This window comes from Bufo bufo, chromosome 2 (assembly GCF_905171765.1).
Source record: "Bufo bufo chromosome 2, aBufBuf1.1, whole genome shotgun sequence".
NCBI classification, from domain to species: Eukaryota; Metazoa; Chordata; class Amphibia; order Anura; family Bufonidae; genus Bufo; species Bufo bufo.
Window position 1 is genome coordinate 287,671,413 of NC_053390.1, and position 72,089 is coordinate 287,743,501.

General features: G+C 42.1%; 1 protein-coding gene across 1 annotated transcript; it reads left to right on the forward strand.

The window, feature by feature from the left end:
* Nucleotides 1-29,728: 29,728 nt before the first annotated feature.
* NEFH (neurofilament heavy chain) lies at nt 29,729-55,786 on the forward strand. The gene is made up of 4 exons (XM_040419691.1): nt 29,729-30,494; nt 32,416-32,615; nt 50,093-50,217; nt 53,378-55,786. Exons 1-4 carry the CDS (start codon nt 29,729-29,731, stop codon nt 55,653-55,655), a joined length of 3,369 nt encoding a protein of 1,122 aa, XP_040275625.1. The 3' UTR covers nt 55,656-55,786.
* The last annotated feature ends 16,303 nt before the right edge of the window (nt 55,787-72,089 follow it).

Below are 72,089 nucleotides of genomic sequence, written 5' to 3' on the forward strand. Positions count from 1 at the left end.
CACAGAGCTATGGGGACTGGGTATTGCGGATGTGCTAGCGGCCATCTAGCAACCCATGTCCTCAGCTTTATACACAAAATCCCGGTGACAGTTTCCCTTTAAAGTGGCAGAACGGCAAAGGCAAAATAGTCAGAGAAAGAGCGCCAACTCTCTTGCGAGGTAAAACAAAGAACAGTTTGTATTACACGGACTCTAAAGTATTTAAAGTGAAAGTCATTTATTTCCTGCTTTTATCGCTGTTAGATTTAATACGTTCCGTCTATATATATGCATCCATATTTTTGGCGGATCCGTTTTTTGCTTACCGCAAAATACTGAAAAAGCCATACGGTTGTGTGCAAGAGGCCTTAAAGTATGGAGGATGCTTTAGCAGTGTTCCCTTTCCACAGCAGAAAAGTCTTTCTGCCATAGACGTGCACAATATCTTGCTGTCTGAGTGCAATGCACGGCCTTGTGAATACTTTTCCTGACTATTGAGATCCGTCATAGGATCTCAACAGCGGAAGAAAACGCTTCAGTTTTATCCCCATTCATTGTCAATGGGGACAAAACTGAGCTGAACAAAACGGAATGCACCAAAATGCATTCCATTCCGTTTGCAAGCAGCGCTTTTCTGTCCGCGATGTGGTGCGGAGCAAGACTTTTTCTCTGACACAATAGAAAACGGATCCGTCCCCCATTGACTTTCAATGGCTATAGAAGACATAATACAACTCGATCCGTTCATGACGGATGCATGCGGTTGTATTATTGTAACGGAAGGGTTTTTGCAGATCCATGACGGATCCGCAAAAACGCTAATGTGAAAGTAGTCTAAGATCCTGTTCCAGTCTTTCCAAGGCTTTTACCGTCAGAGTGTCAGTATTGGCTTTATGACAATTAATAAAATGTAGTGAAGCCCTTGTTTGTTTGTTGATTTCCGGATTGGATATGCCATAAAGGTGCTCCCCAATTGTTTCTCAGAGTTGTCACATAGTACATCCAATATACTGCAACTGACAAGATGTGCATTCAGTCATATGTACCACATAAGTGGTGCTGTAGTTGATAAAAGTTTGTAGTGTTTTAATCTAACCTATTTGCCTTTTGCAACAAATTGGCAAGTTTTGCATCTCAGCATTCCACACTTGTGAAAACCTGCAAGACTGCGCCAGGTTTCACTGTTGGGGGATGGGGAGGTGTAATAAGATGGAGCTACAATACGTTTTTTAGATACAAATCTGCATCCTGTCTCATAATTTCGTCCTTATTAAATATTGGCAAATATTTTTTAATTATACAGACTCATTATCTCATTATAAGAGAAGCTAGTGGAAAAAGTAACCGGATTATCAGTTTTTTTTTCTGTTAACATTAAAACGGTGTTTTATTTAACACTCCGTTCTCTCAGAGCCTGGAGAAAGTCTATGGTGTACCAATATGCCTTAGACTTTTCCTGCCATTCATCAGCGGAGGACGCACTATGAACAGCACAGGCAGCGCACTGAATGTAGGCAGGCTATTATAGCTAATGATAAAGTACATGGAAGATATACTATATTGGAGTGTAGTATTCAGGGTAAATTGCAGTGTTAGTACTTTGTGATAAATAAGTGGGTTTTGGGTTGTAGTTTGGGCACTCGGTCTCTAAAAGGTTCACCATTACTGCTGTAGAATATACAAGAGAATACAATACTAGTTAGACACAGTTACAAAATCCAATGATGGACAGGTGATGTCTTCTCTTGGAGTTGTTCCTTTTCTTCTCCATCTGGCTCAGACTATTATGACGACTTCTCCTGAAGGCTGCAAAGTTTTCTGCTCAGACAATTCTTTCCCAGTCCCTACCCAAGAGCGGGCAGAGAGTCAATGATGCTGGCTTCAGAATGAAACAAAGTGATGCTTGAGGAGGGAGAATGTCAGGGGCACTCTTCAGACTGCTCACATAACTTCTCTGTGGTTCATTTGTAGAATTTAAACTCACCTAAAGGAGAACCATCCTCTGGGTGCAAGACCAAAGCACTCATGGTTATGAGACCATGAAGTTAGTGCAGGCCATTCACCCCTTTTAGCCACGTAAACTGCACTGATAATGCAGGGCTATCAGCACAATTGCAGGTTGCTTCCATATGCCCCACAATACCAAAAAGCAACATATGTGGACATGCCTTAACATTGTGATCAGTGGAGGCCTGACCTCTGGAATCCCTAGTAATCATAAGAACAAAGGGAGCTTATTTCATGTACAGTGGTGATCCTGAACAGCCACAGTTCAAGGAACTGGATTAGAGACACATTTATTTGAATTGGGGCTGTGCTCCGGTTTCTTGCACAGTCGGTGGCGGGGAGTATTGCTGGGCAAGGTTAATGTTAAGGGGTAGATTGCTGCGGAGGGCCACTGTGGAGGTCAGTGTTAAGGGGGTATGGTACTGTAGAGGTCAATGTTAAGGGGTGCTGTAGAGGTCACGGTTAAGAGGACGAGCGCTGTGGAGGGCAGAGTTAAGGCGGCAGGGTACTGTTGACATCAATGTTAAGTGGCGAGGTGCTGTTGAAGTCACTGTTAAGGGGTGGACCACTGTGCAGGTCACTGTTAAGGGGGAAGGGCAGTGTAGAGGTTACTTTTAAGGTGGATGGGCATTGTGGGATGGGGCCACTGTGGAGGTCACTTTTAAGGGGTGGGCCACTATGTAGGTCAGTGTAAAAGTGGCAAGGCACTGTGGAGGAGGTCATAGTTAAACAAAGCAGGGTTCTGTGAAATTCACTGTTAAGGGGGTAGGCCACTGTGGAGGTCACTGTTAAGGGGGCGGTGTACTTTAGATGTTACTGTTAAGGGGGCGAGGTACTATGGATGTAATTGTTAAGGGCGGGCCTCTGTGGAGGTCACTGGTAAGTGGGAAGGCTGTTGGGAAGGTCAAAGTTAAGGGGGTTGGCTGCTGTGGAGGTCAGTGTTAAAACACAGGATGCTGTAGAGGGTCAGTGTTAAGGGGACGGGTCACTGTTATGGAGGTGGGAAGCTGTGAAGGTCACAATTAAAGCGGTAGGACACTGTGGAGGTCACTGTTAAAGGGGCGGGCTGCTGTGGAGGTCAAAGTTAAGGGAGTGGGCTGCTGTGGAGGTCACTATTAAGGGGGAGGAGGTGCTGTAGAGGTCACTGGTATGGGGTTATCTTTTAACCTCACACACAAACATTAAATGAAATAGTGGAAATATAATCGTGCGAAGCCGGGTCATCCTGCTAGTTCTTTTATAAAATGTAGCCATGCACATCCACATATTCATTTATTACATCGTGCAGGATGTTTTTTTTTTAAAATCTTTTTCTATGATTTGTGTTCAATACCCAGTTGTACATTTATTCATAAACTTCAAGCAGGAATAACAGAATAGCAGCACATCACAGAGTTATAAGAATAGATGTTACAGATGGGAAATGCAAGTAGTTACTAAACCAAATGGTCATTTCTTCATGTTATGTTTGGAATTTATAACAAATATTAGGGCTCCTCAGTCTCAAGTTGTGGGAAATGATTAAACTCAAAATACAAAAGCAAATGTCCCAAATTTGTAACCGCTTTCACTAGTTTTGAGTTAAAAGGTTAAAAGTTCCTCTGGGTATGAATGGAATATCTTCCATAAAATTGATTGTCTTTAACCCATCCATTAACCCATTGCGATTTTCCATTTTCTGTTTTCATTTTTTACTAACTGCTTTCCCAGAGCCTTAACTTTTTTATTTTTCTGTTCACATAGCTGTATGAGGGCCTGTTTTTTGTGGGACAACTTGCACTTTCTGTTGGTGCCATTAAATACTGTATGATGAGAAATGGGAAGCTAGAAAAGAAAATGACAAATGGGCTTTAATTGTAAAGAAAGCACTATTCCACCAAAGTTTTATGAGTTTTGTTTTTCCTGTATTCCCTATGTGGTGAAATGAATGAAAACATGATGAAACACGATGAAACAACAGAAATTTAGTGGCTATGGCGCCCGCTGTGCTCAGGAGCAAGTATCATCTTTAAGACGAGACTTCTGCTGTACATATAAGGCAGAGGCTCGGTAAGGGTTAATCCAGCCAGTTGTATTGTGTAAGTTTCTTATTATTTCTTATGTATTATAGAACTTACACTTTTCTTTTTGTTTTAAATGACTAGACCTTACAATCATTAATTTGCTGGCCATACACACATCTAACCCAATGCCAAGGCTCTTCAAACATTTGCTACATGAAGAAATGAACATGTACGCAGGTGACATTGTCATTTACCTAGGATAAAAAATTCTTAAATATTTTATAACCTTTGAATGTTTCTATTCATTTTGAAGCAGAAAATAAGAGATTGAAACACAAAATATACTTGAAAGTTGTATAACTTGTTATAGTATATTGATACAATAGCAGTAGCAGTAGCACTACCTTAATAGGTAGGGCCACCAAAAAGTAAAGTAGATTAAAAGCTATGGATATCTTTGCCCTGAATCTTTTTTTTGTGTCCATTTGCCTCCTAAATTAAGCAACTTTCTAAATAGTCATCATTAAAACTTACCTACTATTTTTCTCCTGCAGAGTGTGTGTAAGTCATTCACCTACCTGGTGATGGTGGTGGTGGTGCTGCTGATGAATTTTAAAATAAATCCACCAGAACTCAGTTCCTGATGTCTCAGTTCTCCCCCTTCCCTTCTCTGACTGTGAGGGGAGGAGTTTAACCCATAGAGGACCCTCGCCGTACATGTACAGCGCTGGTGGACGTGACTCAAGGACCAGCGCTGATGGGGCGGGTGCAGGAGCTGTGCCCACCCGATCAGTGGCACAGACCCGGCAGTCACTGACAGCTGGGCCCCTGCTGCATACGCCGGCATCAGTGAAAACACAGATGGCCGTGTATTAACCCCTTGTATGCCGCGGTCAAAGCTGACCGCGGCATGCAGAGGGTACGGGTGCCCTCCGCATCTCCATCGGGTCCCCGCGCTGCAGTGGCGAGGACCCGATGGCAGAGAAGGCAAGCCTAATGGGCAGAGAAGGCAAGCCCAAAGCCTGTGAGATCCAACCCCTTAGGCTGGGTCTCACAGGCAGGCTGTCAGCATACAATCTGAGATCCAATGCATTACAATACAGGTTGTATTGTAATGCATTGGAGAGGGGATCAGACCCCATAAGTTGGAGTCCCAGAGTGGGACAAAAAAAAGTAAGAAAAAGTGTTTTCATAATAAAAAATAAATAAAAGTTTCAAGTAAAAAAAATATTAATTCCCAAAGTAAAAACACAAAATTGTAAAAAAAAGAAAAGAAAACCAGACATATTGGGTATTGCCGCGTCCATAACGACTGGCTCTATAAAAATATCACATGATCTACCCCCTCACCTGAACGCCATAGAAAAAATAAAATAAAAACTGTGCTAAAACAATAATTTGTCACCTTACATCACAAAAAGTGTAATACTAAGCGATCAAAAAGTCATACGCACCCCAAAATAGTACTAATCAAACCATCATTTCATTCCGCAAAAAATTAGACCCTACATAAGACAATCGCCCAAAAAATAAATAAAAATAGGGCTCTCAGACTATGGAGACACTAAAACATGATTTTTTTGTTTGAAAAATGCTTTTATTGGGGGCATGGCCAGGCACCGGAGAGAGATGGCTGCATAATGCTGAAGCTCCTGCACCCAGCGACGAAATAAAGCTTCCAGCCCAGCATCTTGCCCAGAAACCAGGCGCTCAAGGTGGCGATTTAACTCCTGCCTGGCAGTGATTCGGTCGAGATGGGTAAAACGCGCAGAGTACAGCACAAGACAGACTCTGACCTCCGGCAGTACTTTGAGCCGGAGGGCTGTAAAGATGGCGACGCCATGTTTGTACCGCTCCGCTCACTTCCCCCAACTTCATCTGATCCAGAGTGCTCCTCAATGGGTCTCACACAGCAAGATACAGTGGGCGCAGTCCCAGGAATACAGGATCAGAAAAACTTATCACCCCCCTCCATATTAATGGAGAGTGCAGAGAATAGCACACAAGGAGCAAAATCAGACATGAGACGTGTCACTGAACATGGACATGGCGCGCCACAGCACTTCAGGCCAGACCCTTGTGCAGCATACGGGTAGGTTACCCGACACTGCTAGATTGTGAGGTGTATTTCCCTTTAAGCCAGTTAGGCCTGTTGCAGGCAATCATTATTCCAGCCAGCAGAGGGAGCCCCCAGTTCAGTATAAATAGGCTAGGGCCTAGCCTAGGAAGTAGTCAGAAGTTTCTAGAGTCAGTGCTGAGAGATTCTGAGCTCAGTCAAGAGTGCAGAGATTGCACTACTGGTGTGGAGGGTCATACCCACCCAGCTTTCCAAGTTAATCATACTTGAAGAACTCCAAAGATAGAGCCTGCCATCAGGAGGGAAGGAGACCTCTGCCCATTATTTGCTCAAGGGTTATCACCAGGAATTAGGTGTCCGGACCTTGAGGATATTGCTGCAAGTAGCATAAGAGGGAATCCCTGAACCTAGGAGGCCTGTCTCGAAGTTAACCTTGTTGTAAGTAAAAGCCTGAACCACTACTGTTAACTGTATGGTAAAGTGTGGAATAACACTGGAACTGTATTCTCTGCTGTTCATCCTGCTACAAATCCATGCAGTAAAGTTGACATGTTGTATGAATACCTGGACTACTCTATTATTCCACCTATCACTACACGGTGTGTCACCGTTCAATTGGCACTGGCGTCACGACATTTATGAACTGCCTGTTCCAGTATCTACCCAGATTGAAGACGACAGTGAATCCCAGGTTAGTGGGTTACCCTGCACTACGACTCCCCGCATACCCAAAGCGGCTACTGACCCCCTGGGATACTGCACTTACAGTCTGGGACATAGGAAAAGCCACCCTGATGATCCCCAAAAGCTACCAAATGAAGAGGATAATGCCTCAAGGGATAAATGGTCAGTTGGTAATACAAGGGATGCCCTAGCAGCCCTACCTGCATCTTACTCCCCTGTGTCTGAACACGCACTTAAGTGTATGCTCCTAGCCTTGAAATCCTCCCTCCATGAGGACATTACTACATTACTAGCACCCATATCAGCATCTGTACAAGCCTTGGACGCTAGAGTATTGCATACTGAAACAAAAATGGGAGAATACGCAGAATCCCAAAATAATGTAATTGATGCCCACAATGACATGGCAGAGGAGCTGGAGTGGGTAAAATCTAAGCTAGCAGACCTGGAGGACCACTCACTACGAAATAATATCAAATTGTGGGGCATTCCAGAAACAGTCCCCCAGTCCAACATCACTTCATATATACAGAAATTATTCCGGTCATTAATTCCCAATTTATCGGCTCAAGATGTAATTATAGACCGAGCTCACAGGATCCCACCAAACCTGCATATCTGGCGGACACGGTAGCCAGAGATACACTAGCAAGAGTGCACTTCTTCCATGTTAAAGAGGCCATACTATCTGCCGCCCGGAAAACTCCAACCCTACCAGAGCCTTTTCAAATCGTCAAGCTTTACACAGATCTTTCAGCAACTACCATTCGCCAAAGGAAAGTGCTGGCGCCAATTACCGTCACATTGAGACAGAGCAACATCCCATATCGCTGGGGATTCCCAGTCAAAATCTTAGTGAACAAGGACGGCACTATGCATACAATCACTGGACGAAGGCAAGAAACTGCTATCCCCATGGAACCTGAACTTGGCGGACTGGGGACGACCTCAACATCTGAAATATCTCCGGAGGAATGAAAATCGACAAAGGAATCCACCATCTTCTACACCGGGCTGACTTTATGCTACATCACCAAGAATGAATGGTGCAGAATGCTGCAATCCCTCCTTCTGGTACTACACCGGGACTATATCCCAACCTGCTTATAACAGCCTAGAGCTGAACTCCGTATCCTTTATCCTTTCAAGTTCACGGGACTCTTGTTCAATGATTCCCTTTCTTGTTCTGTTCACTCTGTTTTTTCAGGTTTCTTGGCATTTATGTATACTGTCCTGGGTCGATATACTCGGTATTCCAATGCCGGTTAAATGGTGCTCCACTTTATGTCACTTAATGTGAAGGGTCTTAATTGTCCACAAAGCTTATCTGTGGAGGGAAGCGTTTCCGCATCATGCTGATGTAATGTGCATATGTAATATCAGAAAAGAAAACAAAGGGTGTTTTGATAGCCGTTAGGAACACGGTTGCTTTTACTCAGCTTACGCAAATAACGGAAATGCAAGGCCGCTACGTAATTTTAGTATGTTCCCTCAACAATGTCACTTACACCATTGTCAACCTCTATACACTTAACCGTAGACAACTCTCGTTCCTGCGTAAGGTAATAAAAAGAGTCAATAAAGTCAAACAGGGCCGCCTACTTATCTGTGGGGATTTTAACAGCATTATAGATCCATCTATGGACTCCAGCAACCCTAATAGGCTGGCTGATACAGGCCTAGCGTCCCTTGTACACTCAGAGGAACTCTTTGATGTATGGAGGGCACACCATAGTACAGAGAAAGATTTCACCTTCTTCTCTGAAAGGCATGGGACGTACTCCCGTATTGATATGTTTCTAGTTGACCATGCATTATTATATAGGAGTTAAGCAACCAGTATTGGCTTAATTAAATGGTTGGATCATGCGACAATAACACTCACTGTCCAAGAAAGCTCTGATAAAACTCCTGATAGAATATGGAGAAATAATACATTCCTCCTTAGCCATTCCACATATGGAAAAGAAATAGAGACCGCCACTGAAGAATTTTTCAAATTCAACACAGGGACATCATCTAATGTGTGCTTCGAATGGCTAACCTATAAAGCTTTCATAAGAGGTGTGGTAATGAAGATAGACCATAAAGATAAGAAAGCCAGAGAACATAAGCAAACCACCTTATTGGCTGAGACAGACAAACTTGAAAAGCTGAACAAACAGAACCCAACAACTAACACTTCTCAATCCATACAGGATTGCACGCAAGAAATACACGCAACCAATTAGAGACTTACTACTACATGATTATGAAAGGGCCCTGGTTAAAACTAAAACCAGATATTATGCTCAAAACAATAAGGCTGGCAAACTCTTAGCTTCTAAATTAAAATCCCAACATATTCGCTCTAGAATCCCCTATATTAAGGACTTATATATACAGCTAAATATACAGATCCCAGGGATATTGCCGTACAATTTAAATCATACTATCGTGCTCTATACAATTTAGGAGATCAACAACCTCCTCACGATGGCATATCTGCCTCAATACAAGATTTTTTAATCAGAGCACAACTACCAACTCTGACAGAGGAACATTTAAATAGTTTATGCGTCCCTATTACTATAGCAGAGATCCTCAACACCAATAAAACACTACCCACTGGCAAATCCCCAGGCTCGGATGGCCTCTCAGGTGAATTTTATAAGAAGCTCTCCACACTAATATCCCCATGCATGGAATCAGTTTTCCAACAAGCCACACAGGGTGTCCCATTCCTGAGATGCTCTCTGCACTGATTGTAACATTGCCTAAACCGGGAAAACCATCAGACGTTCCCCAAACTTTTAGGCCTATATCCCTTTTAAACGTTGATATTAAACTAGATGTCAAAATATTAGCCTCCAGACTATCTTCAATCATGCCTCTCTTGGTGAAGCCTGACCAAACTGGTTTTGTCATGGGAAGACAAGCCTTCGATAACACTAGACAAGTGCTGAATATACTAGATTATGCTGAAACACAGAAAGTCCCTGTGGTGGCGGTGACGTTAGACGCCGAGAAGGCATTTGACCGTATTAACTGGTCCTTTGCATTCTCGGTGTTACAGCATATGGGCTTCAAGGGGACAATATTTTCAGCTATACAAAACCTATACAGCAATCCATCGGCTAGAGTTTTTACCAATGGAGCTATCTCTGAGTCCTTTCAAATCCGTAATGGGACACGTCAAGGATGCCCTTTGTCTCCACTGATCTTTATACTAACCATTGAACCTTTAGCACAACACCTACGCTTAAATGATAGTATTAAAGCAATCAATATAGGAGGGTAGACGACACCTTATTTCCCTATACGCAGACGATATCATTCTTACATTGACGGAACCGAATAGCTCATTACAGGGGGCACTAGATATTAAATCTGAATATGGCTCCTTATCATACTATAAGATTAATAGGCCCAAAACTCAAACATTGCCCCTAAACATTGCCCAAGAAACCCTCCATGTACTAAAGTCTTCTTTTCACTTAGACTGGCAAGACAATGAAATACAATACCTGGGCATTCGCCTTACTAAAACCCGATCATCATTGTACTCCTGTAACTACGAACCACTACTAAAAACAATAGAACGGAATCAAATAAAAATAGCGGTTCGACAGTTTTTTTTTATAAATGGTCAACATTTATTGCCAAACACTTATCGACAGAGGAAACACAAGCTCTCATGAGTAACTTTACACATACTGAATGGTATTTACAAAAAGATATTCGAAGGACTCTAGGAAGGTTGAAAGATTCATAAATAAGGGGAGATGAGAGAATGTGGTTTATATTCTGTTTGCTTTTCCTGAATTGCCTTTTTATGGGCAAGGGAATAATAGTAGAAGGGAAGAGGCGCATCCAGACGGTATAGGGTGGGAGGGGGTACGTTTTCATAGTTATTGTGGGATTGAAAACGGTGATGTTATTACTCTTGGATGATACTTGATGCATTCGAAATGTATGAATCAATACCCTTGTATTTATGTCCAAAAAGTCTGTGAATGTACATGCCTACAGAAATGAAATAAAATGTTTTGGGGAAAAAAAAAAAAAACAATAGAACAAGAGTTACCAGCTTTTGCTAAACATGAAATCTCCTGGGTGGGCAGGATAGCCACCTCCCAAATGTTTACACTACCTAAAGTATTTTATGTTTTCCAGACACTCCCTCTGCCACTTCCTACCAGTTTCTTTTTAAAAGCTAAACAGCTCCTCAACAAATTTATCTGGAAGAATGGGAAACCCAGAATATCATACAACCTAATGGTCCTCAGGAAAGGCAAATAAGGATTAGGACTACCATGTCTTCGCTACTACTATATGAAAGGATTTGGACCTTTCTGGACCTCTACGACAAACTTGGTTTGAGACACTGACGTCAGGAGAGATGTTTCTCAGTTGGTAATAACAGACACACACATCACTGAGAAACACTCTAACTTTATTATGCTATAGCTTGGCCTCATATAGGCAGTAGAAAAGTTTGCATAACAACAGCGTTAAACCAATCATAAAATGATAAACATTGGTGCCCATACAGATACTACCGGAACATCCTTTTATGGGTATGTAATAGGTCACATATAAGAATGTACGCAGTTGTGCCGATTGACCCTGAGTGAATTAGAACATTTGTTCTAGTTCTGGGAGATTCCCAGAATCTGTCCTGAGACAGATAAGTGAACCTAACTCACGGGGGGGGGGGATGTGAAGTGCGTGGGTGAGATATTATAACAATTCTGTACATCATAGAGAAGACAAAATGGAGTCACATTTCCCTTCAATCCCCTCTTAGAACCAAATTTCTTAGATAATATGGTTCTTACCCTTGCCCTTTTCCCTGTATACCGCCAGATATTTTCTATATCCTTCATGTGAGTTGTCTTCAGGATTAGGCAGCAGAGTTTTATAAAATGACATATTTGATACTCCTTTCATTATCAGTTTCCGTACACATGGTATGATACATGTTGCAACTATTGCTATTACTATAATAATTATCAGGATAATAATTCCCAACTGTACAAGTGCCTGTTTCCAGGTAGTGAACCAGCCAAAATACTGATCCCAAGGGTTATCGATACCTGAGTTTCTTTTGAGCTCGATGATAAATCCTCCAGTTTCTTTATTGCCAGTGTGACCTTACCATTAGGGCCGGTGTTGTTGGATATGAACGTGCAGCAGGATGAGGGGTCTGTCAATACCTTACAGACACCACCTCTTTCTGCAAGTATCATATAGAGTACCATGCGGTTTTGATATGTCATAATGGAATCTGGCTGTAACTCTTCTGCTACACCCTGTAACGCATCCCTGGTGTAGTCTACAAACCTTTGTTGATTATAGTAAATATAGTTGATCCAGTCTACATTTTTGTTGATTGTTATGTGGGGAATTATGGATTCAAATCCTGCTGCCACCTGACCTCTGGCCTTGAATTCATCAGGGACCCCTCTTGGGACCCCGATTGCATCAATATACACGTGTGGGTCGAAGCTACCTTTTGTGAGGGCACGACGGTTGCGCATATGTGTGTTGGTGTCTTTTTCATTTTCAGTGAAGATGTGTATGTTCATGATGGCTTTAGCAAGGGCACATTCACCTTTCCAGGAACCCTCTAGTCTAGATCTTATCTTTCCATCCCCACAGATCCAATATACATCTCCAATCGAGTATACTTGATTCTGTGTGAGGGAGGTATCTGTTTCACTGTAAGTTGCACAGTATCCTAGAGTGAAATTACCCAGGGATCTTCCTTGATCTCCCCCTCTGTGGCAGGTATAGTTACCAGGATAGATATGTATACTTGCACCAGGGCGGGGAGTTTTTATGAGGAGTGGGTATTTTTGCTCCCATTCTTCACATGCAGACTGGTTACTAGATGAATTTGTTGCTTGTTGAATTTAATTACTAGATGAATTTGTGGCAGAGTCATTAGGATCGTCAGTAATCCCACAGTCCAAGTGGACCGTCTGTGCCATCTTCCAGAAATGAGGGAGTGCATCCTGGTGGAGGTCAGAGCTGTCTGCTCCCGTTAGTACCTTACTTTGTCCTTTTTCGAGGTCAGAGCTGTCTGCTCCCGTTAGTACCTCCTTTTGGGGTGCCTCCTTTACCAGTTTCACTCTGGTGGCGTGGATCCAAGTAGGTGCTTCTTCCGTGAGTACTGCTGTGCGGGTCGCGGCTACCACTGTAGTCGGTGGTCCGTAGGTGAAGTCTCCTGCGAATTTTCCTTTCTTTAATTTCTTTATCAGCACGATATCTCCCACTTGGAATGGGTGAGTTGGTTCCTGTGGAAGACAAGGAGACTTACAAGCAACTTTTTTCCTCAATTTCACTTAGGGTTTTAATCAATCTGGTTACAATGGTGTTTGGGTTGTTCCTCAAACATGTGATACACCTTCCCACATAATCTGACACTGTTTAATGCCTGTAATATAAAAATTCTGTGCTAGCAGCATGTGTGTTGTTTGAATGCTGTTGTGTCCTACTCCATGAAAATGTGCAATGAGGGGAGCTGTGTTGTGGTATGCATGTTTCCCCTCCTTGCAGATTAATCCTGTCCTAGGATTCTTCTGCAAGATTGGATAACACCAATCGGCCATTTTATCGTCAGTAGCTGAGGACTGGAGATCCACAAGCATCTGAGTTAACTCAAGTGAAGTAGGTACTAATTTCACCATTTGCAATGTGGCCGGCGACATCAGTGCAGCCTTTTTGGCCTCCGCGTCTGCCAGGGCATTGCCTTGGGACACATGATCTTTACCACCAGTATGCGCCCTGCAGTGGACAATTGCAATCTGTCAGGGAAATATTATGGCTTCTAAAAGTTGTATGACAAGTTGTGAATGTGAGATGTGCTTACCATCAGCTGCAAAGAATCGTCTCCTTTGCCAAATGACCCCGTGGTCCCAGACCACTTCATGTGCGTACCTGCTGGCAGTGTAAATGGTGACTGGCTTGCCTTCATGTAGTATGCATGCTCTCATGAGTGCAATCAATTCTGCTGCTTGTGCAGATTGGTATATGATGGGTCTGACTTCCAGGACAATATGTGTGTCATGTTGTATGGCGTGTATACAATCATGTGCCTCTGTCAAGTGATCCTCAGGTCCTTTAAGTCCTAATAGGGCATTCAAGATAGGTGCTGGACCTGAGGTGTGTGTTGAATATTTGATTTGGAGGGAGGGATTGCTGAGGAGTAGAATCTCATATCCAGATAGATGTGCGGACATGTGCTGTGTGTGTATGCCTTTGAGAAGGCCTACTACATCATGTGTGGTGTACAGGATAGTCTCATGTCCCATTGTGAGTGGCGTTGCAAGCTCAACCATCATAGCACAGGCTGCAAGAGATCTCAGACAGGCCAGCATTCCTTGGATGGATGCCAGAACCACCTTTGAGAAAAAGGCACAAGGACGTAACTTGCCTCCGTGATATTGTGTCAGCACACCCGCCATGGTTTTACAATTTTGTCAAGCATATACGTGGAATGTGAGTTTGTAGTCAAGGAGGCCCAAAGCTGGACTTGTCATTAAAGAACATTTCAAATAATCAAATGCATTAAACATTTCCTCAGACCACCTGATGAGATCTGGCATGTCTGCCAGAGTGCCTTGTCTCATTACATTGTCATAGTAGGAGCAATCAGGAATCCATTGTCTGCAGTAGTTTATCATACTAAGGAAACATAACATTTCTTTCTTGGTGTGCGGGTGACCAGGCCCGCAACAGACTGGAATCTTTCTGTGCTGATTCTCCTTTCTCCCTTTGTGAGAACAAAGCCCAAGTATTCAACTTGCTTTTTACACCATTGCATTTTCTTGCGTGACACCTTGTGTCCACATTCAGACAACCATTTCAACAAAGATAAACCATCTGTTACATTGGCCTCCTCTGACAGACTGCACAATAACAAATCATCCACGTATTGCAAGAGTACAGAACCCTGGGTGGGGGGGTGCCATGGCTTTAAACTGGCTTGGAGGACAATGCTGTACACTACAGGTGAATCAGCATATCCCTGGGGCATCCTGCCCCAAGTGAGTTGACGACCCTCAAAGGAAAAATAGTCTGGTCTACTTATCAACCGGGATAGAGAAGAAAGCATTTTTCAAATCTATCACACTGAAACAGACAGCATCTGCAGTAAATGGCTGACAGCAACTGAGAAATGTCTCGGCTGTCTCAGTTTACTCACGGTTTTGGCTCCTGAACTTTTGTAACTATGTGTGGGGGTCTGTATCCTCCTGATCTCAAAGTATCCCGCTGCCTCCTTCTCATATAAATGTTTCACAAAGTCTTGCATTTTGTATTTTGTCTGAGGTTCATGAGAAAACGCTCTGCTTTACAATCAACATGAGATTGGGAAGGAGAACTAGGCTGTCACTATTTGCAGCCTTCAGTCTCTGGTTGGGAGGGGGAAAGGGAAACTCACACTTAGATTTTCCTCCACCCACAGTAAGAAAATTCATCAAATGACAGAGTGATAATATTACAGTGAGATATGTTCTTACACTTACCACCAGAACAATAGCTCTCACACAAACAGATAAATCTTAACACTCTATGTATCTTATACTCTAAATATAGGTATGCGTCAAACCAAGGTAGGTCAGTCTCCCTGAGACTGTTCTCTTCCATGTACCCCTGGTACTAAAAAATCTCTGTCGACAGTTAGATAAAGTAAATGGATCTCCCGGAGATCCCTATGGTGTGTCCCTGACACAAACCAACTTACGGATAGATCTCCCTGAGACTCTATACCGTGCATGGCACTCCAAGTGCCGGCCTTATTCATAAAAGTACTCCAAGTACTTATTATAAACTCCCGGAGTCTATTTTTAAGGCTTAACAATGTATCCCGGATACATAATAAAAACTCACGGGTAGAGATGTGGCCAGTGCCCTCGGACCGGGCAGTGGACAAAAGGGATGTCTCTCTTACCGGACACGAGGATGGCCTTCTCTATCCCGGACGGAGCCCCCAAACTGAAAGGATTTGGACCTTTCTGGACCTCTACGACAACCTTGGTTTGAGACACTGACGTCAGGAGAGATGTTTCTCAGTTGCTAATAACAGACACACACACAGGCAATCACTGAGAAACACTCTAATTTTATTATGCTATAGCTTGGCCTCATATAGGCAGTAGAAAAGTTTGCATAACAACAGCGTTAAACCAATCATAAATGATAAACATTGATGCTCATACAGATACTACCGGAACATCCTTTTATGAGTATGTAATACGTCACATATAAGAATGTACGCAGTTGTGCCGAATGACCCTGAGTGAAACAGAACATTTGTTCTAGTTCTGGGGGATTCCCAGAATCTGTCCTGAGACAGATAAGTGAACCTAACTCACAGCGGGGGGGATGTGAAGTGCACGGGTGAGATATTATAACAATTCTGTACATCATAGAGAAGACAAAATGGAGTCACATTTCCCTTCACTATATAGCCACTAATATTTCTATTTTGAGAGACTGGTGGATAGGAAACACGGATAAGCATTGAGTTCATATAGAACAAAATGTGGCCCCCACCCAAAACCTTAGAGCCTTAATGTTTGGCTATGTACTAGATCGTGGCATGAATCTTGGTAAATCACACGTGGTAACATACTCTGTAAACCTTCACTCCTCGGTAGGTAAAATGTCCCAAGTAGGCATTACAGCAGCCCCCTTAGAGGTCCTAGAAATGTTATTTGATGATATGTCCTTACGTAATTGGACACAGAATGGGATAAACTCAATCCAACAATTGTACACCCAAGAGACATTACGATCCTTTACAGACCTGCATGAAGCCTGATGAGCCTTACAAATACTTGAGGATCAGACATTTGCTAACAACCCTACACAGATCCCCCCCACACTATTCCATGCTGATATTCTAACCCTTTTTAACATTACTTCTCCTAAGGTAAAAATAATGATACCAATTTATGAAGCTCTATTACCTACCACAACGTTCGAGAAAACAACCCCGATCATATCCTGGGAAAGAGAGATGGGCAAAATATATGAAACTGACGTTTGGAGTAAGGCCATTCTTTTCTCCTCTACAACTTTTAGATGTACTACTCATTACGAGACAGCTATGAAAACTCTCTTACGCTGGTATTATACGCCTAGCAGACTACACACCATTTTTACAAACTCACCGCCTTACTTGTGATCATGCCTATCCTCCTCTCTTACTGGAATGCAGTGTTCTCACTTTTATCCGAGATACTGCACTATAGAGTCAGGGGCGTAGCTAGAAATGCATGGGCCCCATAGCAAAAAAATTTCATGGGCCCCCTCCCCCAATCTCCCACCGCCACATATCTATGGGGCCTCCCACCACCCCTTCCAGAGCTCCCACACAAACACCCATCCTAGATCTCCCACCGCCATGAGCATAGAAAAGTCAGAGGAAAAAACAAATAAGCCGCTGCTCCATCCCCATTGACTATAATGGGGACGGGGATGGAGCTTCGGTGCAGCACGGCAGTGTGCGGTGAAAGGCTGGCGGACGAAAAAGTACTGCAAGTCCGACTTTTTCATCCGGTGGCCTCTCACTGCGCAGTGCCGTGCTGGGCCGGAGCTCCGCCCCCATCCCCATTATAGTCAATGGGGACGGAGCAGCGGTCCAGCGAAATAGCGGCAGGACGGATCCGACAGGCTGAACAGCCTGCCGGATCCGTCCTGCCGCAAGTGTAAAAGTACCCTTAGTCTGTCATATAAGGAGGGGGGGGGAAGAAACCCCAGAACTAGAGTGTGCCCCCCAAAAGAAGGAAGGGGCGCCCTCCTTATCACTGCTGGCATCTCTTTTTAACTTCAGATCATCAGACTCTCACTCACTAATTACAGCACACACCCCTGTAGTGTCCACCATCAGACAGGGGAGGGAAGAAACCCCAGTTGGGGGGCACACTCTAGTTCTGGGGTTTCTTCCCTCCCGTCTGATGGTGGACACTACAGAGGTGTGTGTGCTGTAATTAGTAAGTGAGAGTCTGATGATCTGAAGTTAAAAAGAGATGCCAGCAGTGATAAGGAGGGTGCCCCTTCCTTCTTTTGGGGGGCACACTCTAGTTCTGGGGTTTCTTCCCTCCCCTGTCTGATGGTGGACACTACAGGGGTGTGTGTGCTGTAAATTTGTAATTAGTGAGAGTCTGATGATCTGAATTCTGAAGTTAAAAAGAGCTGCCTGCAGACCTGCAATGATAAGGAGGGCGCGGGGGGCCCCAAGAGAGGGAAGGGGGCAGGGGCACCCACGCCCTCCTTCACTTCAGGTCTGCAGGCAGCTCTTTTTAACTTCAGAATTCAGATCATCATTATCAACATCATCACGATACTGATCATCATAATCTTCTTAGTACTAAGTTCTCACAATTCTTTTTCACTTAATCACTTACTTTTAGAGGCACACTGGCACAGTCAGAACAGCAACAGCTGTTACAGCAGGCACTGGGCAGCCGCAGGCACAGTCACAGAGGCAGCTCACAGTGGAGTGGACGCCGGAGTGGAGACCACTGACCAGTTGAGGAGGAGGCAGGAGCACCGGCCGGGAGCAGACTGGAGAAGGGTCGGACCGGTCACCGGTCCCACATCGCAGGCAGGCTGAGCTGAGGCACAGGCTGGCAGCAGTGAGACTGACACTCTCAGTCATACTCAGATACTGCTGCGGCGGGAATCTGACTGGCGCCGCGGCGGGAGTTGAGACCACTCCCTCCTAGACTCCAGGACCAGGTAGTACACACCCCGTGACCCCGGCCCGACCCCCTCCACCGCAGCCTATCTCATCTGCTGCCCGGCCCCGTCGTGCCCTTACTGCCCTGCTCTCTCCTAACTCCTTCTCCCCAGCCAGGCCCGGGCCGCGGACTGCCCACGGACGGGCCGGCAAGTGTATGTAAAAAAATAAATAAAAAATCAACAGGCCCGGGCGGGCCCCCAGTGGCGTAGGGCCCCATAGCCACTGCTATGGTTGCTATGGCGATCCCTACGCCACTGTATAGAGTAGAACCTTCCCCAGGCCTTGCTCTCCTTTTCTTGAATATAGATTTATTCCCGGTAACTACCCGAACTATTGTGGGGTATGTTCTAATGATTGCAAAACTAGTGGTGGTACGTTTCTGGAAGAAGATAAAAACCCGGATTTGAAAGAAGTAGTGGCATCACTCAACATTTCATATACTTATGAAAAGCTACTTTCCTATAGGTTTCTGCATAATAGTAAGATAGAAAAATTGTGGCATATGAGGACATCACACCCTTTATACAAATAGGGATAGATGAAGAGATAAGCAAAGACTCAGAGACTTTATTTCCCTTTATTTCTTTATTTCATTTATTTACTCATTGTATCGATATTAATTGTTGATTCAGTTCATACTTGATGTTTTACTGTTTTAATTTTGTCCTACTTTACAGTGGATGTACACTTGATCTGCCATCTGTAATCGCAACTGCCTATTCAATTTTACGATTGAAATTGCATTTCTACACACAATATGCAATACATTTCAATGTGCTGATAACTCAATAAAAAGTAATTGTGGCGAAACCAACCTCGCCACAGTGTTTTGGAGGGGGCTGTTTGCCAGCCTCCTGCCCCAGGATTATGGCCCATATACAAACCGGATTCCAAAAAGTTGGGACACTATACAAATCGTGAATAAAAACTGAATGCAATGATGTGGAGGTGCCAACTTCTAATATTTTATTCAGAATAGAACATAAATCACGGAACAAATGTTTAAACTGAGAAAATGTACCATTTTAAGGGAAAAATATGTTGAATCAGAATTTCATGGTGTCAACAAATCCCAAAAAAGTTGGGACAAGGCCATTTTCACCACTGTGTGGCATCTCTCCTTCTTCTTACAACACTCAACAGACGTCTGGGGACCGAGGAGACCAGTTTCTCAAGTTTAGAAATAGGAATGCTCTCCCATTCTTGTCTAATACAGGCCTCTAACTGTTCAATCGTCTTGGGCCTTCTTTGTTGCACCTTCCTCTTTATGATGTGCCAAATGTTCTCTATAGGTGAAAGATCTGGACTGCAGACTGGCCATTTCAGTACCCGGATCCTTCTCCTACGCAGCCATGATGTTGTGATTGATGCAGAATGTGGTCTGGCATTATCTTGTTGAAAAATGCAAGGTCTTCCCTGAAAGAGATGACGTCTGGATGGGAGCATATGTTGTTCTAGAACCTGAATATATTTTTCTGCATTGATGGTGCCTTTCCAGACATGCAAGCTGCCCATGCCACACTCACTCATGCAACCCCACACCATCAGAGATGCAGGCTTCTGAACTGAGCGTTGATAACAACTTGGGTTGTCCTTGTCCTCTTTGGTCCGGATGACATGGCGTCCCAGATTTCCAAAAAGAACTTCGAATCGTGACTCGTCTGAACACAGAACAGTCTTCCATTTTGCCACACTCCATTTTAAATGATCCCTGGCCCAGTGAAAACGCCTGAGCTTGTGGATCTTGCTTAGAAATGGCTTCTTCTTTGCACTGTAGAGTTTCAGCTGGCAACGGCGGATGGCACGGTGGATTGTGTTCACTGACAATGGTTTCTGGAAGTATTCCTGAGCCCATTCTGTGATTTCCTTTACAGTAGCATTCCTGTTTGTGGTGCAGTGTCGTTTAAGGGCTCGGAGATCACGGGCATCCAGTATGGTTTTACGGCCTTGACCCTTACGCACAGAGATTGTTCCAGATTCTCTGAATCTTCGGATGATGTTATGCACAGTTGATGATGATAGATGCAAAGTCTTTGCAATTTTTTCGCTGGGTAACACCTTTCTGATATTGCTCCACTATCTTTCTGCGCAACATTGTGGGAATTGGTGATCCTCTACCCATCTTGGCTTCTGAGAGACACTGCCACTCTGAGAATCTCTTTTTATACCCAATCATGTTGCCAATTGACCTAATTAGTGTTAATTGGTCTTCCAGCTCTTCGTTATGCTCAAATTTACTTTTTCCAGCCTCTTATTGCTACTTGTCCCAACTTTTTGGGGATTTGTTGACATAGTGAAAATTGGAATCAACGTATTTTTCCTTTAAAATGATACATTTACTCGGATTAAACGTTTGATCTGTCATCTACGTTCTATTACAAATAAAATATTGACATTTGCCATCTCCACATCATTGCATTCAGTTTTTATTCACAATTTGTTTAGTGTCCCAACTTTTTTGGAATCCGGTTTGTACTAACTTTGAAGGAGAAGACAGACCGGCCGCACAGCTTAAATCTGTGGAACTGTTTTGGGCAGGAAAGCCATACTTGCGGCTGGCCAAATGTGACTTCCATGGAATTCGGGAACCCCTGCTCGGATCTGGGTGATTTTTGGATATGTTGTTCACCCAGATCAGAGCTATCCATGGATGTATACATTATGGGGATGTGTGGGGTTTTGAGGTGTTTTCTGTGTGTTGGGACAAATGTGTGTGTTCTGTCTGGTAGTGATCAAGTTAGCCCATTATGCTTGGTAATTGTATTTTGTGGATTGCGTCTCAGACAATGCCAGTGTGTTAGTTAATTGTGTCTCAGACAATGCTCATTGTATTTTGCTGATTGCGTTACAGACAGAGGGAAGGGGATTTTGTGTACAATTGCTGGGAGGGTTTCAATACTGTAAATGCATGTGATTGGCTAAAATATAAACTGTCACAGTCTTTTACAAGGGCCCCAGTGGGAGTGTCCCTTGCTAGGAGACCTGCATAAAAGGCTGAAAAATAACCCATTAAAGAGTTCCTGCTTTGCCCCTTTATGAAGTCTTGGCTCATGTTTGGGGGATGGGATAACTACACTCTTGGGGATTGCTATATCATAATACTCCCCTGAGTATAAGCTCTTGTAAGAGCTTGTTACTGGTTCCTGTCTCTGCATTTAGGAGAGGTTCACCCACTGGAGCCTGGAGCCTTGTCGTAGGTCCAGGGTGGGTAGGAGACAGCGAGACCTCCACCAAGCTTCGGCGCTTCGTGGGATCTGCAGTGCTGACGGTGTCAAGTGGAGTGCTTGGAGTCCTCTGGAAGCACAAGGAGCATCTATTGACGGAGGTACCCGGTCGGGGTGCTAGGCGTTTCGTTACAGTAATGAAACAGAAAAATGCTTTTATTGTGTAAAATCTATTACTAAATAAAAAAAGTATACATATTAGGTATTGCCACATCCGTAACAACCTGCTGTATAAAAATTTCACATGATCTAACCCCTTAGGTGAACAACGCAAAATAACAAACAAAAAAAAAACTGTGTCAAAAAAGCAATTTCTTGTCACCTTACATTACAAAAAGTGTATTACCAAGTGATCAAAAAGTCATATGCACCCAAAAATAGTACCAATCAAACTGTCATCTCATCCCGCAAACAATGAAACCCTATCTATTATGTAAAACTGAAACAAATAACCAAAATAAATCATATTTGGTATTGTCGCTCTATAAAAATAGCACATGATCTAACCTGTCAGATGAACACTGTAAATAACAAAAAATAAAAACGGTGCCAAAACAGCAATTTTTTTTTGTTATCTTGCCTCACAAAAAGTGTAATATAGAACAACCAAAAATCATATGTACCCTAAAATAGTACCAACAAAACTGTCCCCTTATCCTGTAGTTTCCAAAATGGGGTCACTTTTTTGGAGTTTTTACTCAAGGGGTGCATCAGGGGGTCTTCAATTGTGACATGGCCACTTAAAATTATCCCAGTGAAATCTGTCCTCCAAAAAACACATGGTGCTCCTTTCCTTCTGCGCCCTGCTGTGTGCCCGTACAGCAGTTTACGAATGGGGTGTTTCTGTAAACTACAGAATTAGGGTAATAAATATTGAGTTTTATACATATATGCATGTTTATCTGGATCGGGGCAGCCGTTATCCTTTAGGTATTTAGCAGCGGCTCTGTGAACTAATTGTTCACAGAGACAGGAAAGTGATTCATTGATAGCGCAGGTACAACTACTTTATCTATTAAATATTGAGTTTTATTTGGCTGTTAACCCTTGCTTTGTTACCGGAAAAAATGGATTAAAATGGAAAATCTGCCAAAAATGTGAAATTCTGAAATTTCATCTACATTTTCCTTAAATTCTTGTGGAACACCTAAAGGGTTAACAAAGTTTGTAAAATCAGTTTTGAATACCTTGAGGGGTGTAGTTTCCAAAATGGAGGCACTTTTATGGAGTTTCTACTCTAGGGGTGCAAAAAGGGGGTCTTCAAATGTTACATGGCAACTTAAAATGATCCAAGTGAAATCTGCCCTCCAAAAACCACATGGCGTTCCTTTCCTTCTGCGCCCTACTGTGCGCCTGTACAGTAGTTTACGATCACATATGGGGTGTTTCTGTAAACTAAATGGAACCAAATGGAAAAGGACTTAGGAAAACTAGAGGAATGGTCAAAAATCTGGCAACTAAAATTTAATGTTGATAAGTGCAAGATAATGCACCTGGGACGTAAAAACCCAAGAGCAGAATATAAAATCAGTGATACAGTCCTAACCTCAGTATCTGAGGAAAGGGATTTAGGGATCATTATTTCAGAAGACTTAAAGGTAGGCAGACAATGTCACAGAGAAGCAGGAAATGCTAGCAGAATGCTTGGGTGTATAGCAAGAGGAATTACCAGTAGAAAGAGGGAGGTGCTCATGCCGCTGTACAGAGCACTAGTGAGACCTCATTTGGAGTATTGTGCTCAGTACTGGAGACCATATCTCCAGAAGGATATTGATACTTTGGAGAGAGTTCAGAGAAGAGCTACTAAACTGGTACATGATTGCAGGATAAAACTTACCAGGAAAGATTAAAGGACCTTAACATGTATAGCTTGGAAGAAAGACGAGACAGAGGGGATATGATAGAAACTTTTAAATACATAAAGGGAATCAACAAGGTAAAAGAGGAAAGAATATTTAAAAGAGGAAAAACTGCTACAAGAGGACATAGTTTTAAATTAGAGGGGCAAAGGTTTAAAAGTAATATCAGGAAGTATTACTTTACTGAGAGAGTAGTGGATGCATGGAATAGCCTTCCTGCAGAAGTGGCAGCTGCAAATACAGTGGAGGAGTTTAAGCATGCATGGGATAGGCATAAGGCCATCCTTCATATAAGATAAAGCCAGGGGCTATCCATAGTATTTAGTATATTGGGCAGACTAGATGGGCCAAATGGTTCTTATCTGCCGACACATTCTATGTTTCTAAAGAATCAGGGTAATAAATATTGAGTTTTGTTTGTTTGTTAGCCAGGGGCATAGCTATAGGGGAAGCGGCTGCTTTCAGGCCCTAACCCAGAAGGGGCCCATCCAGGAGGAGGAGGACTAAAAGTTTTTGTCAGGGCCCCCTCAACAGTATTACACAATGAAATTATATACAGTGGCAGTATAGATGGATGGAACAGCTGCCGGGCCTGGTCTGAGAGAGTAATTTTTACTAGCCACAGGAATGGGGGTGGCATGAAAGGAAGGGGTTGCAAAAAAATTACTGGGGGTTGCAAAAAAATTACTGGAGGAGGGGGGCCCCATTCAAAAATTTGCTGTGGGGCCCAGTCATTTCTAGCTACGCCACTGCTGTTAACCTTTGCTTTGTTACTGGAAAATATGGATTAAAATGTGAAATCTGCCAAAAAAGTGAAGTTCTGAAATTTCATCTACATTTTCCTTTAATTCTTTTGGAACACCTAAAGGGTTAACAAGTTTCTAAAATGTGGTCATTTATGGGTTATTTCTATTATGTAAGCCCTACAAAGTGGCTTCAGACCTGAACTGGTCCTTAAAAAGTGGGTTTTAGAAATTTTCTGAAAAATTTCAAGATTTGCTTCTAAACTTCTAAGCCTTCTAACGTCCCCCAAAAAATAAAATGGCATTCACAAAATGATCCAAACATAAAGTAGACTTATGGGAAATGTAAAGTAATAACTATTATATAAGGTATCACTATTTGTTTTAAAAGCAGAGAAATTAAACCTTGGAAAGTTGCGAATTTTTCATTTTATTTTTTTGCAAATTTGGTATTTTTTTTAAATAAAAAATAATAATATTGACTGAAATTTAGCACTATCATGAAGTACAATGTGTCACAAGAAAATTGTCTCAGAATAGTTTGAATAAGTAAAAGCATTCCAAAGTTATTACCACATAAAATGTCAAATTTCCAAAAAACTACCTGGTCCTTAAGGTGAAAAATAGCAGGGTCCTGAATGGTCAGTCAGCATATACCAATGTGCAGGTGCACTCTGCCATGGCTAGAAACACAAAGAAAAAAAGACAACACAACGGCACTCTGCAAACACAAATAAGGGCTCTTTCACACTTGCATTGTTCTGTTCCGGCATAGAGTTCCGTCGTCGGGGCTCTATGCCGGAAGAATCCTGATCAGGATTATCCCCATGCATTCTGAATGGAGAGAAATCCGTTCAGGATGCATCAGGATGTCTTCAGTTCCGGACCGGAACGTTTTTTGGCCGGAGAAAATACCGCAGCATGCTGCGCTTTTTGCTCCGGTCAAAAATCCTGAACACTTGCCGCAAGGCCGGATCCGGAATTAATGCCCATTGAAAAGCATTAATCCGGATCCGGCCTTAAGCTAAACGTCGTTTCGGCGCATTACCGGATCCGACGTTTAGCTTTTTCTGAATGGTTACCATGGCTGCCGGGACGCTAAAGTCCTGTTTGCCATGGTAAAGTGTAGTGGGGAGCGGGGGAGCAGTATACTTACCGTCTGTGCGGCTCCCTGGGCGCTTCAGAGTGACGTCAGGGCGCCCCACGCGCATGGATGACGTGATCGCATGGATCACGTCATCCATGCGCATGGGGCGCTCTGACGTCATTCTGGAGCGCCCCGGGAGCCGCACGGACTGTAAGTATACTGCTCCCCCGCTCCCCACTACTACTATGGCAACCAGGACTTTAATAGCGTCCTGGCTGCCATAGTAACACTGAACGCATTTTGAAGACGGATCCGTCTTCAAATGCTTTTAGTTCGATTGCGTTGTTACGGATCCGGCGGGCACCTCCGGCAAATGGAGTACACGACGGATCCGGACAACGCAAGTTTGAAAGAGCCCTAAAGTACAATAATGCCATAATTATAGAAAACATTCTGGTGCTAATGCTACACTTATTTTGCAAATTTGAGATTCTTGGCAAATACATTGTGTCCTGCACTCACTGAATTTTATGGTGGCCATTAAGGCAGAACACCCAAGGCTAATATCTGCGATCGGCGATAATATTAAACCCCTCAGATGCCATGGTCAAATCTGAGTGGTGAAAATGCAGGAGCAATGCGCACAAGTGCCGATAACAGCTTCCCCTCGCCTAGTAATGATAAGCCAGAGACTGCTGGAGGCTCCAATGCCTATCACAGGTATATTCCAATACAGGCCTGTAGGTGACAACACTGTATTGAAATATACAGAATTCTATATTGAGTAATGGATCAAATTCTTTAACTAAATAGATGTGTCAATTTAATCATTGCTTGTTATAGTCATCTAGGGTGACTTACAAAAGTAAAATATAAAAATTCAAATAACCCCTTCGCCAAAATAAAAAATAAAAAAATAAACATCCTAGGCATTGCTATGTCCGAAAGTTACTATTAAAATATCCCAGCTTCCCACTACATTATATGCAATAGGGAACCTGACCATGGTGTCTCAGCTGCAGGCAGCATATTATAGAGCAGGATGAGCTGAGCAGATTTATATATAGTTTTATGAGAAAATATTCAATATTATTTGTATTTCATTGATTTATATCCCTGCTCATTCTGGGCTTTGAAGTCAAGAAGCTGGTCCTATCAGTGATTGACAACCTTCCCTCTATGACTGTGTATACAGAGATAGCGGTCAATACCGCCTCCTTGACTTCAAAGCCCCGGACGAGCAGAGATTTTTTTTTTTTCAATTCAACAATTTTATTAGTATAAAAAGGAGTAAAAATACACAAATCAAATTTAGTTAATTAATTTAGTATAATTAGCTTACTCCATTTTCTCCCCCCACCCCCACCTGCGATGCGTACCCTGTCCTCCCTCCCCCTCCCCCCTCCAAAAAGAATGGGGGGAAGGGAAGAGAGGAGAGTAAGAGGAACGGAAAGAAGAAGAAAGAAAAAGGAAAAAAAAAAAAATGTAACACATAGCTAAATTCAGCATAAAAGCCTATCATAACTTCCAACCTTCTCATATCTTATTCCATTTTTCTGATCCACCTCTATGCTTGTACAGGATCCGTTCATAGTTTTTGATCTTATTAACCAGGTTTATCCAGTTATTTACTTGTAAAGTATGGCGTGCAAACCAACTTCGACTAATCAACAATGTAGCCAGTAGTAGTATTCTACCCAGTAGAATCTTTTGGTATTTATGGATAGTTAATGTGGACAAGTTGTTCAGTAAGAACAATTGTGGGTCAAAAGATATACATATTTTTAGTTTGTGGGTAATAAGATTTTTAATACCATTCCAGTATGCTACAAGACCTGGGCAGAGCCACATCATATGAAGATAGTCCGCTCCTTCATTATCACAGCGAGGGCACTTGGAGGTATCTCTTAATCCACACTTGTTTAACCAAGTGGGAGTAACATAAAGTCTATGGTAAATGTTAAACTGTGTTAAAACGTGATTAAAATTGTGAGAAAGTATATCTGGGTTAGAGAAGATACTCCCCCATCCTACCAGCTTTATATTTGGACAGTCCATCTCCCAGGCCCTTTGTCCTGGTGATTGTGTCTCGGAAAAAGGTGACTTAATTAGTAATTTATATATATTTGAAATCTTCCTTCCTAGTGATATCTTTCCTAACCATTCATTTAGTGGTGACAAAGTATCTATTTCCAATAGTGATTTATCGTGCAAACTAGAAAGTGCCGACCGAAGCTGAAAATACCTAAACCATGAGAGGTTCTGTACACTGTGTGATAGTTCCGCAAACGTCTTAATTTCTTTGTTCTTAACAACCTGAGTCACATATACAATCCCATTCTTTTGCCAGAATTGATCGGTTGCTATCCCATCTAATGTCTGTAAGTGCTTATTCTGCCAAAGAGGCGTGAATCTAAGTGATCCCTTTACCCCCAACCATCCTCTAGTGATAGCCCACATTTTCAGAAGTAATTTTCTAGTCTCTTTATAATCCCCACTCTTTATTAGTCATTTGCCCGGATTCCAGCAGCGTAAATATATTGTTGTACGTAGAGGCTCTTACTAGACTACTCAAAGATGTACTGTTTGCCCATTCATTACACATCCATAACTAAGCTGCCATAAAGTAGCCTTTGAAGTATGGGAGGTTTAGGCCCCCACACTCCAGAGGCTTATATAGATATTCTAGTTTGAGTCTCACTCGTTTTCTTCCCCAGACCACATCATTAATTATTCTTTCCAGAAGTTTGAATTATTTGTCCTCTATCCAAATAGATATATTTCTGAGGACATAGAGAAATTGAGGCAGAATTACCATTTTAACCAGCGAGACTCGATCAGCTCTAGATAAAGGGAGTCTCAACCAGATCCCTATTTTTGCCCTGGTTTTAGTTATCAGTGGAATCAGATTGAGTTCTACGAGGTTTTCTACCTTAGGGGATATCGTCATGCCCAGATATTGGAAGGTGTCGACAACATCTATCTGAGTTAGAAGGGACTCCTTTTGCGGCAAGGGATCTATTGGCATCAGAGTTGTCTTTAACCAATTTATATCTAGGCCTGATACCTCACCGAATAATTTAACCAAACAAATGATTCTTGGAACATTTTTTTCTGTATCATCTATGAAAAAAAGGACATCGTCCGCATATAAGGAAATACGATCTTCCTCTCTTAGTGTACCAAACCCTTTGATTTGGGCATCTTGCCTAATGGCCAATACCAGGGGCTCAATATAAATATCGAATAGGAGGGGAGATAATGGGCAGCCCTGACGGGTACCTCTCTTTAGATCAAAACTAGTAGTAAGATTCCCATTAAGACACAACTTAGCTGTAGGGTATCTGTAGAGGGATTTAATAATATGAGCAGAGATTTAAATGTATAAATTACAAGTTTTATTGAATCTTTTCCCATAAAACTATCGATCAATCTGCTCAGCTCCTCCTGCTCTATAACATGCCTCCTACAGCTCAGACAACATGGTCAACGTGACATGTTCCCTTTAAATGGTGCCATTTAGAAGGTACAACTTGTCCTGCAAAAAACAAGCCCTCATGGCTCCGGAAAGGCAAAAAGTAAGAATTCCTCAGGGGCTCAAGGGGTTAAAATCTATATCTATAATGTGCTAATTACAATGTATGAATTTAAAATTAAAATCAGCATTTGAACACCCCATTTTTACAGTTGTGCATTCTGGTCAGTTTAATTAAAATACATTTCGCCTCGACATTACATATGAACTACAAAAGAGGAAATAGATGGATAGTGTAACCTCTAGTTCTTCAATGCAGCACTGTGCACTTGTATTTTTCGTGGACAGTGGTGTGTACCATTATATGTTATGTGGGATAGCATACAATTGACCATTGATGTAATCATAGATAATATATACAGTATATGTTATTATACATTGCACCCTTATGAATATATATATATCATGTAAGCTGAACAGTGCTGTATGTAGGGGAATGATGCTGTATTCTAGTGTTAGTCTGCAAAGCTGTGCTTGGAGTCAGCGTGTAAGATGATGAGTGTGATGCAGGGGTGGTGTCTCTGCTTTGCTGAGTTGAGAACTTTGCTGCAGTATAAAAGCTGATGCTGTCCTCTATCTGCCGCAGTGCCCTGCATCTCTCTTCTAGTGTCTGCCAGGCCCAGGACAGCTCCTTACATCTAGTCTTTCTTGCAGTGCATGATTCATTACTTTGCTCTTTGAGATTGTTTGTCTGTTCCCATTTCAGTATCTTTTTTCTTTTTGTATTTGACATTTTTGACTCTTTGCATTTCTCTTTCTCTCTCTAATTTCCAGTTTATTCTGTTACTTCATTATGCTCAGCTTCAGCATGGATCGTTCACTAGGTCCTGTTACCTACAGGAGAACTGCGGATGGCTACGTTAGATCTAGTTCTGTTTCCCAAAGTGGCAGCAGTACTTTTCAATCGCAGACTCGGAGTCGTAGGAGTGCCCCATCTTACAGTGAAAGTCGTGAGTCCTCCAATGGGCCAAGGGATGAAAAGGAGGCTTTGCAAGGGTTGAATGAAAGGTTTGCTGGCTACATAGACAAGGTCCGAAGGCTGGAAGAACAGAACCAGAGTTTGCAAGAAGAGACAGAAGTCTTAAGGAAACAGCAGGCTGGCATCTCTGCCATTGGGCAGTTGTATGAAAGAGAGATAAGGGACATTCGCAATCAGCTCCTGAAAATAAACTCTGAAAATACTCAAGAACAACTGGAAACAAACCGACTTAATGAGGACATTGAGTTATTGAGGCTAAAGACCCAAGAAGAGGAGAGGCTGAAGGGAGAAGCTGTGTCTGCTGAGAGGGCACTTAGGCAGTACCTACAGGAATGCAGCTTAGAAAGTGAGCAAATTGGAAGGAAGGTCCAGGCCCTGCAGGATGAAGTAAACCACCTGTGCAAAAGCCACCAAGAAGATGTGGAAGAAATGCTTGGGCAGGTACAAAGCAGCCAAGTGACAGCACGTCAGTTTGGAGAATTGCCTGGATTGGAAGTGGCATCAGCTCTGAAGGAAATCAGAGCTCAGCTGGATTGCCATATAGGAAGAAATAACATGCAAACCCAAGAATGGTTTCAAGGTGAGTAAGCATAAAACATACATCTACAAGCCATCTACAGCAATCTGATATTCTTTGTCCTCAGTGGTTGCTGCATTGACTAATACTACAACATATTCACAAATAGCACTAGCATTATAGATAGCACTACGTTATACTATATTATTGTAATCTGCATTACATATTGCATAGTGGCTAGAAATAATCTGCACCTATTATACAGCATATGATTGTAGAATGTATACTGAGTCATGTAACGTGTAGTTTAGTCTGGTGTATGAAGTGATCAAGTAGATAATAATGAGCCCAGAGTAATGGATGGGATTTTACCTTCTGGCTAGGAAGAGGTTACATCCTAGCACATGAAAATCCTGAGTCATGTTTGGTCTCTGCACGGCTTCTCTACCGTCATCCTTTCTTGTGCCGCAATAAACCACAGTGAAGCTAATTTTCAATCATCAACCCTATACTGAAGGGAAATATTTTCCTAGTGGGGGGGTTTTGTATTTTTTAGCAGTTTTGTCTGCGTATTATACTGTATTTGTAGGAAAATATGAAAAATTTTGCCCATAGCTCTATAGCCAGGATTTGCATACAAAAAAAATTAAATATTTCAAGATGAAGACATTAAATTTGCCCTTAAAGGGGTTGTTAGAAGGGACCCTTGACAATAAGCTGATCAGAAAGTGTGGCCTTGTGGGGAACCACAATGATCAGCTGTAATTTGTGGGGGGACGTGGCAGTAAATGTGTAATTTATGTGCGGCATCACCACAGGGAAAATTAAACAGAGCACATTCAGATCAATGGATTGTCTGTATAATGCAGAACAGGACAGGTCCTCAAGGGTCGAAAGACTCTCTTTATATGCTCTTTCAGCACTGGCCAAGTAATGAGGATCCAGAAGAGAGGATCTTCTCTTAATATTGTATATGAAGGTGCTTTTACATAATTCTCTAATGGGGTATAGGAAAATGTATTTTCATAATTTTTCGAATGGGGGTATATACTTAAATGGGCTTTCTTACAGAACTTCTGTAAAGTGGTTCCTCTGGTTAGCAAAATGGTCACAGGCAGGAAACGTATTAAAATAATAAAAGAAGTTACACACCCCAGTTCAAAACCCTTCTGCTCCAACGCTGCCGCTCAGATCCTGAGGCTTAATTTACATGACTGCAGAGGTGACATACCATATACTGCACTTGACTGCTGCTGCCAATCACTGGCCTCTGGAGAATTATACGGCATACCGCTGCAGCAGAAACATGCTGTATACGTGTTTGTCATCACTGCAGCCAAGAACACGACTGGGGAGGATCAGGGCGGTGGCTCTGGAGCAGAGGGGGTTTGGACCAATGGGTATAAACTATTTTAACACCAGTTTTTTTTATGTATTTTTTTTTAAAGAGGACCTGTCACCACACAATGCAATGCAATCTGAAACCACCATGTTATAGAGCAGGGAAAGCCAAGCAGCTTGATGTATAGTTTTGTGGGAAAAGATTCAGTAAAACCTGTAATTTATACATTTATATCTCTGCTTTTTCCACTTCCTGATATCCCCTCCTTCCTGTACTGATAGCTGCTCACAGGGGGTGGAAAAAGCAAGGATATACATTTATAAATTACAGGTTTAATTAAATTTTTTCCCACAACACTGCATATCAACCTGTCCAGCTTCTGCTGCTCCATAACATGGCGCTCGCATTGCATTTTGTGGTGACAGGTCCTCTTTTAATTATGACGACTCCTTTAACGCTACACAGTGATTATTGTCCAAATAGCCCCAGCTCGATCAGCTTGTCCCCTGCGAAGCTATCATTAGACCATGGAAGTAGGTAGTCAGTAAGTAGTCAGGAAGTAGTTCAGGAAGTAGTTCCTGAAATATCTTATATTCTCTTTTACATGTTTTTTTTACATTTTCTCTTCATGGTTATTAACAGTTCAGTTAGAGAAACTGAATGAAGCGTCACATGTGAATACCCAAGCCATTCGTTCCGCTAGTGATGAAATAACCAGCTATCGACATCAGCTGCAAAACCAAATCACCCAGCTAGAAGTTCTGAAAGGAACCCAGCAGTCTTTGGAGAGGCAATGCATGGATCTAGAGGATCGCCACCAGGCAGAACTGGCATCTTACCAGGTAAGACCTGTCATCACTAGGGCTCTGAGATCCATTTTTGGAGCACATTTTGCAATTTTAAGCACACAGGTCATAACAAAATGATATAAGGGGTCAAAGAAAGAGCTTGGGAAAGGAAATTAAACTTTGAATACACCAAATGTATCAAGGCCCCCACTAGTGATCCAGTCTTTCACTGTCAGTCTATTAAGAACATATTTTATATCATCCCTTTAAAAATAAAAAACAATGTGAGTGGGTTGATCCATGTTCTTAATAGCCTGAGTGCCCTTTTGGTACATTTGTGGTATTCAAAATCATGGGTAAACTAAATAATTGAGCGCCATTATTTACAGATTTAAGGAGAAAGGAAGAAGACACGAGAAACAGGGAAAAGGATTGAGGCCTGTAAACATGTAAAGGTTTTAAATAAAGCAGAGGTGGACACTTTCCAAAAAAAGGTGAACTTGAGAACAAGGAGGCACAATTCAAAGCTAGAAGCTGGAACCATGAGGAGAAACATTAATTCATGATGCTTGGGAAAGACATAATTCATTCTAGGACAAAGAAGTAAAAAACAAAAAATAAAAAATAAAAAAAAAAACCATACAAACATAAAAATGGCTGAACAGAAAGTCATCTTGGTCTTTTTCTGCCATGTTTCTAACTGTAAACAAAATATTCTTATATTACATTTAGATGTGGTAAAACATAAAGGTTTCATTAACAGGATTGTACAGCCCTTACTAAGCGATGGCCTATCCCCATCACTAGCTGATTGGCAGGGGTCCAACACCCCACCAATCAGCTAGAGATGAGGATTGTCAAAGTGGAGAAGTGAAGGAAGCTCATTGCTACAGCACTGATTCCATTGACTTAAATGGGAGCAGAACTCTAGTAATGAGCTCTCTCCACTACAAGGTTGGGACCCGCACCTACAACGAGAACGGAGCGCGTAGAGCTGTGGCTCGAGCACCCCAGGTTTCCCGGGGTCCGTCTACCACCAAGCGCTGTTCCCTGCTGCTCCTATACAAGTGAATGGGAGTGCACCATGCACGCTCGGCCCCTGTTCCTATTCATTTCTATGGGACAGACGGAAATAGCCGAGCGCTATTGGGGGCATAGCCTAGCAATGATGGTAAAACCCCTTTAATGGTGTTGCCTTATTCTGTATTCCCTTAAAGGGCTCACGGATGTCATTGAAAGGGGTCTTTTGTTAGGGATCTTCCTTTTATGAGACCTATAAGACCCATGTATTATAGGGTTGGCTATTCATTTATAGATTTTTTTGTAAATTATTTATTTAGATTTTTCAATTTTCAGTTATCAAAATCATAACAAGCCATGAGGCGAATATCGGACATAGCCCAATAAATGATGTAGGCATACATTAAATGACAGTGGGCTAGACAGTTAAACAAAGCGCCCAAAGGGAGCATCTAACAGTTATCAGTAAAGCAGTCTCAAAAACTGGACATCTAATAGATATCATAGTGAGATGAAAGAGGGAAGAAAAATAAAAATAAAAAAAAATAAAAAAAAAGAAGGGGGGGGGGAGGGAGGTAGGGAACAGTAAGCTTCACTCTCACGCAGACGACAATAGCAATCGACACTCTGCGGAGTCGTGGAATTCAATCCAATGACTCCAGGTTTTAGTGAACATCTTCTCTGTGTGTCTCAAAGATGAGGTGATGTCTTCCATTCTCATGGTCTCCTGAACTTTGTTGATCCACATAGTGACAGTGGGAGCAGAAGGTTGCCTCCACATGCATGGGATTGCAAGCTCTCGCTGCATTGACCAGATGTCTTATCACAGATTTGCCATAGGTAGAGAGAGGATTCTCGCACTGATGGAGCAGGAAGAATGCGGGCGTCTTAGGAAGAACATAGGAGGTGAATTTAGATGTGATCAGCCACACCGAGTCCCAGAAACTCGTGAGAATAAGACAATTCCAGAAGGTGTGTAAGATAGTGCCTCTTGCAGAGCCACATCGCCAACATAGAGGTGAGACTGTAGGGAAAATGGCATTAAGTCTAGTAGGGACCCTATACCATCGTGACATGAGTTTGAATCCCGCCTTTTGGACATTGCTGGCTATAGAGGTTTTGTGAATGCAAGTAAACAATCTTACCCGCTGTTCCGGGGAAAATGTGATACCCAAATCAGTTTCCCACTGAGTGATATAACCGGAAGGAGGTTGGTCAGGTGGTGTGAGCAACAAGCTATACATCCGTGAGAGGGTACGTCTTGTCACCCCAGATTAGTCACAGAGGGACTCAAAGTCCGTCTTGTCACGGTTATACGTCGTCGCTGGAGGGAGTGTGGCCATGAAATGTTTAAGTTGTCGAGACTGCCATGGGTTGAAGTTAGGGGTCTCTGTTATCTCTGTGATCTGTTGAGGGGTGAGCCACGCATTCGAGGCAATCAGATGATGGGCCCTGAATTTGTTACAGTATGCTCGGTCACGAAAGGGGCCGCGTTCCATCCCAGGGGGAAATTGGGGATTACCCAGGATAAGGAACATGGGAGAAGGGGACAGGGAGACACCGGGACTATCCTGTATGGAAGAAAAGGCTTTCAGAGAGGGGCCTATGGTCGGGTGTAAACGCGCCTCCAGGGGGATATGGGCAGCTAACCATGGTGTAGCAGCTAATGGAGTAGGCAGGAAAGACTGTTCAACTGAGATCCATTGTTTGTATGCCTTATGGCGACACCAATCACAATTCTCAGGAGATGTGATGCTCTGTGGTATGTAAGGAAGTCTGGTAACCCTAGACCTCCTTCCAGCTTGGGACGGAAAAGTACTGATCTGGCTATTCTGGACGGTTTGCCGGCCCAAATGAATTGCGTCAGCATTTTGAGAAGATTGTGAAAAAAGAGTCTGGGGATGTGAACAGGCAGGGCTTGAAAGAAGAAGAGGATCTTTGGCAATATGTTCATTTTAAAAATAGAGACTCTACCAAACCATGAAAACGTGCTATTATGCCAACAGTCTAAGTCTGATTTTATGGTTCGAAGAAGAGGCGGGTAGTTAGCCTGGTATAGGTCAAAGAGAGTAGGGGGTCAGATAAATCCCAAGATATTTTAGTGATGATCTCGCCCATTTAAAGGGGAAGTTATCTGATAATGTCGCGACCAAGGCAGGTGGGAGAGAGATGTTTAAGGCTTCAGACTTCTGATAATTGATCTTAAAGTTCGAGAAGTGGGCATACGTCTTAAGTTCTTGTTGCAAGCTTGGTAGGGTAATTCTCGGGTTGGTGATAAAAAATAGCAGATCGTCCGCATATGCTGCGACTTTGTGTGAGGTCCCTTGGATCTGTAACCCTGAGATGTCGGGGTTCCCCCGTATGCGACATAAAAGTGGTTCCAGACAAATGACAAATATTAAAGGGGATATAGGACAGCCCTGTCTCGTTCCATTGCGAATGGTAAGGGGCGTGGAAAATTGGCCATTCACCTTGACTATGGCCGTAGGATTGGAGTAAAGATTACTAATACGAGCCATCATCTTCTCACCCAATCCTATGTGTTGCAGGGTCTCAAACATGAACTTCCAACTGACCCTATCAAATGCCTTTTCGGCGTCGGTTGATAGGAGTAGTGTTGGAATCTTAGAGGTGATGGCCTGGTAAATCATGTTTATCGCTCTCGTGGTATTATCACGGGCCTCTCTCAGGGGTAGAAAGCCTGTTTGGTCTAAATGGATTAATTTTTGGAGATGTGGTAAGAGACGGGTGGCTAGTATTTTAGAGAACAACTTTAAGTCCACATTAATCAATGAGATGGGACGATAGCTTTGGCATTACGATAGGTCTTTCCCTTCTTTAGGGACGACCGTGATGTGTGCTCTAAGTGTATCATTGGGGAGGATGGCTATTCATTTAAATGTAAAAGTGACCAAGTGGCAGCTTCACCAAGGGACGACAGTTGATTGTCAAGGCTTTTTAAAGCTGACTCGGTGATTATCTGATCAGCTTCCAGTAACAGAGGAATTGTCTAGATGAGACAACCTTGTAAAAGGGGCTCTTCATTAAATGAGTTGTCTGATTTTTACTATTGATGACCTATCCTCAGGATAGGTCATCAATATCAGATCAGTGGGGGTCCTACTACTGGCACCCCCCACAGATAAGCTGCCTCCTCCGCTCCGTTTACCTGCTGGCAGCAGCACTTGCAGCAGTGAGCAGGTGTAATTACAATTAACTAGGCTTCTGAGTTCCTTATTCCTAATCACCGCAGTCAAATTTGAAGGAAGTGAAGGTTGAGCATGAGTGATGCCACTCCATTTAAATACAGCGCTTAGCTGTTTCCACTGACCCCATATACAGTTGCAAGAAAAAGTATGTGAACCCTTTGGAATGATATGGATTTCTGCACAAATTGGTCATAAAATGTGATCTGATCTTCATCTAAGTCACAACAATAGACAATCACAGTCTGCTTAAACTAATAACACACAAAGAATTAAATATTACCATGTTTTATTGAACACACCATGTAAACATTCACAGTGCAGGTGGAAAAAGTATGTGAACCATTGGATTTAATAACTGGTTGAACCTCCTTTGGCAGCAATAACTTCAACCTAACGTTTCCTGTAGTTGCAGATCAGACGTGCACAACGGTCAGGAGTAATTCTTGACCATTCCTCTTTACAGAACTGTTTCAGTTCAGCAATATTCTTGGGATGTCTGGTGTGAATCGCTTTCTTGAGGTCATGCCACAGCATCTCAATCAGGTTGAGGTCAGGACTCTGACTGGGCCACTCCAGAAGGCGTATTTTCTTCTGTTTAAGCCATTCTGTTGTTGATTTACTTCTATGCTTTGGGTCGTTGTCCTGTTGCAACACCCATCTTCTGTTGAGCTTCAGCTGGTGGACAGATGGCCTTAAGTTCTCCTGCAAAATGTCTTGATAAACTTGGGAATTCATTTTTCCTTCGATGATAGCAATCCATCCAGGCCCTGACGCAGCACAGCAGCCCCAAACCATGATGCCCCCACCACCATACTTCACAGTTGGGATGAGGTTTTGATGTTGGTGTGCTGTGCCTCTTTTTCTCCATACATAGTGTTGTGTGTTTCTTCCAAACTCAACTTTGGTTTCATCTGTCCACAGAATATTTTGCCAGTACTGCTGTGGAACATCCAAGAGCTCTTGTGCAAACTGTAAACGTGCAGCAATGTTTTTTTTGGACAGCAGTGGCTTCCTCTGTGGTATCCTCCCATGAAATCCATTCTTGTTTAGTGTTTTACGTATCGTAGATTCGCTAACAGGGATGTTAGCATAGGCCAGAGACTTTTGTAAGTCTTTAGCTGACACTCTAGGATTCTTCTTCACCTCATTGAGCAGTCTGCGCTGTGCTCTTGCAGTCATCTTTACAGGACGACCACTCCTAGGGAGAGTAGCAGCAGTGCTGAACTTTCTCCATTTATATACAATTTGTCTTACCGTGGACTGATGAACAGCAAGGCTTTTGGAGATACTTTTATAACCCTTTCCAGCTTTATGCAAGTCAACAATTCTTAATTGTAGGTCTTCTGAGAGCTCTTTTATGCGAGGCATCATTCACATCAGTCAATGCTTCTTGTGAAAAGCCATCCCAGAACTGGTGTGTGTTTTTTATAGGGCAGGGCAACTGTAACCAACACCTCCAATCTCATCTCATTGACTGGACTCCAGTTGGCTGACACCTCACTCCAATTAGCTATTGGAGAGGTCATTAGTCTAGGGGTTCACATACTTTTTCTACCTGCACTGTGAATGTTTACATGATGTGTTCAATAAAAACATGGTAACATTGAATTCTTTGTGTGTTATTAGTTTAAGCAGACTGTGATTGTCTATTATTGTGACTTAGATGAAGATCAGATCACATTTTGTGACCAATTTGTGCAGAAATCCATATCATTCCAAAGGGTTCACATACTTTTTCTTGCAACTGTACATTGAATGGCGCGTCGGGTGCATGGTCAACCACTGCTCCCAATAACCTCCTCACTTTATTTGTACAGTGACAGTTGGGGGGCTCACTACTTTTAGTTTGGTGGGGGTCCCAGCAGTTAGCCATAAAATAACCTAAACCTAAAACTGAGTTTGAATTCTTAGATAGGTTTTAAATGACAGAATTGGATGATGTACACTTAATCTCTTAGATTAATCTTTATATAAGAAAAACCTTATATGAATTTAGGGGAAAGTGTAAGAGGCTCCAAGGGATATTCTTCCATTTACAGGTAGATCTAGCTGAAACGACAGACCTCTTTGGCTGCATAGCTCAGAAGTAGAAGTGAGTGAATCGACTCTAAATGAATCGGATTTATTATGAACTTCACAAAAATACGAATCCAAAGTTGTGCCAATTCATTTAGGATGAATTGCGCAGAATGGCACCCACGCCATTTTACGATGAACATTAGCAGGCAGGGAGGATGGAGATGGAGGATCATATGACCGTGGGAGGGGGGCATGTCCTGATTGGCTCAGAGACTGTCAGACAGCATGTGAGCCAATCGGGGGGAAGGATTTTGGCAGGTCCTTGAGTTTTTGGGCTAGTTCAGAAGGAGAGACGTCGTGTTGGCTGTGTCTGGCAAACAGCAATTACAGGCAAAAGCAAGTAAGCTTAGGGTGTTGTAAGGATACATTAGGGACATATTTAGTTAGCTTGATTAAATCAATAGGTAGAAAAGGCAGGATTTTATCAGACAAGGAAAGCATAGGGTCACTCAGAGTTCTGTGTGTGGGTGTATATGTGTGTGGGTGTATGTGTTTTATAGCAGGGAACATGCTGCAATTGGAAAGCTACTGCAATGACCAAAAACCTGCAGTGCCTGCATAAAAATCTTTTTTTTTTTTAGCAACCAGCCTTTAAAAAAAGGCTGCTGGAGCTACCATGGGCTGATATAAAAGTGCTTTCTTCACAACCATACAGGTCAGTACCTCTCTGTTATGTCCTTCATGATCCTGGGGCTGCTTCTCAGTGCAATAAAGGTTAGTAAGCAGATTCTCCTCCACTGTCTGTGGAGAGAACTGCAAACTAAACATTCAGTATGCACATAAGAAAACTGCTAAAAATGGACATAGAAGGGGAGGGATATTTAGTTGTGCTTCTGTCTGGTAATCATGGAAAAAACACTTGCAATTTTGCTACCGTTTAGTCAGTGTATCAAACCTGTGACTTCGCATTGCTAAAATAGGTCTCATAATAAAATGTCTGGTAAATGAGTGGAAAACAAAAGACCCGTGCCTCGTCATCTGCAATCGCAGCATCAGCCATACAGCCAGTATTAGTAGAAGTAGCAGCAGGCCACAGTTCTCCCTCACTTTTGATAGGTGCCAGATTATTATTCAGGACAATGAGAATGATATTGTGGACTGGCTGCATGGCTCTCTTCTCTATCACAGCAGGATGATGTCAATGTCACCTCTGAGGCTGACACCGTGCCTTTGAGCCAGGAGTTACTGCATTCCTCCTGCTCCTCCTCCTTGCAGGTCCAGAGAAGTCTTTCACTTGCATCATCTTTGTCTTCATTGCCTCCATCTAGTGGGCATCTTCTTTTTTCCTAAGACAAGGCAAGCACACGTAATCCCTGTTGATAGAAACATAGAATGTGTCGGCAGATAAGAACCATTTGGCCCATCTAGTCTTTTCAATATACTGAATACTATGGATAGCCCCCGGCCCTATCTTATATGAAGGATAGCCTTATGCCTATCCCATGCATGCTTAAACTCCTTCACTGTATTTGCAGCTACCACTTCTGCAGGAAGGCTATTCCATGCATCCACTACTCTCTCAGTAAAGTAATACTTCCTTATATTACTTTTAAACCTTTGCCCCTCTAATTTAAAACTATGTCCCCTTGTAGCAGTTTTTCTTCTTTAAAATATTCTCTCCTCTTTTACCTTGTTGATTCCCTTTATGTATTTAAAAGTTTCTATCATACCGGCAGTTTTGGATGGGGCCCTATAGTGTACCATTATGTGAGAGACATGGATTTGTCCCGATATGGTACATATACAGTCAATTGGTGGTTCCCGCGTCTATTCTGCATGTTTCATCGTGCAGTCATGTTCACATGACATCTGCATGATTTTTTTGCTATCATGCAATGGCCATGTGATTCGGGACTAGGCACTATGATGCGCATCCTGTGCGCCCTCTGTAACGCCGTAGGTATGGATGCCGGTCACGTGAGCACTCAGTAAGAGGTGCGTGCGCATTCATTTGACGTCGGACGTTGCGATGGCAACGCGGGGACGCGGTGTGCAGACACACGGCGGCGTGATGACGTCATTGACATGCACAATTCTCCCTGTGAGACGCCGATGTGGAGAACAGACACATTCGAGTCTGCCAGACGCTGTTCTTCTTATATAAGGTAAACAATTTGTATTAATTAGGCACAGACGGTCTGATTAGAGATCTGGCTGCTTTTAATTACAAAGATGTGACTAGTAGGTTGGGGCTTTTAGATGATTGGCTCCACTATGTGGTGGGAGTGGCTATTTATGAGTATTTATGGCTGCTATTTTCATTGTATACATGCCTGATAAAGGCTACTATGTAGCCGAAACGTCGTATTTAGCTTTTGTACGCACTCAAGGCTTCAATAAAAGAGACACCGGACATGCTGCTGTGATCCTTCTTTCTTCTGCTGTTCTGTGGACTGCTGTGGATCTGCGGTCTTGTTGCGGCTGATGCATTCCGGAATTAATTGATGAGGTCCGTTTGTGCTGCTCTACAACATTACTTGTACATGATTTAAAGCCAGTGACACACCAGTTGCAGGGTGGAATGTCATTGGTTTTAAACATCTCAAAACTAACCCTGCTGTGTAGCCTTGTATATTTTGCTGCATTATAGCTCATTATTATACTTCTGTATAATAAAATGTATTTGATTTGTATCTGTATTGCCTGGCTTACAGGGCGCAGGGGCGAGTTCCCAAAAGGCTCTGCTCACTAGCTACAGAGACTTAGAGCAACAATGCTTTCAGTTGCTCCCCTGGATGCTTCGCCTTTTACAATTCTAATACCTTAGTTAAATGTTAGGCTGTGGGTGGATTTGATATACATTAGCATGACAGCATCTCCATAGTTCTAATAGAAGTGTGCAGCAGCTTAGATAATGTAGTCAAAAAACCCATTAGAGACAGGTTTAAGCAGTACTGTTTTTCTCTTAGAAGCTGAAGTAAGTCCCCCGTCTCAGCCCTTGCGTTATGAGTTTTGTTGTATGGTAAGGTGGGATTGCGCACTTCAGACGCATGGAGTTTGGGCCATGTCAAACTAAGTACAGGCTGGGCGGTAGGGGTTCTCATCAGTGGGGAGACACAAGCTGTGCGGCAGGTCCTCGGATCACATGGGTTTAGGCAGTCACGAAGGTCTTTGGGCTGCTGGGGGGGGAATAGTGACACTAAGAGCCATTGATGAAGCATGGGCATAGCTGGGTCTTATTTGGTTGGAGGGCCAGGACAGGAATGCCTCAGACATTACTAGCTTGGAGCGCTGCAATCTGCCAGGTTACCAAACTTGTCTTCTGCTCCTAAGCTACATTATTACATCCTAAACATTTATGACAGTTCTATTAGACATACAACAATGAAATAGCACATTTTTTCAGACTATCCAGTGCAGTAGGAACAAAATGTTCCTATCTGAAACCTGTGTGTACAAATCCCTTTGTACAAACCAACACAAATAGGGGTCTTGTATTGAGATAGACCCATAGGGAAATAGAGAAAAGAAGGAGGGGGGGGGGGGTGATATAAGATTCCTACTATTTATCTTTCAATCTAAACCAACATTTTATTAAACAAATTAGATACCTTACTTAAAGGGGTTGTCCCGCCTTGGAGCCAACAACCCTTGGGGTCCTAACCTGTGCCACTGAGGAGAAAAAAAGAAAAAAAAACATACCCTACTCACCTGCCTGCGCTCCTGCCACTGCTTGGTCCTGGTACTTTTGGTCCCTGTACGATCAGGAACCGGCTTGGTCTCAGCGGTTATAGTGGTTATGGGAACAAGTTGTTTCCTGGTCTTGTGGGAACTGGAAGCGGCGGGGAACAGAGCAGCGGCAAGATTGCGGACAGATGAATGGGGTTTTATTCATCTATTTATATATTTATGTACAGGGGCACAAGTTAAAGGGAACCTGTCACTTAGAACGGGCAAATTAATCTACAGGCAGCATGTTATAGAGCAGAAGGAGCTGAGCAGATTAATATATAGTTTTATAGGAAAATATTGAGCAAAACTTGTATTTCATTCTTTTAAATTCCTGCCCATTCTGTGCTTTGAAGTCAAGGATGCAGTCCTATCTGTGATTGACAGATATCTCTGTATACACAGTCATAGAGAGATAGCTGTAAATCACTGACAGGACCGCCTCCTTGACTTCAAAGCCCAGAATGTCAGTTTCAAGGCAGTACAATACAACATGTATTGCACTGCATTGAACCAGGGATCAGACTCTCACAAGTTGAATGGGGACTAAAATAAAATAAAAAAATGTAAAGTGTCTTATAAAAATAAAAAAATAAAACTTTCAAGTATAAAAAAGTACCCCCCTATTCCGCTAATCAAGTCATTTATAATAAAAAAAAATAATTAAAAATTATATATATATATATATATATATAGATATATTAGATATCACTGCATCCACAACAACCAGCTTTATAATTGTATCATATGATCTACCCCATCAAGTAGACACTATAAAAAAAAATTACTTAAAAACGATGCCAGAACAGGCATTTTTTGGTCACCTCATCCCACAAAAATTAGCCCACACACAAGACCATCGCCAGACAAGAAAAAGGCATAAAATAGCAACACAAAAACATGATTCATCATCAAGTGAACACTGTAAAAAAAAAAAAAGAAAGAAAAAAACTCTATGCCAGAACAGCCATTTTTGGTCACCTTACCTTGCATCATACCAATGAAAATGTCAACTCATCCAGCAAAAAATGAGATCAATGCCAGAAAAATAAATATTGCTCTCAGAAAATGGCGACACAAAAACATGATTTCTTTTTCTTTTTTTTTTATTCTGTGTAAAAGTAGGAAACCATAAAAAAATATATACAAAATTGGTATCTCTGTAATCGTACTGACCGGCAGAATAAAGTTACTATGTCATTTTTCCCTGTTTATGTACCCTAAAATAACACCAATGATAATGGCAACTCATCCCGCAAAAAATAAGCCCTCACATAGATCTGTCGAGTAGAACTACCCCTAACGATTTAAGGGGTGTATTGCGTCTCAGATGGCAGAGGCTGGGCACAGCATATTAGGGACTGAAATGCCATATTTGTAAATAAAGGTTGTAATTCCTCAATCATTTCTGAAAAATACTTCTGCTGTCAAAATGTTCATTCCACCCTTGATAAATAACTTGGAGTGTAGTATCCAAAATTAGGTCACTTATTGGGGTTTTTACTGTACGAGTACCTCAGAGTCTCTGTAAATGGGATGAAAATCCGCATTTCAAAAGCCAAATACTGCTCCTTTCCTTCTGAGCCCTACCATCTGCCCATATAGCAGTTTATGTCCACATTTATGGCATTTCCATACCCAGTAGAAGCCACCTATAAATTCAAGTTGTGTGGTGTGAGTCTCAGATGGCATGAGTTGGGCACAACATATTGGGCACTGAAATGCCATATTTATGGAAATATTGCAATTTTTATTTAGCACGGTCTTCTGTTCATTAATTTCTGCAAAATACCTGTGGTGTCAAAATGGCCGCTCCACCACATAATACCTTTTTACTTCACCCCAGAGTCTCTGCAGTTGTTGGCAGCCAGTGCTGTATAAATCACAAAACTAGGCCTCAAATACACATGGTGCTCCTTCTCTTCTGAAGCCTGAAGTGTGCTCAAATAGTAGTTTACGACCACATAGGGGGTATTGTCGTACTCAGGGAAAATGATATAACAAAATGTGGGTGGCTTTTTCTCCTATTACCCAAGGGCTGACACAGACAGGAGAGGGCCCCCATGCAAGACCAGCACAGGGGTCCCTTGCTCTCAAACCGATCACTATAGAGCCCCTCAATTCCTTAGCTCAGTCCATTACATACAGCCTAAGGATACATGCACACGACCATATCCGCAAATTGTTGATCCGCAAAACACGGATGGCACCCGGAATGGGCTGCCCATAATAGAAACGCCTATTCTTGTCCTCAAAATGAACACAGGGCCACGGAACGGAGCAACGGATGCAGACAACACACAGCCCCATTGAAGGGAATGGGTCTGTACCCGAGCTGCAAAAAATGCGGCTCGGACCCAAACAACAGTCGTGTGAATGAGGTCTAACAGGCAGCAGATAGCAACCTTTAAGGTGACAGTGGGCCCCCTACCTCCTGGGCACCTGTGCAGCTGCACAGGTTGCACATATGGTATGTCTGCCCCTGCTATTACCATTTGTAAAAATTAAATATTTGAGTCTAAAACTACATATAATTTAAATACAATTACATTTTTTATTTCATATCCCAATCTTAAAAAAATCTACGAAGCACCTGTGGGGTCAAGCCAATCACTAGGTGAATTCCTTGAAGGGTTTAGTTTCCAAAATTGGTTAACTTTTGGGGTTTTACTGGTACCTCAGGGGCTCTGCAAATGTGACATGTCAACTGAAAACCTTTCCAGCGAAATCAGCCCTCCAAAAGCCAAATGGTGCTCCTTCTCTTTTAAGCCTTTTGATATGCCCATTCAGCAGTTTACGACCACATATGGGTTGGCTTTACCCATTTTTAAAATGGACAATGTGGGGCTAAAGCAGCATTCAATTGAAAAAAAAAAAGTCATTTTTCATTTTCACAGCCAAGTGTTTCTAAATTCTGTTAAAGGCCTGTGGTGTCAAAACACTCACTACACCCCTCAATAAATTCCTTGAGAGGTGTAGTTTCCAAAAGGGTCATTTTTATGGGGTTTCCATTGTAGGTGGGTTGCCATATACAGGGAAAATGCTTAAAACATTGTGTGGTGCTTTGGGAGAGGTAACCCTTGTGAAAATGAAAAATGTGGGGCTAAATAAACATTTTATTGGAAGAAAGGAAATTTATCATTTTCACAGCTAAGTGTTGTATGAAATACCTGTTGGGTCAAAGCGCTCATTTAGAGGTTTTGTTTGCAAAATTGGGGCACTTTTGGGGTGTTTCTACTGTAGGGGTATTTCAGGGTCTCTTCAAATGTGACATGAAGCCCAAAAACCATTCCAGCAAATTCTGACCTCCAAAAACCATATGGTACTTATTCCCTTCTGAGCTCTGTACAGTGCCCATACAGCAGTTTATGACCACATATGGAATGTTTTTGTAAACTTCAGAATCAGGGTAATAAATATTCAGAGTTGTTTTGCTGTATTACATAAAACAATGGATTAAAATAGAAAATCTGCAAAAAAAAAGAATTACATTTTTAAAGTTCACCTTTATGTTGCTTTAATTCCTGTGGAACACCAAAAGGGTTAACAAAGTTTCTAAACTTTGTTTTGAATAAATTGAGTGGTATAGTTTCTAAAATGGGTAATTTATGGGCGGTTTTTATTATGTAAGTCCCACAAAGTCACTTCAAATCTGAATTGGTCCTTAAAAAAGTTGGTTTGGGAAAATTTCTAAAATTCCAAGTGTCCTAACATCCTAAAAAAATAAAATGACATTTATAAAATAATGCCAACGTAAAGTAGACTTATGGTGAATGTTAATGAATAACTATTTTGTGAGGTATTACTATCAGTCTTAAAAGCTGAAAAATTCAAATCTAGAAAAATGTCATTTATTTTGGATTTCTTTTTAAAAATCGGAGTAGAACATATCCACCCAATTTTACCACTAACTTGAAGAAAACATTCTCAGAATCTGTTGGATAAGTAAAAGCATAACAAAGTTATTACCACATAAAGTGATATGTCATCCATAAGATGAAAACTGACAGGGAGGGATTAAAGAGTACCTGTCACTACAAAATGCAGATTGCAGGCAGCATATTATACAGCAGGAGATGCTGAGCAAATTGATAAATAGTTTTGTAGGAAAAGATTCAGTAAAAAATGTATACATTTAAATCTCTGCCATTTCTGATTCTATTGTTCATGGTCAGGTGTTATCAGTCATTGACAGATATCTTTATATACACACACACAGGGAATGCTATCAACCCTAGTTAATACCTCCCCTGTGCACATCTACCAGTGACTGACGACTATCTCTGTATACACACTTACACATAGAATATTATCAATTACTGATAACACCACCCACATGTACATCTATCAGTGACTGACAGCTATCTACCGTATGTATACCACACTTACACATAGAATATTATCAATCACTGATAACACCTCCCGTGTACAAATATCAGTGACTGACAGGTATCTATGTATACACACTTACACAGAGAATGCTATCAATCACTGATAACACCTCCCCTGTGTACATCTATCAGTGAATGACAGCTATCTATGTATAAATACTTAAAGGGTTTCTATCACTTTGTTTCACCTATTTAGCTTTCAGACACTAGCGATCCGCTAGTGTCTGCTTTATCTAACCATCCTAATATAACTGTTTATTGGGCAGCCGTTTAGCTAAAAAAATAACTTATATAGATATGCAAATGAGCCTCTAGGTGCTATGGGGGCGTGATTAGCACCTAGAGGCTCCGTCTACCTTAACAAACTGCCGCCTCCCAGCGCGTCCCTCCAGCCCGCCCATCTCCTCCGGAATGCGATGCTCCTCGTATTCGGCGCATGCGCAGTGAATGTCTGATCGCTTTCCTGCTCAGACATCTCCACTGCGCCTGCGCCGATGACGTCATAGTGCTCCGAGGAACAGGCGCAGTGGAGATGTCTGAGCAGGGAAGCGATCAGACATTCACTGCGCATGCGCCGAATACGAGGAGCATCGCATTCCGGAGGAGATGGGCGGGCTGGAGGGACGCGCTGGGCGGCGGCAGTTTGTTAAGGTAGACGGAGCCTCTAGGTGCTAATCACGCCCCCATAGCACCTAGAGGCTCATTTGCATATCTATATAAGTTATTTTTTTAGCTAAACGGCAGGACAATAAGCTCTTATATTAGGATGGTTAGATAAAGCAGACACTAGCGGATCGCTAGTGTCTGAAAGCTAAATAGGTGAAACAAAGTGATAGAAACCCTTTAAACAGATAATGCAATCACTGATAACACCTCCCCGTGTACATCTATCAGTGACTGACAGCTATCTATGTATATACACTTACACAGAAAATGCTATCAATCACTGATAACACCTCCCCTGTGTACATCTATCAGTGACTGACAGCTATCTCTCTATACACACACATACATGGAATACAATATATACACTTAAGGTACCTTTACACAAGGCGATGATCTGTATGATTGAGCGACAAACGAGTCGTTACTTGGTGTAGTGACTGTTTCAATAATGACCCTTTAGATTATCGTTCACACAATCATAATTTCGATTACATATTCCATCTTTTGTAAAGCAGACTGTTGCATTGAAACAAAGCGAAATTTTAGTGACGTGCAGTGACCGATTCCTGTTTACATGTATGAAATCGTTAACGTCCATTGATGATTTTTGTGCCCACACAAATGATCGAACCAATGAGAAATCTACCGTCAGTTGTCACTCTATCATTCATTGCTTTTACACTGCTCGATAATTGTGCAGTTTCACTCAACTCAACAGTAATTTACACGATATTCCGCTCGTGTAAAGGTACCTTCACACACAGAATGCTATCAATCACTGATAACATCTCCCCTGTGTAAATCTATCAGTAACTGACAGTTATCTCTGTATGCACACTTACACAGAGAAGGTTATTAATCACTGATAACACCTTCCCTGTGTACATCTATCAGTGACTGACGGCTATCTATTTATACACACTTACACAGAGAATACTATCAATCAAGGATAACACCTCTTCCATGTACATCTATCAGTGACTGAAAGCTATGTATACACACTTACACAGATAATTAAATCACTGATAACACCTCTTCTGTGTACATCAGTGACTGACAGCTATCTATCAATCACTGATAACACCACCCACATGTACATCTATCAGTGGCTGACAACTATCTCTGTATACACACTTACACAGTGAATGCTATCCATCACTGATAACACCACCGCTGTAACACCTACCAGTGACTGACAGCTGTGTGTACACACTTACACAGAGAATGCTATTACTAATAACACCTCCCCCATGTACATCTATCAGTGACTGACAGCTATCTCTGTATACACACTGTAATGGCGTGGGCTCCTATGACCAGGTTTGAAGAAAGTCAGGGACACAACAAAGTCTCTTCAACACTGTTTATTGCTTGTTCCAGCCAACTTACAGTTCATTTACAGCCGGATCGCAGCCGAGTCAGGTAATCAGTTCACAGGCCAGTGTTTGCGTCACACGTGCCTTGCAGTGTGTGATCTGCAGCCTCTCACTCCACAGACACACACTGCTTCCTGCTGCTCACTTTTAAAACACAATCGTGGACATGAGCCACGTATAAACCCTGGAGTGGATAGTGGGGAGTAAGCACTCACCCAGTTCTTTGCTTACTCCCAGTAAAAGCCAGGCCCAGATTAGCTGATACCGGCTATACTAGGTAGCAACAGTGTCCACCATCTATCTTAGTGGACACTAAGTAAGTCTTAGGTGCATCACAGCAAACTACAATATGTATCTCCTTAATAGGTTTCTTGTACCATTCTCGGAGATACATACCGTTCTTCATATATGAGGCCTGTCACTGCCTCACAACACTTACACAAAACTATATATCAATCTGCTCAGCTCCTCCTGCTCTATAACATACTGCCTGCAGATTACACTGCATTTTGTGTTGCCACGCCCTTTTTAAACTAATTGCCTTCTATATTGAAGCTCTTGTCTAAGCAGTAGACCAATGAGCCAATCATCTGAAACAATATATTAACTGACTTGTATAGATGCTATGTCACTGTATATCCATTGCAATTACCCAACCATCACTCAAAGTCATGGCACCATTTTTGCACATGTTGTACTGTTATAGTGTTAGGAATGTATATGGCTCACAATTAGCTGTTAGAGGGGTTGTCCAACCCTTTATAAGCTATCTGATTGGTAGGGGTCCAACAGCCTGCACCCCCGACGATCAGCTGTTCTGGCACCGGAACTACACAGATTTGTCCATTGTGCAGTGGATAGAGCAGTTTACTGCAGTGCTGCTTTTATTGACTTCAGCTCTATCCACTGCACAATGGACTTTGTAGGTCCAGTGCCATAGATACTGCAGAATCGCAGATCAGTTGGGGTGCACAATGACAGACACCTGCCAATCAGGTAGTAATGGTATATCCTGAGGATAGGCCATCACTTGTAAAGGGTTGAACAACTTTAACTGTGGAACTTTTGAGGGCTTTTATTCTCTTATATTTTTGTTAATAAAGTACTTTTTTTGTATCCAGGAAACTTTGCATCAGTTGGAAAACGAACTAAGGAACACCAAGTGGGAAATGGCTGCTCAGATACGAGAGTATCAAGATTTGCTGAATGTCAAGATGGCTCTGGATATTGAGATTGCAGCATATAGGTAGGAATGGTCTTGCCTTTGAAGAAGCACTCTCAGAATTTTTTTGTCCCCATGTAAGTGTGCTGGTTTAAATGAATGTTTGTTTAACATTAATTGTTCAGTGTCCATTACTTTTGGCATTTAGATCATGTGACTTCTCCTTGAGACTCACAGATTGCCACAGAGTCTGCCGTATGAACAGGAATTCTTTTTGTCTATTCTGTCCAATGAGATTATGTATACCAGCACACTTCAAATTTCCAGGAGTGCCTCTTTAAATCTAAAGCTGTAATCAATTTTAAATGTATATGAGATCTTCAAAGTTCCTACTGAAGTCTACAAATGTTTTCTAAAAAAAACAAAAAAAAACTTTTAGAACAATTTTACATTAAATTTATTGTTTTATACAGTCCATCTACATGTTCATGAAGAATCCGAAGAAACCCCCTTTTGCAATACAAGCTGGCCTCTTGATCAGCTGGCCTCTTGATCAATTGCAAGAGAGGGACAAGAGCGTGAAAAATGGTAGGCTGCGTACCTATTGGTAGGGAATTATAAAATCACATAACTAAATGAAGGACTGTTCATTCAAAACTATGAAGCTGATCTTCAGTGACCAATATTGCTGCACATTTTGAATAAATCACTTTGGGCACCAGCAGAGCTAGTCCTACCATTAATCATCTGATCTGTGGGTCTGGCATCACACACTCCAGCATTCAGCCGTTATCACCATGGAAAGCTGCAGCCGCTCCACCAGAGAAAAACCTGCTTTTTGTTAGCGACTGTCTGCTATGGTGAAGTGGAATTCTATTAACATCTATGGAACTGTTCCTCTGTTATTGCTCCAGGGAACATACAGTGGATATAAAAAGTCTACACACCCCTGTTAAAATGTCAGGTTTCTGTGATGTAAAAAAATAAGACAAAGATAAATCATTTCAGAACTTTTTCCACCTTTAATGTGACCTAGAAACTGTACAACTCAATTGAAAAACAAAACTGAAATCTTTTAGGTAGAGGGAAGAAAAAATATAAAAATAAGATAATATGGTTGCATAAGTGTGCACACCCTTAAACTAATACTTTGTTGAAGCACCTTTTGATTTTTATTACAGCACTCAGTCTTTTTGGGTATGAGTCTATCAGCATAGCACATTTTGACTCGGCAAGATTTGCCCACTCTTCTTTGCAAAAACACTCCAAATCTGTCAGATTGCGAGGGCATCACCTGTGCACAGCCCTCTTCAGATCACCCCACAGATTTTCAATCGGATTCAGGTCTGGGCTTCTTCTTCTTTTTTTTAAATCAGATCATTTTTATTGAACATTTTACAGTGTAAATACACGTTTTATCACATTACATACAAGGATGACATAGAGACATACTGTCCATAGGACTAATAACAAAAAGGACACACAACTATGTGTAGTAATCCAGTTTTGGGCTTCTTCTCCTAGTCAAGTCATTCCTTTGTTGATTTGGATATATGCTTTGGGTCGTTGTCATGCTGAAAGATGAAGTTCCTCTTCATGTTTAGCTTTCTAGCAGAAGCCTGAAGGTTTTGTACCAATATTGACTGGTATTTGGAACTCTTCCTAATTCCCTCTAGCTTAACCAAGGCCCCAGTTCCAGCTGAATAAATACAGCCCCAAAGCATGATGCTGCCACCACCATGCTTCACTGTGGGTATGGTGTTCTTTTGGTGATGTGCAGTGCTGTTTTTGGGCCAAAGACATCTTTTGGAATTATGGCCAAAAAGTTCAACCTTGGTTTCATCAGACCATAATACCTTTTCCCACATGCTTTTGGGAGACTTCAGATGTGTTTTTGCAAAATGTAGCCTGGCTTGGATGTTTTTCTTCATAAGAAAAGGCTTTTGTCTTGCCACTCTACCCCATAGCCCAGACATATGAAGAATACGGGAGATTGTTGTCATATGTACCACACAGCCATTACTTGCCAGATATTCCTGCAGCTCCTTTAATGTTGCTGTAGGCTTATTGGTAGCCTCCCAGACCAGTTTTCTTCTAGTCTTTTCATCAATTTTGGAGGGACGTCCAGTTCTAGGTAATGTCACTGTTGTGCCATATTTTCTCCACTTGATGATGATTGTCTTCACTGTGTTCCATGGTATATCTAATGCCTTGGAAATTCTTTTGTACCCTTCTCCTGACTGATACCTTTTAACAATGAGATCCCTCTGATACTTTGGAAGCTCTCTGTGGACCATGGCTTTTGCTGTGAGATGCGACTAAGAAAATTTCAGGAAAGACCAACTAGAGCAGCTGAACTTTATTTGGGGTTAATCAGTTTAAATGATGGCAGGTGTATGCTGACTCCTATTTAACATGATTTTGAATGGGATTGCTTAATTCTGAACACAGCTACATCCCCAGTTATAAGAGGCTGTGCACACTTATGCAAACACATTATTTTAGTTTTTTTCTTTTTCTTCCCTCCACCTAAAAGATTTCAGTTTGTTTTTCAATTGAGTGGTACAGTTTATTGGTCACATTAAAAGGTGGAAAAAGTTCTGAAATGATTTATCTTTGTCTCATTTTTTTACAGCACAGAAACCTGACATTTTAACAGGGATGTGTAGACTTTATATCCACTGTATAAAACAACTGGGTGTTACACCATTCCCTTTTTTAATAAGTTGTGTCCCTTACACAATTGGACACTATATCAACACTGGCTGAAGAGTGTCAAAACTGTAGGAACACACCACTTTGACAAGGGGAATTCTAACATTAATAATTGACATGTCGGGAATGCTGATCCTTTTTATAGAAACTGTTCACCTTACAGATTTCAGTCTGTATTTGAAACCATAAAGAGTAAACTCTCTATTCAGTAAGTTGTAAATAATAATGTTCCTCTTAAGCATTAAGCTATAAGCTATAACTCTGTATCTGTATCATATCCACAATATTTGAGATGTTAAGGTAAGGAGAAATGCAAAACACAACATTTACCACAAAATATCTATGAAAATAACTGATGAACCATTTTTATTTACTAAAATAGCATTAAAAGCAGCACAATGCAAAATATATATATGTGATGTATTTGCAACTGTTGTATTTGTACAGATTTAAACTAAGAAAATGTGATTTTGAGGGCATTATTGTTGGGAGAAATTAAAAACCAAATTTTACCAATTTTCCTTCGTAGAAAGCTACTTGAGGGAGAAGAATGTCGTATTGGAACCAGTTTTGACCATTTTCCATTTGATGCAAGAAGCCCAAGGTTACCTAGCACACCGAAGCACATTAAAGTAAAAAAGGAAGAAAAAATCAAGATTGTAGAGAAGTCAGACAAAGAGACAGTTATTGTAGAGAAACAGACAGAAGAAACTCATGTGACTGAAGAGTTGACAGAGGAAGAAGTGATCACATCTCCAATAAACGAACCTGAAGAAGAAAATGAGAAGATAAAAATAAGACCAAGCAAATATCAAGAATTAGATGACCAAACTGAGGTTGATGAAAAAACATCTAAGAAAGATGAAAAAGCAGGACCAGCAAAGAAAGAGGAGGTCTCTAAGAATGAGGAAAGGGCAACAGGCAAGAAAGAGGAAAAAAAGCCAGTCATCCATGAAGAAAAGCCTGACACTAATGAAAATGAAGGTCAAACAAAACAAGATTCAGGAAGGAAAGAAGATAAGCAAATGGTAATCAATAAGGAAGAGAAAGGAGAGAAAAAGGAAGGGGAACATGCAAAGTCAACAAAAAAGGGAGAGTCCATTAAAATAGATGAAAAGGCACAAGAAAAAAAAAAGTCACCTAAAGTAGAAGAAAAGGCAGAAGAAAAGCAGCAAGATAAAGAAGTGGAAAAAAAGCCAGCTCAAGCAGAGGAGAAAAAAAAACTGCCTGTAAAGGAAGATGAGAAAAAGTCACCTAAGGAAGAAAAACCAACAAAGGTAGAAGAAAAGCAGCCAAAGAAGGAGGAGGAAAAGAAGCCATCTAAGGCAGAGGAGAAGAACCCACCTGAAGCTGAGGAAAAGTCAAAAGTAAAAGAAGAGGACAAAAAGTCAACTAAAGAAGAGGAGAGGAAAAAAAAGCAGCCTGTGAAGGAAGAAGAAAAAAAACCTATGGAAGAAAAGAAACCTCCTAAGATGGCTGAAAAGCAGTCAGAGAAGTTGGATGAAAAGAAACCATCTACAGTAGAGGAGAAGAAACCAGCTCAGGTAGAGGAAAAGCAGTCAGAGAAGGAAGATGAAAAAAAGCCAGCTAAGGCAGAAACAAAGCAGCAAGATTTGAAAGAGAAAACTAAACCAACTACAGAAGAGAGGAAGGAAAAGCAGGTAGAAAAGAAGTTATCTAATGAAGAAGAGAAAAAAACAGCTAGTAAAGATGAAAAACAGACGTTGAAGGAAGAAGAAAAGAAGTCTCCAAAAGCAGAGGACAAAAAAACAACTAAGAAAGAGGAAAAGCAACCAGCAAAGGAAGAAGAGAAGAAGCCATCTAGGGTAGAGGAAGAGAAACCATCAAAGACAGAAGAAAAGCAACCAGTGAAGGAATTGGAAAAAAAGTCAGCTAATGTAGAGGAGAAGAAAACAACAAAGGCAGATGAAAAGTCGCCCCAGAAAGAGGTTAAGCCATCATCTAAAACAGATGAAAAGACATCAGTTAAGACAGAAGAAAAGCAGTCAGTAAAGGAAGAGGAAAAGAAGCAACCAAAAGCAGATGGCAAAGAAACAAGTAAGAAAGAGGAAAAACAACCACCAAAGGGAGAAGAAAAGAAGCCAGCTGTGGTGGAGGAGAAGAAGTTAACTAAGGCAGGAGAAAAGCAGCCACTGAAGGAAGAGGAAAAGAAGCCAGCTGTGGTGGTGGTGAAGAAAACAACAAAGTCGGATGAAAAGCAGTCTGTAAAAGAGGATACTAAGTCATCTAAAGCAGATGAAAAATCACCAGTTAAGACGCAAGTGAAGGCAGAGGAAAAGAAGCAACCAAAAGCAGAGAATAAATTAATTGTGGAGGAGGAAAAACAACCAGTTAAAGAAGATGGAAAGAAGTCAGCAAAGATAGAAGAGAAGAAATTAACTAAGGCAGAGGAGAAAAAAACAGATAAAGCAGAAAAAAAAGAATCTGCTACGGAAGATGATAAAAAAGCATCCAAATCAGAAGAGAAGAGGCCAAGCAAAGAAGCAGAAAAGCAGCTAGTCAAAGAAGAAAATGGACCAATTAAGGCAGAAGAGAAGGTACTAAAGATGAGTGAGGTAAAATCGGACCAAGGGCCTAAAAAAGAGAAATCCCCAGTGTCAGAGCAACCTACTAAAGAGAAAAAAGAAACACGGGATAGCCCAAAGTTACCCAAAAAGGCCTTGGAAACAAGTACTATAAAGTCTAGTGGAGATCCAAAAACTAAGCTTGAGAAAAGTGAGAAGTCTTCTGGAACAGATCAGATAGCAAGTAAGCTCTCTCAAGAAGCAAAGAAAAGTGAAAAGTAAAATAGCTTATAAAACACCAGCGCACACGGATGGTTGGAACCACCAAAAAGGTCCCAAAAGATCCAAGAATCATGCTCTGGAACTGTCATTTTCAGAGACGCTGCTTTGATGTGGTGAACCCCACTGTACTGCTGAACAGAACATGGACAAAAAGCCAGCCGCTTACTAGGGTGATCACAAACAACAGCAGCTCTGCCGGTTCCTTTAGTCCAGTGGTTCAGCTCTATTCTTAAGAAACAGTAACACGTATGTACTACTGAACATGTAGAATACACTTGAGAGGTACAATCCAAGGGTCACATAAAGGGGTTCATAGCAATATGATAAATGCATTACTTGTTCCACTGTAGTTACTATTAGAGTGTTTTTAAGGGTAAGATATAGTCGGAATACTCTTTAGAAAGGATTGAACTTATTGGACATATAGGTGGTAATTTAACCAATGTATTAAGCTAATGAAGATGTAGTGAGGGGATATTTAGTGAAAAAATATTTGAAGTTCCTGCACCCTTTCACCCCCCCCCCCCCCCACCTTGTCTTCTCACTAACAGCAATGCACACCCTATTTTTCTCACTTTATGAGACTAGTAAATAACTGGTGGTTTGGAGGACTCCACAGCGTAATGCTCTTGATAGACAATGAAAAATTAGCAAGTGATAGTGAAATATTATAAATGAGATCTTTGATGGACATGATTAGGTAGGTTAAAGTCAGGGGACACATGCAATAATTTCTCGTATAGTTTTATGGGATATGCTAGTGATTTTAGTTTCACTGATTTAATGCAATCCAAAGTGTAGAAGCCATGTGCAACTGTTCAGAGCCTGCAGGACACATCCCTCAGTTCACATAAGTACCACACTTGCCTGTAGACACCTGAGTTGAACACTCTTCCAGTTGAAGATGCCTTCTTAGTAAAATAATGAATGTAGTGATATAAAACTTCAGGGAAGTAACACAGGTGTATTTAAACAGCCATACCTAAACATTCATGAACAGACACCTTAACACAGCTGCACTTTTTGCTCTTGTCAGCCCTTTGCACAGTACTACAGCAGAACCTTCAGTGTGATCCTGATCCTCAGTCAACCATCTTCATTACAACTTGTTTTGAACTAGACCTACCTGGTTAACTTCAATATCCCACTCTCCTTCATGTCAAACTCAAAAGAGCTCAGGAAGCTAATATACAGTGAGTTGTTTGCTGTACTCCAAAACCTTCACAGCTACTTTACATGGGTCTGCCCGTGTCGGAGTTATTTTTTTTTAAAGTCTTCATTCCCTAACAAAATACTGGCTCTAAAGGGTTAAGTAAAAAAAAGACCCTAAGGAGCAATTTGGTTAGTAATAAAATCATTTATGTCACCTTCACAGACAGTGAAAACACTTCAAAACTATAAGGATACATTCCCATAGAACATATTTTGCAGCAGCAAAATCCCTAAAGAATCAATGGCAAACCCCACCATAAATATTTTTGTGGATTTTGCTGCAGATTTCGCCCTATGCTTTGCAAAGAGTAAAATTCTCAGTGGAAATCCAGAGCATACTGTTTTTTTAATCTGCACCTCTCTGTAGGCTCTCTGTAAGGGCTCATGCCCACGAACGTAAGGACTCCGTGCCCGTGCTGTGGACCGCAAATTACGGTCCGCAATGCACGAGCACCGAGCGTGGGGCAGCCGCATGCAGATCGCGGACCCATTCACTTGAATGGAGTTCGCGATCCACATCCGACGGTCCGCACCGCAAAATAGTAGTGCAAAAAAGTAGACAGATTTTCCAGCTGCAATTACACATCATCTCTGTCTTGTGGAAACACAGCTTAAACAACTTCTCATTCTTCAGCTTTTTGGATCCCTACAACATGTAGGACAGAGGGACATTGTTAAAGCAATTCTCTGGGATTTACATATTTATGACCTATCCTCAGGATAAGTCATCAATATGAGATCGGGAGTTGGACCCCTACCAGTCAGCTGTATGAAGAGGCTGTGGGACTCCATGAGTGCTTAGGCCTCTTCCTAGGCCATGTGACATCATGTTCATTCTTCACATGGCCCAGGTTCAGCTCAGTCCCATTCAAATGAATTGGGCTAAGCTGCAATGCCAAGAACAGCCACTATACAATGTATGGGGCTGTGCTTGCTAGGCTGCAGCTGATTGGTGGTGGTGGTGACAGGAGATGGACCCCTGCCAATCTTATATTGATCACCTATCCCCAGGATCATCAATATGTAAATCCTGGAAAACCTCTTTAATTGCAGTTACACCTTAATTTTCAGGTCTTGGGTGAAGTAAGGCATTATTTCTTTACAGGTTGCTTAAATGAAGAGGGAAACACAGGACATTGAGCAGCAGATGAAATGGTTCATGGTGTAAGATGTATGCTATGGCTTAGAAGTAACAATGCACTAATGTAGTCCTGGTTATCTTGCTTACTGATTTGTGCAATGTATAGATATATATTAATAAAATTATTATAAAGTTATATTCAGTTTGTGTGGAAAGTGGACTCTTCAAATGTTCTGCCATTCTTCTAAAACTGCTGCATGTAACCATCTCTCTATGGTACCAAGTCCCAAAATTTTTTATCTTCTGTACACCCCCATAACTCAGTCACTTTCAATTATATAAATACACAGAGATATGGCTATTTTAGCCACAAAATTACATACCTGCAGTGGTGGTCATCCCGCTGGTTCAGCTGGACAGGGGCCCTGAAGCCTGGTGGACATTCCTGCCAGAGAACAGGAGTTGATAATGACCATGGATTCCAGGCACTACTTGTAAGCTGGAAGGTGAGAGTTGGTTAGAAAGGGTTTGCTAAAAAAAAAAAATGGGGGTGTGATATAAATCGGACAAATAGGCATGGCTTCATAAAAGCAGGGCATCCATCAAGTTGTCTATGCACCGTCTCCTCATTCCAGCAGTGGCCAGGGTAAAACAGGTAAGTATTGTAATATAATTGAAGCGTTTGATAAAGGTGTAGTAATAAGCAACATGCTCAGTGTATAAGTAAAATATGCACTTTCAGCATTTGGTTAATATATCAATGTGTACAACACGTCCAGTGTGCTTGTAGTGTGTGCGGCAACCATTTGAGCAGGGTGCGTCTGTAGTATGTGTCCAATGTGTGTGTACGTATAGGATGAGTGGCATCTGTGCATGTGTTTAACATATAATTCCGCACTATTGAGTTGCAAAATTGGATCAAAGTAGATTTTAGACACCAATCAACGGAAATGTCAAATGATGAAGTGAAAGGTGTGAGGTCTGGACACAGATTCACCCACTCTAGATTAACTTTCTTTTTAAGGTGTAGTTTTGGTGTTTTGATGATCTATCCACAGGAAAGATCATCAATATTAGTTCAGTGGGGGTCCGATTCCTGATACCGCCACTGATCAGCTGTTTGAAGAGGCCGTGGTCTTTTCCTAGGCCACTGATGTCATTTTATTGGTCACATGGCCTATGTGCAGCTCAGTCCCATTCAAGTGAATAAGCCTGGGCTGCAATACAAAGCACAGCCACTATACAATGTATGGCGCTATAAGTATTGTATTTCTGGAAAACAGACTTCCCCTAAGGCCTCATGCACACAACTGTATGTTTGGACCGCATCTGATCCACATTCATTTCTATGGGGTGTCTGTTCTGCAAAAAAATTGAGTATGTCCTATTCTACAAAAGTCAATGGGTCTGCAAAAAGAATGATGAAACATGAATGTCATCTGTATTTTGCGGAGTGGCATTTTGCAGACTGCAAAATACATATGGTCCTGTGAATGAGCCCTAAAGAGTGAGAAGCCTTACCAGAAAGTGGTTCAAATGGACTATTGGTTAACCCTGAAAGAACCACATTAAGGTTCCAGGGAGGAACCACAGATTTAAAAGTGGGTCTTAATCTAACTGCAACCTTTAGAAAGCGTATCACCCAAGGATGATCAGCTATTTTCTTATCATATACAAAACTTAATGTAGAAACATGCACCTTTAAAGTGCTAGGATGAAATCCCTTATTAAAGCCAGCCTGCAAAATCCCAAGAATAGCCTGGATAGAAAATTTGCTACAAAATAGGCTGGACAGCCCACACCACCAGCAAAATCTATTCCAGATTTTTTTTAATATATCTTTGAAGCGACCTGATTGCTGGCAAACATGATAATTATTACGCCATCCAGCAAACCATGCTGCTGAGTCAGGGATCAGCAACATTCGGCACTCCCGCTGTGGTGAAACTACGACTCCCAGCATGTACACTTGCTTGACTGTTCTTGGAACTCCCATAGAAGTGAATGTTGCATATTGTGAGTTGTAGTTTCACATGAGCTGGAGTGCCGGGGTTGCTGAACCCTGTGCTATCTGAGAGTGAAGGATTTGACTCTGAGATAAGAGATTGAGAATCCATGGTAGGACCTTCCAGAGACATTAACTTCAGCAGGGGGAACCAGGATTTTTTTAGGCCAGATTGGGCTATCAAAATGACTAGGGTTTTTTCTACACAAATCTTCATCAGGACTGGGAATGAGGGATAGAGGAGGGAAAGGCTATGCTAGTAGAAATTTCCAAGGCTGGGCAAGAGTATCTACCCCTACCACTTCTGTTATTTGGAGAAAGGGTGAAGTTTGGTAGTTTTGTAGAGATCTGTGGAACTCCCGTCTGTTAGCTGAGAAAATGTTTGAGGATCTAGACTACATTCTCCTAGGTCTAACCTCACTCTGCTGAGGAAGTCTGCTTCTTTATTCAGATGGATTGCAGACAGCGATCTTATGTGCTTCTCTGCCCAAAAAATCCTGCAACCAAAGGCTCTTTGTTCATCTCTATTGAGGTAGATATGCTGTCATGTTGTCTGATCTCACTTGCACATCCTTCCCTATCCACTGTCTGTAAGGATTTCAGGGCCTCCCAAACCGCTAATAGCTCTTGTAGGTTTGAGGACATGTCTGTCTGTAGGGCTGACCATTCTCTGTGAAATGAGAGATATGACCAGTAGGCTCCCCATTCCCAATAGCTCGTATCTGTGGTGACAATCTACAGATCTTTGTAAATCCACAGGACACCCTTCTGCAGACTGGCTGGATGAAGCCATCAGGTAAAAGATTAGGCTACTAATGGAGAGACTTGCGTCCTGTTGTCTAAAGAAGACTGTTTCTAGTCCCACACTGACAATATGGCCCTCTGAAGTTGTCATGGACACATCTGGTCCCATTTTTCTGCTGGAATACAAGCTGTCAAAGAACCCAACAGGGACATAGCCTGCTTGACTGTGCAAGGCTGTAGATTCAGGAATTCTGCCATTTGACTGTAGTTTCCATATTTTCCATGACAAAAGAAAATATTTTTGCCAATTGGAACCCAAAATAATTTGTATCAATATTACCTCTGGTGAGGGAGAAAGACTGGATTTCTTCCAGTTTATCATCCAAGCCATGCAGTACAACAGCTGACAGACCTGAAAATTGGATTTTTGTACTTACCGTAAAATTTGTTTCTCGTTGACTTCCGGTTCCGGCGCCGACATGACAAGTGGCGAGTGAGTGCAGCTCCGTCCCGGATCGCTCAAAAACTTACATATCCCCCTACTGTGGTGCGGCTGAATAGCCAGAAATCTCGATAGCGACGAAGACGTCGCATGGAACGATACTTGACAGTGATGGGGGGCAAATCTAAAGGGAAAGCGCAAGCTAAGGGCGCCAAGACAGAAGCTGACATGCCAAAGATGGCGGAGCCGGTCATGCTTTTACCTGAGGAAGAGGAACCTCCGCAACTCGCTGACAGCCAAATCGATGGAGTGGAAAGCGTAGAGGAGGGAATACCTCAAGTGGATTACAAAAGGCTGGTTCTGGAGGTAGCAAACCGAATTTTGCCAGATTTGCAAGAATCTTTAACCACAACGGTAGCGGTAACCCTTACAGCGCTGAGGTCTGAAGTGGCGCGAAACACAGAACGTCTAGACACAGTAGAGACTGATGTGCAGTCATTGCAGATGGAGGTACAATCTCTTCAACAGCATGTACACGGGATGTCTACAGACAACAAACGTCTATGGGAGAAGATAGACGATCTTGAAAACCGTGCCAGAAGAAATAATCTTCGAATAGTAGGCCTACCGGAATCTATATCTGGAAAGGAGCTCCACCTTATCTGTGAAAGAGATATACCAGAGGCATTAGGGCTCCAGTCCAACTGTAGAGCGGAAAGATCACACAGAATAGGCCCGGTGAGAACCACGCCAGACAACCGGAGAGGAGAGGAGAACAAGGCCCAAAGACCGAGGCAGGTCATAGTCAGATATCTGGACTATTTTGAAAAAGCGGAGATACTACGTCTATACAAAAGCAGGTCTAGGGATCTGGTAATTAAAGGACACCGCATTCTGATCTTCGGCGACTTCTCAGCGGAGGTAACAAGGAGACGCAGAGCGTTCTCGCAGATTTGTTCAAAGCTGTATCAGCAGAAGAAAAAGTTTGCCTTGATGTACCCAGCTGTCCTAAAGATTTTCCGGGCAGATGGACAAGTGGACATTTTTTCAAGTCCGGAGGAAGTCAAGGACTTAACGGATGATCCTAGGAGCAACTGTGAAACAGACCGACAGGAAAATCAACCGTATAAGAGGCTACCTTCGCAATGGAACTCTCCTCCGGGGGAAAGATGGAACTCTTCGCAGCCGAAAGATCAACGCCAGAGGCCATAGAGGGGATGTGAGAAATGTATTTCCTTGTGTTGGGGCAGACAGGAGGTAGACGAGGGAGCGAGAAGTCTGCACCTGCTATTATAGAATCTATGATCTATAGGCTGTTGATATATATATATATATCCTGATTACTGCATGTTTGGTCAGTTTAAACCTTGAGATTACATGTCGCTTATGTAGATTTATAATGAGTGAGGGACACAAGAGGAGTATGTATAAGAGATTATATAATTGTTATAATGATATTCATACTTGCCATGTTATGTTGGGAAGAAGTGAAGTCCGAAAGATAAGGGACATAGAATGTTGTGGGAGGTTAATAAAGGGGGGGGGAGGGAAGGGTGGGATAGGTAGTTTAGGGTGTTATTTTACCTTCAAGAAGATCGGGTCACTACGCTGTAGCGCAGCATTTATTGATATTAACGTGCCATGGTTACTTTGGTCAGACATTAAAACATACCGTAAGAGGTTAGATAATGGTTAAAATAATCTCATGGAACGTAAGGGGACTGAGATCCCCACAGAAACGGATGATGGTATTAAGGCACCTGAACCGGCTGGGAGCAGATATTGCCTTTTTACAAGAGACACACCTGGGAGAAGAAGATTTTCATAGGATGAAGAAGCTATGGGTGGGGGAGGTATATGGATCTAAGGCATGCAATCGGAAAGCGGGAGTATTAATTCTGATCAGGAAAAACATCAACTGTCAAGTGTCCGCACATTCCTGTGACAAGGAGGGTAGAATTGTACAGATTAATATACAGTCATTGAACAAAACTATGAGCATGTACAATATATATGGGCCTAATGAGTCTAGCGAACCGTTTTACAGAGCAGTTATGGAAAGAATTTTAGGAGATCAAATAACGGACAAAATAATTGGGGGAGACCTTAACCTGATAGCTGATTGGGGAGAGGATAGGAGAACAGATAGGGGAGCTAACCCTCACAAACAACGTAATACCCAAATATTACAAGATCTCATGGAGACTTTAGGGCTAGTTGACACCTGGAGAACTTTAAATCCGGAGGGACGCGACTTTACATATTACTCTGCAGTACATCGGTCTTGGTCTCGTATTGATTACTTATTAATATCAAAGAATATATTTGGAAGATGCAAAGCTTCCTCTATAGAGGACATGGTAATTTCAGATCATACACCGATTACCGTTGAGCTGCAGGATCTCACACCTAGAGGTTCCGATTATATATGGCGTTTCCCTTCGGATTTATATGAAAATAAGGACTTCCACAATTTAGTGATAGGGTGGTGGGATGAATATATTAGAGATAACGATTTGCCAGATAATGCTCAACTAACATGGGATGCAGGGAAGGCAGTATTAAGGGGGAGACTAATTTCGTATGTCGCGGGCCTCAAAAAGAAAATAAATATGGAGATAGAGTCACGGAGCTCAAAGCTCAGGAAAACTTATAGTGACTTTGCACTAAACCCATCAGACAGCTTGGAGAAGGCGTGGAAAACAGAGAAGCGGGAGTATGAATATTGGCTACAAAAAAAGGAGCTGCTATATAAGTCAAAGGTAGATGCGCAAATATATAAATTTGGGAATAAAACGGGGAGATTGCTGGCGAATTTAGCAAAGGGCTTCCAGTACACGCCCCCAATTTTGGCTTTAAAGGATAAGGACGGTTCATTAAAACACGACCCAAAAAAGATAAATGAGATTATCAGGGATTTTTATAGTGACCTGTACAAGTATAAGGAAGAAAACGTAGTAGCTGGAGACAGCTGGCTAGAATCTATTGGACTCCCGGATATATCTCAAGAAGACTTAGAAACCCTTAACACCCCTATATCAGCTCAGGAGGTACAGAGAACCATTTCAAACATGAAATTAAGAAAGGCTCCTGGTCCAGATGGATATTCAGGAGAATTTTATAAAATCCTGGGGGGAAGAACATCAGAGCTCCTCTCAAAAGTTTTTAACTCACACCTAACGGGATCACTACTTCCAGAGGATGCCAATACGGCCTATATAAAACTGATACCGAAGCCAGGAAAAGATCCCTTGCAGGCGGCTTCATACAGGCCGATATCCTTAATTAATACGGATATTAAAATTCTCTCTAAAATACTGGCGGAGAGACTGATGCAAGTACTCCCTAAGGTCATATCAGATTCCCAAGTAGGTTTTATTAAGGGCCGCTCAGCAGCCACGAATATCCGAAAAGTACTGGCGGTACTGGACGAAATAAAGATGAGGCCAGGTATTCACCCATCCCCAGCTCTACTAACCATAGACGCAGAAAAAGCTTTTGATAATGTGAGCTGGGGATGGATGAACAGGGTTCTGGACAAGATAGGGCTAAAAGGGAACTTTAGAAAATATATACAAGTGCTATACGCCAATCCGGTGGCCAGGATACATACCCCGGGCTTCCTTTCGACGACTTTTAATATTGGCAGAGGGACTAGGCAGGGTTGCCCCCTTTCGCCATTGCTCTTTAATATTGCTTTAGAACCCCTGTCACGCTATCTTAACGCCACCAAAGAAATAGAAGGAATAAAGATAGGTTCCAGGGAAGTTAAGCACGCTTTGTATGCGGATGACCTATTGGTCTTTTTGGCAAATCCTAAGAGAGATTTAAATATCCTGTTTGAAAAATTGGCAGTTTTTGGTAATGCATCAGGATATAAAGTTAATGTGGACAAAAGTGAGCTCCTGCTTCTCTCCCAATTATGTCAAAACAAAGACTTTGATCATAGCAACTGCCCAGTTAAAATAGCCAAAAATACAGTTAGATACTTAGGTATAAATATAGGAAAGACACCGGAATCGATTTATTCTTTGAATTATCCCCCATTAGTACAGAAAATACAGAGGGACATTGATAGATGGTGGCATCTCCCAATTTCACTATTGGGCAGATGCTACCTACTAAAAATGATCAGTTTTACACGTTTACTGTATCCGATGCAAACGATTCCACTGTTAATTAAGCATACAGATATACAGTCCTTAGAGTCAGCTTTCAGGTACTTCATATGGAGAGGCAAACGTCCAAGAATTTCTCTGAGGAAACTCCAGTTGCCAAGAGAGAAGGGAGGCTTAAATTTCCCAGATATTAGGAGGTATAATCTCGCAAGTAATATAAGACATGCTTTAGATTGGCTATCAGGAAGAAATAGCTACTCTAATTATAGGTTAGAATCAGAACTGGCTACTCCTTGGTCGTTGGTAGCATTGCTTCACACTAAGTTTGCTAACTTGCCTTCTACTCTAAAAAAGAGCCTTATAATAAAAGACACGATAGCAACCTGGAAAGCGGTGCGTAAGGAGTATGGCTTACCTTTTTCTCTATCAAAACATATGACGATATGGGATCATCCTGAATTTGTAGAAGGCAGGCATAATAAGCAATTCCGTGAATGGAAAGCACAGGGAATACGAACAGTAAATGACATTTGGAATAGCGATAGTCAACGATATCTTAGCTTTGAGGAAATCTGCAATAAATTCACACTAAGCGTTGACCACTTTTTATCATATTATCAGGTTTATAACTTTCTAAAAACAAGAGTAAAGGATCTTAGGAAGGAATTTCCCACAAATAGATTTGACTTACTGAAAGGTACAGTTGCTTCTCCTCTGTCTTTATCAGACTTACAAAACAGAATACAGGATGCCAGGCAGGAAAATTCTCCTGTACAACCGTTTAAGGCATGGGAGAAGGAACTCAACGGACAAAGTTCTCAGGAAGATATTTTAAAGGGTTGGTTAAAACTCAGAAAATTGATACCCTGTGAAATTTGGAGGGAAACCCAATTTAGGATATCGCATAGAGCCATATATGGGTTTCACAAAACTCAGTCGGCTATACAGGCTAATAAAATAGTGCAATGCCCAAAATGTGGCCTGGAGAATTCCAATCTACTGCACGGTTTGTGGGATTGCCCTAAAATAGCGAAGTTCTGGCTAGCTTTCTCAGAATGGATGAAAAATACCCTGCATATTAAGTTTGTAATAACGCCAGGCCTCATATTATTTCACTGTTACCCTGATGATGCTAAAATAGCACAAATTGCTCATATAGGCATCTTGGCGGCGAAAAGATGCATACTTAAGAGTTGGTTACAGAAAGATACCCCCTCAATTAATGAAGTTGTCATACAAGTTAAATGGTGTCTACATAGGGAATTTTATTTGGCAGAGCAAATTACGGAAAAGGCCTTACAAAAAATGATGACCAGATGGAAAGGTTTTATTGTAAATGTTCTTGAAAACGCTGAAATTACAATGTTAATGAATCCTCTAAGGCAAACATCTTGGTACCTACGGGAACAATTGAAAGGCACTTTGGGAAAGCTGGAATAATCAGTAGTCTAATTGGACATGATTGAGAGGGTGTGAACTGATCTTCTTGAAGCTTCAGGGGGGGGGGGGTTTGAGTTATGTCTTGAAATGATTCATGAGACCAATCCTGAATAAGCTTGTTAATGGACTTATGTAATAACTCTGTAAACATTGGATTGTATACAATGTATATGTCTTAAATGAATCAAAAATAAAAAAGTTTGGTTTAAAAAAAAAAAAAAAAAAATTTGTTTCTCGTTCAATTCATTGGGGAGGACAGCACCTTGGGTATACGCCCAGCTACCATTAGGAGGCGACACTAGATATAAAAAAGGTTGGCTATACCCTCTCCACAGACACTAGGCTAATCAGTTTGTACCAATAACAGTAGGAGAGAGAAACAAAAGCAAAGAACCAACATGTCCTGGACCAGAGGAAAAGGGTTTCCCATGGAGCAAGAAACCAACCACGGTCCAGATAATCGTAGGTTAAGGTCTTTATTGCAGGTATACAACGCGTTTCAGGTAAAAACACTGCATATGCTCTGGAAAGCTTGTATCTTTTGGGGGAATTCTGGCATCTCTGATAAGACCACCATCCGTGGCTGCAGACCTACCACCAAACAGGATTCCAGTACACATCTTGATGAGCCCATTCTAGAGTTGTGCCTACAGGTAGCACATCCTTTCAAGGTGAGCCTTATACTGGAACCAATACTTACCTGTTTCATACAGTATTAGCCTATGGTGCGCCTTTCTGTCTAAACAGCACAAATAAAGCCTGTGGATTTAGACCAGGGAAGGAAGAAGAACAGCAGCCCGGTGACAGAAATAGAAATGAAAACAAAGGGTGGGATTTGTGTCCTCCAATGAATTGAACGAGAAATGGATTTTATGGCAAGAACAAAAATCAAATTTTCTCGTTAATGTCATTAGGGGACACAGCACCATGGAACATCCCAAAGCAGTCCCCGAGGGTGGGAAGGAAATCTCATGCAAAAAGTTGGGCACACAGGTGCAGGAGAACCATGTGACCCAACAGGACCAGGAGGGGCCATAGCATGAAAACTAAGGAAGTGAGCCGAGAGGCTCCAGGACCAGGAAGACTCAAAAGAAAAAAATTGTGGGAGACCACCAGGATCCCAAGGACAAGTGCCTGGTAAAAAAGGCCATATGCAAGAAAGGAACAAAGGGAAACACCCAGCTCCACCCAAGGTGGGAAAAATAAAGAAGCTAGAGGATAGGGAGCAGGGCTAGATGTCCTGCGCAAGAACCGAGAGTAGAACAAGTGCACACTTGAGAGCCAGAGGAAGGATCTTGAAGAACCAGGGCTCCCTTTGAAGAAACAGGAGAGCAGCACAACCGGAAGGCGTCTGTTGGTAATGGCCTAGCACTCTGCATATAGAAGGATGCTCCAGGAGGAGGATTTATAAGAGGACAGACCCAACAAAAAAAATTAGACCATGAGGGAACCTGGCAGGAGAGAAAATGCCTGGGAAAAGGACAGGAGCAATCCTGCGCCAAAGAAAAAAAAAAAACTTCCTGGAGATAAACTAAAGGGAAACCCCGTGGACCCCCCCTCGGCAAAAAGAAGGCGATTCCATAATGCCTGGAAGCAAAGGAACCCGACCAGTAAGAGGACCCGGCAAGGAAAAAACTCTAAATTGTCTTATGGAAAGTCGCACGTCTTTACGAAAAAGTCGCATGTTCTATTAAAAAGTCTCATGAAATAAGCATGGTCCTCACTGGAGTGAAATTGCGCATTTTTTATCGCAATAGTAAATCTGTCTAGAGATTCATTTACATAAGAAAACACGCCCACTTTCAAAAAACTGGCGAGCATAGTGCAGAGCAGAAAAAAGTCAAAAAAATTTGCGCAGCTTTAGCGATTGCGCAAAAATTTGCGACTTTTTCACTCCATTATTCTGACTTGAGCTAATGATAAATCTGGCCCATGGTTCCCACACAAAGAAGGCGAGAATTGAGCCTCAGAAAAACTGTAACAAAATAGCACTGTGAAATGTAAGACCAAAGAAATCTCTGGCCACATGAAGTCTCAGGAAAAAGTGGGGACACACTCGTCTGAGAGATATTGGAGTAGAAGAGAAAGGACTCCAAACAGCCTAAGGAGGAACAGTTCTCAAATCGAGGGAAAGCTCTATCCCAGAAGTGTCCAATAAATAAAGATGAATGGCGGCAGTCACCTAACGTTGCAAAGTGTCCTTTCAAACATGGCCATATGAAGCGTGGACAACGGCCGTCGCCATGTAACTTGCGATTGTATTATGTTTTGTATCCCTCCTCTCTGCTGAAATAAAAGGACATTTTGCAACGTTAGGTGAGTGCCTGCCGCCATTCATCTTTATTTATTGGACATTTGCATCTTTATCTTTATGGCTGAGCACCACTTGTTGCTGCTTCTCAGTGATCACCCGAATATACTTGTGTCTCAGATCGAGATCCAGGAACTCTGGGATTTGTAGTGCCACCACTATTCTGTCTGCATTTGAAATGGTTGTCTATCCCAGAAGTGGCCAATATGATTGTAAATTGCAAACGGAGCAACAAACTCCCATGTACCAGGGAGACAGGAAAAGAGGTTAGAATCTCAAGAGGGAAACAAGCCTATGGGGAACCCAGGAGGGTAAAGAGCCAAACCGGGCCCAATGAAGCAGCTGTCATACAAAGCATGTGCGGTCAGAGATGCCCTAGAGGGAACCGGCCAGCTAGATGGTCTAAGAATCATTGGGGCAGGGACTCCAAGCAGGATTACACAGTCAGAGGCTCAAGTAGGGTCCACATAAGGACAATAATAGCCAGATTATCAAAGGGAAAATGAAATGTAGCAACCATAGGGAAAAAAACATCAGCCATGGTTAATCAACCATCTTAAGTGTAGTGACTAGCATCCTGTATAACACTGCCCCGGAAGGGGCAAGTACAGCACCCTGGATTTTGTAAAAGAATCGCCAGACATCCATATGTCAGAAAAGTATGCAGAATTCGCCAGGGGAAGCCAGGAGCGACTACACTGACATGTAGAAACCAGCTACCAGCAGAGCACAATGAAACCCCCAAGGAAGGGGGAAGAAACTGACAGGTGCAGACAACAACAACACCCAAGCGAACAGCACTTCTGTCATGTAGCACACTAATCAGAGAACATAAGGGAGTACCAAGTACGCCTGGGACCATGGAAGAACTACGGGACCATGTCTGATACCAGAGCAAGCAGCGGAAAATTCCACCCACCAAATAGGTGTGTGGCTCTCACTACTCCTGTCACAGCCATATCAGAGAGGACGTCCAGCGATGACCCGAAAACTCCAGTAGCGGCTGGTGCTCACAATGCTGCGTATCCCTGCAGGATAGAGCATCCAGTGGTGATCCAGGTACTCCGCCAGGACTGGGCCATGTAAGGCTACATGCACACGACAGTATGTGTTTTGCAGTCCGCAAATTGCGGATCCACAAAAACAAAAAATCGGATGACATCCATATGCCATCCATTTGTTTTTTTTGCGGATTCATTGTAACAGTGCCTAAATCGGACAAGAATAGGACATGTTCTTTTTTTTGGTGGAGATACGGAATGGACATACGGATGCGCATAGCACATGGTGTGCTGTCCGCATTTTTTGCGGACCCATTGAAATGAATGGGTCCGCATCTTATGCGCAAAAAAAACGGAACGGACACCGAAACAAAATACGTTCGTGGTGTGCATGAGGCCTAACTCTGTGAAAACAAAGCAGAGAGGCAGTAACAACAATGCGAGTACTCCATCCATGAAATGGGGTAACGCGGCTGTGCGGAATACAGTAGTACTTTATAGGGTTGACAAAGAACAAACCTATACCAATAAAACTTGGCCTGATACTGAAACAAACTCAGCAATTATGTCTAACTAGACACATGCCTATGGCATAAATCAACTACAGAACCTATAAAGAAGCTACCAGACCGCAGGAAAATATAATGACCATTTATTAAGCATGATTCAAAGGACAATACATAATAAAACAAACAAAACAAGTGCAGGGACAAGGCGACATCACCAGAGGAGAGCACACTGGCAACAAGTCATACTGCTCCACATAATAATAACAGAATAAAGTACAAGTGCAATTGTGTCAATATAATAGATAGTCAAGGCATAATATATTACCCATGCTGTGCCTCCTCCGGGATGGTGCCAACCCCGATGCGCGTTTCGTCGAGCCAGGAAAGAGCAATGCAGGAGCCGTATGGGCCACAGATTGCACCAATAGGGCACAGCACTTGGAGATACTACAAATACTCCGCCTGAGAACAGGAGTAATCTGGCTGCATGATGCACACTATAATGAGAGTGGAAACATGGCTACAGCATCTGGAAATGGTATAGATACTCAGCTTGATAAAGGAGTAATATGACTGCGTGATGCAAACTAGAACCAGACAGATGTAATGGCTACAGTATATGGAGATGGTACAGGTACTCCACCTAAGAAAGAAGCAGTGTGGCTGCATGGTGCACACTAGAACCAGACAGGTGCAATGGCTACAGCATCTGAAGATGGCATCTGTACTTCGCCTGATAAGGGAGAAATACGGCTGCATGGTGCACACTAGAACCAGACCGGTATAATGGCTACAGCCTCTGGAGATGGTACAGGTACTCCACCCAATAATGGAGTAATATGGTGCATGGGGCGCATTAGAACCAGACAGGTGAAATGGCTATAGCATCTGAAGATGGTACAGGTACTCCACTGAATAAGGGAGTAATATGGTTGCGTGATGCACACTACCACCAGGATGGTGTATTGGCTACAGCGTCTGGAGAAGTAATACAGTGGCCTGGAACACTCTCCGACTAGGAGGATGTGTTAAATATAGCCCCTGGTAATAGTAAAATTACTCCAGCTGAAAAGGAGATACATTGGAACCAGGAAAGTCTGCCATATACAGCATTTGGCAGTGGTACAAGTACCCCCCAGTGAAGGGGAAGGCGTACGTACCTGGAATACCACATAGGTGTGCCGGCGTGCTAAACATGGTGGCGGGTAAAGCACCACCTACTGGAGAGGCGGCAAGCTGACTTACCTGTGTGGAAAATATCCTGTGCAACCAGGGGAGTGCCATCTGAAAATCTACTAAAGGGGATACCAATCCTGGAGAGGAGAGATTCCTCAGTGGACATTTGTCTTTGACCACCCAGAGAGATTCTGTATGGCAGAAGACCGCCTGATGTTCAGAGTCAGAATCTGTGTAGAGTAGTCCCCCTATGAGGCAGAAGAAACCTGAGGCGTTTCCCTCAGTGCTAATCGCGTCCTGGTCGGAAACCAGGATGCAGGGGATGAGCGGGACCTATGAGGGGAGACCCTAGGCCGCTATTGGACTCTGTCCCCTGATATGGACCGAGGCAGAAA

Excerpts from the sequence above, each read along its gene's own strand:
- NEFH (XM_040419691.1), top strand. The coding sequence starts at position 29,729 with ATGCTCAGCTTCAGCATGGATCGTTCACTAGGTCCTGTTACCTACAGG. Across the intron at positions 32,616-50,092 it reads CAGAACTGGCATCTTACCAG|GAAACTTTGCATCAGTTGGA; the intron begins GTAAGACCTGTC and ends TTTTGTATCCAG. Across the intron at positions 50,218-53,377 it reads ATTGAGATTGCAGCATATAG|AAAGCTACTTGAGGGAGAAG; the intron begins GTAGGAATGGTC and ends TTTCCTTCGTAG.